This window comes from Mirounga leonina, unplaced genomic scaffold (genome assembly GCF_011800145.1).
Source record: "Mirounga leonina isolate KUSES-001 unplaced genomic scaffold, KU_Mleo_1.0 Mir_174, whole genome shotgun sequence".
Classification (NCBI taxonomy): Eukaryota; Metazoa; Chordata; class Mammalia; order Carnivora; family Phocidae; genus Mirounga; species Mirounga leonina.
The window spans coordinates 42052756-42124844 of NW_023270451.1; the positions used below are offsets into that span (position 1 = coordinate 42052756).

At 43.1% G+C, this 72089-nt stretch overlaps 1 long non-coding RNA gene across 1 annotated transcript; it reads left to right on the top strand.

Annotated features, from left to right (window-relative positions):
- The first annotated feature begins 10585 nt into the window (after positions 1-10585).
- LOC118020893 lies at positions 10586-27888 on the top strand. The gene is made up of 3 exons (XR_004682048.1): positions 10586-11503; positions 16563-16704; positions 26325-27888. It is a non-coding gene; the product is annotated as an uncharacterized LOC118020893 (long non-coding RNA).
- The last annotated feature ends 44201 nt before the right edge of the window (positions 27889-72089 follow it).

Genomic DNA, 72089 nt, shown 5'->3' on the forward strand with positions numbered 1-72089 from the left:
TGAACTGTATAAAGAGGGGACTTTCTATTGTATGTAATTATACCTCAATAAAATGGATTTAAAATGAAAAATTGAACAAATAAAATGAATCACAAGCATTTGAATAAATAACAGCATTTATTTTTATTAAGGGTTCAAAATCTACAAACCAATTTCTTAACCAAATTTTCTCATACATTGAAAGAGAGAAATATTACATAGGAGAAAAACTCCGCATCTTGACCATGTTCTCACTGCAATCTCAGGCTCTGGAAAACAATGATGCATTCATCACATAAGAAAGAAAGAATAGGAGAGTAAGACCTCCCTTCTAATCATTCCAGGGATCATTCGGTTCCTACTTAATTGAGTTTTTCCCTGCCCAGATGCCCAGAAGTAGGAAACTGGGTATTCATCTACAAAGCACAACAATTCACAAATACTAAATTCGATTCCTCTCATCTCCTATAATTTCCACAGTTGTGTAGAATGTAGAACAGATTGGCCTCCATTAGAGCCAGGAGAAGGGAAAGGGAATTGCCACACTGGCTTAAGAGAACTATCTGCTAAAAATACAACTTTCTTTTATTGTCTGGCAAAGCGGCAAAGAGTTCCGAAGTAAACATACTATATGTTTTGCTTTGAGCATTATATTTCATTGACAAATAGTATAAGTTTTATAACACAGGCTGCTGACATCTGTTATAAGCAAGGTTTTGGAAGAGCTTTTGGGCACATCCCCCCTCACCAAAAGCTAGATTAAAATGCTTTCGTGTGGTGGGCTGGATGCCCGTAGTGTGCTATGGAACACACATAGGCAACAAAACTGTGTGCAGCAAGTGCTTCGTGGAGGAAGAGTCCTGAAGGTTCGGAGAGAGAAGGAATTCACTGTGAAAATAACCTACATCACCCTTATGGAATTTGGTATGTTGGCAGGAGTGAATTTTCTGTTTCTGTTTTCCAAGTGAACGGCCTCATGCATGACTCATGTTTTAGAGAGCAGGGGCAAACACCAAACTGTGTGTCTTCTTGGTATCTTAGGTCGTGAAACAATTCTTCCCTTGTTAAGTTCCTTAAAGGATACCTCCTTCTCCTAGTCTCCTTTCTGGACCCAAGGGAGCTGCCTTAGTTGGCGATTTGCATGTGGTTCTGCATAAGGGCCCCCATGATCGGTATTTGCCTTCACCCCTGCCTGTTTGGGGTAGCAGATAGGCCAATAGGATAAAAACCCTGCCCTATGTGACTGTTTATTAATATGCTGTGTGGGAGAGTGCGGTGGGGGCCAGCGCCTTTGCAGATCTGCTCTTTACCCGATATCCCCATAAAGACGGGGGAACTATTTTTCTCCGATGAAACAATGAGTAAGAGAAACCTAAAAGATGTCCAAGGTCACCTTCTATGCACCGTCTGGGCAGGCAGGGCTTGTCCCTGGGATTACATCTGCTTTTGTTTTTCTTTGTACTATCTTCAAAATATAGACAGTTTCCAAAGATCTATCTTAGGTCCTTGTCTCTGCTCTTGACCCTCAGCAGTACCACTCACCCCACGGCTTCCTCTTTCATCTGCATCCATCCAGTGCCTGACATTGAGTCTGTGAAGGTGAATCTAACTCGCGTGGGGCTCTCTGGATGCTCACAATCATACAGGAAGCCAAACATGGCCCCCTTATTAGGTAACTGGTTTATGACAGAGGTGTGCTCAGATATAGACTGCCGGGATGGCGTGACAGAAGGTGTGATCCAGGGGGTCAGGGGAGTGTTTGTAGAGAGAAATAGGGAGTTGGCCGGGGAAAAGGGGTCAGAGAGGGGAAGGGCATTCCAGGTAGAAGAATAATTATGAACAAAGGCATCAAACTGCCTTGGGGGAATTACAAGTATATTGGTTTGAATTAAAATACTCACAGCAAATTCCCATGGAGCTCTTACTATGTGCAAAACACCGTCCAAGCTTTTTTTCTTACTCCTACCTATCCTTCAAAGTCCAGCCCAAATGATGCTTCCTGTACAAACCCTTTCCTGATCTCTCTTCATGGAAACAATCTTACTTTCCTTTGGACTTACATAGCTTTGACTTGTGACATTTATTTCTTTATCTTGTAGATTAGTTAATGAAGTATCTCTGATACACTGTATTTGGCTATATGCCCTGAGAGCCTGGAAACAGGCAGATAGATGCATGTTTCATCTCTCCCTCAGAGCGCCCAGCACAATACCCTGCACATGGTGGCTACTAAAAAAATTTGCTCATCACTACAAGAGTGGATGAGTGAACGGTCTCTTCAGGCAGTATCGTGGTAACTCACTATCACTTTTTCCTTCCTGAAACCACTAGCTGTGACTTAAGATTCAAATCCCTGCCATCTTGGTGACACAGAGCTCATGTCCATTTCCAGGTCTCTTTTTCTCCCAGGAAAGCTTTAGCGTATCTAAAATCAACTGTTTTCCCCTCACATTCTGAATAATCTTAGGGTTTTTTCCATTCCATATATCATGAAAAGCACTTGGCTTAATGTCTCACATAGTAAGTTGTGGTTGTTTTTACTTATATTCTCTCCTATCCCCTCACAGAAACTATTCCCTTCAGCTCCCTCAGATAAATCAAAGCCCAGACTTTCATTTCATGGACATCAATATTAATTGAGAACACATTATGTGCCAAGCAATGCCAGTAGGTTGGTGGGGAAGACAGATGTGCCGAGAGGACTCCGTGTGTTTAGCGCCCAGGGCACAGGGAGCAGGAGAGGGAGGTGTGTGCTGGAGGAACTGATGCCTGAGTTCAGTTGTGAAGAAGATGGAGCCAGGTGCATGGCACGGGGTGGCAGAAGGCAGAAGGGTAGTGGTGGAAGGGGAGGGAACATTCCAGACAGAGTGGAGAGAATATATAGGACTGGTCTTGTTTATGAAGCCCTGTCTCTCTCTCTCTCAGCGCTCCTGCTAAATTACCTTAGGTGTTTTTCTTAACGGACATCTGGTCTCCCCAGCTCTACTGTAAGTGTCTTAAGAATAAAGATGCTGCCACTTCGTTGGGATAGCGAGAAATTGCTAGAAGTAGCAGGCAATATTAAGAAGAGCAGATGCTGAGTAGGTGTTGGAGGGATGAGTGCAAGGTCTGCAGAGGCGGGCTCCTTTAAATGAAATGGAAGGTTTTGTCCCCGTGTGTAAAGATAGCTCCACTCGTGCCTTGAAATGAAGAGTGAACAGACGATCGATAGCTTCTAGCTTCTGGCCTGGGTGTGGTAACATCCAGGCCATTAATATGCTGTTGGGCCCTTTTCCACGGGCATTTGTTTCCTGAAGCTGTGCTACAGCATTTCTGAGGTCCTTGGCTTCCTCTCCTACCGTTTGCACACCCTTGGGGAAGAAGGGCACTCTCTCTCTCTGTTTATGAACGAGGTAATGTGTGTCAAATTGCCTTGGCTTAACCAGGCAATCATGTACCTTTACAAGGTACGGGGAAATGTTTCTCTGCGGTCAGATTGGCCCATAATGCACATCTGTTCTCTTGACCAAACTCCAGCAATCTGCCCTCGCTTAGCTGCTAACTCCACAACCTGCTCCTGGCTGGCGGCCCAGGCCCAGCAGGATAGTCTCTGTGTGGCCTGCCAGCTGGGGTTCTGGCTGTCCAGAGGCACTGGAGGGTGGCAGTTAGAGGACTCCAAATTCATGGGTCCTCATAGCTTCAGGGCATCCCCAGAAAATCTACAGAGGGCTCCGGAGGGATCCCAAGGGACAAGAAGAGACGCAAAGAGGATTTGCCTACGGAGAAGCAATGAACACTGCCATGGGGAAGATCAGAGTGGAAACTGAAACCAGTATTTGCTTGATTTTTCCTTTTAGAAGATGACCTACGAGGGGGTTGAATTCAATGAAAAGCCAGACATATTTTTGTCCTTCCCCGAACTCTGGCTTTCCCCAAATTCCATGCATGGGTTCTGCACATAAGTAAATCCCTGTGAACGATGCGCAGCCACTACCGGGAACAGTGTGGAATTAAGCCCAGTTGCCTTCATGGAGGACTTCATTTCCAAAGATCTCCATACCCAGCACCTCATGACTTCTCACCATCCCACGACCTCCACCTCTTTCCCAGCTGCTGCCACCACTCTCCTGGATGACCATAGCTTGTCACCTTGCTTCTGCTCTTGCCCCACAGTGGACTATCCTCAACATAGGTGCCGGGATTTGCCTCTTAAAATAGGGCAGACCCTGTCACGTCTCAGTTTGAAACTTTCCAGTGGCTTCCCCCTGACACAGAATCAAAGTCAAGATCCTCATATTGGCCATCAGGGCCCTCCTTTTATTCCTTCCTGACCTCACTTCCTTCCCTACCCCTCGCTCACTCTGATCCAGCCATGCTGACCTTCTTCTGTTCCTTTTGTTGGGCACTCCTCCCCCAGATGTCTTTGCTTCTTTGCTCAACCAGCCCCTTAAGTCATTCCCTCACCGTCTTCTGGTCTTTGCTCAAACGTTGCCTCTTCCACAGAGCCTTCTTGTCACTCCTGTGTGAGATTGCTCTCATGACCACCCAGAACTTCTGTTCCAATTCCCTGTTCTGCTTTTCCCACAGTGCTTATCATCCCCTGACATAATATAGATGCTGCTTTTGATTTTCTATTTATCTCCAACTTCAGTTTTGTCTGCTGATGTTCATTGCTGGATCCCCATGCCTAGAACAATGCTGGGCACATAACTGGTGCTTGGTAAAAATTGGTGGAATGAATGGATGACTGAAGGAAAATGGAATCAGCGTGAGCTGGGGATGTAAGATAAAAATTTCAAAATCTGAAAAGATAGAAACAATGAAGTCTTCTGAGAACAAAAGAGTACCCTGGACTTAATCTTAGGCTGTGAACAATAATTAGTGCAGGACATGACACAGGACAGGATTGATCGGCGAGGATAACAGCATTGCATCCAACATTCTGGTTGCGGGTGTTATACACTGCTTCTTGCTCAGTTAAGAAAGAGAAAGCCCTGGGAGATGCAGGCATTAGTTATGAAAAAGTAGAAAGGAAGAGTTAAGCATGAACATTCATCTGTTTTTCATTTAATTTTTTTTAAGATTTATTTATTATTTGAGAGAGAGAGTGCGCACGCACATGTAGGGGGCAGTAAGGGGCAGAGGCAGAGAGAGAATCTCAAGCAGACTCTCCACTGAGCGCGGAGCCTAATGCAAAGCTTGACCCCATGACCCTGAGATCATGACCTGAGCCAAAATCAAGAGTCGGATGCTTAACCAACTGAGCCACCCAGGCACCCCTCTTTTTCATTTAATAAATACTTAATGATTATCTGCTCCATGCATGTCACTCTGAGGAAGCAATGGAAGACCCCACACAAATCAGACACCTCCCTCTGGCCACACACATATGCTCACTTTCAGGGGGATAAGGCGAACGCAGGTTTTTGCCAAAAACCCAGGGCAAGATGTGACAGGTGCAGAAGTTACTGTGGTTGGGGTCTGGAAGAACCTTTGGAGGAGATGGCAGGGGACTTGGGCCCAGGGAGCTCTGTGTGAGCAGACCAGAGTGTGGGAGGGGGCATTCTGAGCTGAGGGAACGGAACAGTAAAGTAAAGGGACCACATCCAAGGAGAGGGACTCAGTCACATGTAACCCCACTCACATAGCAACCTGGCTCCATTTCTCAGAGAGAAGTCATCTTCAAAGCTACCATAGAGGAGGAGCAACATAGAATAAATCCAGCACCCTCCTCTCTCATGCTCTCATTCCATGGCTTCAAAGTGTGACCTCTGGATGAGTAACATCAGCGTGACTTTAGATGTTACTTAAGAGGTTAGAAATGTAAATTTTCAGGCCCTGCCCCAGACCCCTTGATTCAGAAACTCCGGGGTGGGGCCCAGCAGTCTGTGTTTTAACAAGCACTTCAGGTGATTTAGAGGACTGGTACTGTGGTACATTCCCCATTATGTTCCCCAATCAGCAGCCATAACTTGGGAGTCATGGGGGCCCCAACAAGGAAGTCTGATCCTCAGTAGGAAATGCCAAGACCAGGCTGCAGGACCCCATCCCCACCCGGGCCTGCGTCTATGTGTGCCGCAGGCTGATGGATGGTACAATGGCCCAGATCATTCCTTCAGAGAAGCAGACTTAGAACTTCCTGGGCTTTGGGCACAAATCCCAGTGTCTCCCCTATCCCAGTCTGTTGGCAGTTTCTCTTTCTGTAGCACAGAATTAGAGTTCCACTCTCAGTGCCTTGAGTTAAGCATCACCTTCTTCAGGGACCTTGTTCATGGTGTCAGTGTCTCTGGGAGGACAGCAGTCATTTGCGTCAGGAGGTCTTGTCCTCATTTTCTTTTTTTTTCTTTTTTTTTTTTTCTTTTGCAGATAAAGGTTTTATTGAGTAACTGATCTGTGTTACTGCCGAGGCCACTATGTTTGTCCTCATTTTCCTCACCATTACTGAGAGCATCCCCTCATCAACGCATAAAACACTGATGGAGGATCTGAGCCATGTTGGGGGAGACTGAGCTCTGAGAGACCATCACTGACCCTTTCTCCAGGGAAGAAGGCAGACCTAAGTGGGAGGAGGAGGTCGTGTGTGTTCAGAGGGACCACAGAAGAAGAGGGGCAGGAGAGGGAGGCAGGATCTCATGGTGATGGAGAATGTGGGCTTTGAGGCAGGCAGAATTTGTTTGAATCCTAACTCGGCCAGTTACTAACTTTTTGATCTTGGGCAAGTGATCTATTTCTTGGCACTCAGTTTCCTCATTTGTAAAGCAGGTATAATCCCAACTCCCACAGGTGTTTGTCACAGAGAAAGGGGGCTAAAGATTGTCAAGTCTCTGTCACAGTGGCTAGCAGAATGAAGTGCCCGATGATCAGCAGCTACAATGAGCAATGTGGCAGGGGACCAACGTGTCCTTGTTTCTGAGTTTGCTGAGGAGTTACTCCCCTCCCAAGTTTCTGCCCTTGGACCTGCTTGCTGACAGTAGGGTCAGGATGATGCTCCCTTGTTATACTCTTCTATCGGGATAGTGATTTCTGTGAGCATTCGATGAGCACTTGCCGGCCACAGCGTGGCATTAAAGGAGCTAGGAGGGAAGTGTGAAAAATGGGTAAGACCTAGTCTCAGGGTGTTCACAGCCTGGAAGTCCAAGTTCTTTTTTGGATGGTGGGATTTTCAGAGAAGTCATTTCATTCCATCCTTCACAAATCCTTAATGCCCTTCCACTCTAAAGACAAAAGAAGACAGACGTGGGATGTACAACATACGTCTTCCTGATTGTCAAAAATTAAGCAGTCTGGAAACATAAGTGTTGGGGAGGCTGAGGACGAAGGGGCCCTCTCATACACAGCCAGTAGGAATATAAATGGACACTATCACTTTGGAAAACAATTTGGAACTGTCTAGTAAATTTGAACATCCATATATACCTAACAACCCAGCAATTCCACTCCCATTATACACCTGGAGAATCTCTTCACATATGAACTTGAAGACACATGAGGAGTGAAAACAAAAAAACAAAACAAAATTGGAAACAGCCCAAACTTCCATCCACAGAAGGCTGGATAGATAACTGGTGGTCTTTACTTGTGGTAGAACAGTCTACGGGAATGAGGCTATCCTCATCAACTGTGACTATCCGCGTCACCCTGGCTCAGTCTTGGGTAACATAATATTGAGTGAAAAAAGCAAGTATTGGGAGGCTACTTCAGGTGGGTCAATAATGTTGAAAAGCTTCAAAAGCAAAAAACCAAACAATATATTATTTAGGATTATATGTATAATATATATGATAAAATTATTTTTTAAAAATCAAACGGTAAGCACAATTTGGGACCGGAAGGGAATGCAGAACACAGTTGTTTGCAGCAATATTGGCGATACTCTAATCCTTGAGCTGGGTGGCGGGTTCGTCAGCGTTTGTTTATTTTATTGTTTCGCTTCCTATCTGATATTGCATGCGTTACATTGCATGTGTTCTTATGAATATATCACAAACATTGCATATAATTTTTTTAGTCTGGCTTCTGAGGCAGACAGGCAGGGGCATGAATCTCATTTCCCACATGATTTTGGGTTGTTACTTCCCTTCTCGAATCTGCAATACTTAAATCTACTGAGAGCCTACTGGATGCCAGCCCACTCTGCTATGTACTTTCCATCTAATATCTCAGTTAGTTCTTGCAAAGTCTCTTTGATGTGGATAATGTTCCCATTTTACAGATGAGGAACTGAGGGCAAGGGAGGCCATTAAACTCACCAAGGGCTCAGCTAGTGAATGGCAAGGCAAGAATTCCAAGACAAACCTGACTCGAAATCCCTGCCTCTAGCCAGATACCGTAACCCTTCCACATTCGTGAAATCAGGATCATTTTCATACTGCATCACCGGGTTGTTCCGAGTCCTGAGTGCCAGTGAACCTGTGGAGTATGTTATAAACTTAAAGGCCCGTGGAGCACTAGATGTTGGTAGGAGCCGCCAGCCTGTCCCCTCTAATGAGGCACTGCCTTTCAGACTCAGAGGGACTGGCATGGAAGCAGGTGCTGGGGGTACAGTGCATGGGGCTTTTACCCTGAACCAGCTTTCCTGTGGGCATTTTGGTGTCTGCAGCCTTAAGAGGCCAGGCCTTGGGGGTGTGTGTGTGGGGGGGGGTTAGTAAAACAAGGAATCCTCACTCCAGGTTGGATCTTAAATGCATCTGAACTGGGAACACGGGGTGGTGGTGCCAAGTCTTTGCTTTTCCACACTTAGGAGGAAGCTGTGCGTTCCCGCTGTGCTTGCCGTGGTGGTGTGAACCCCTGTGCGGAGACGGGCACCCACATAGGCCACGAGGGGGATTAGGCAAGTGGCCCGAGGGCTGGCCCGGCCCCACAGGCACTGTGATCACCTTCAATTATAGCAGCTTAACTGGCTTCTTTCTCATTAGAAATATGGGGACAGCATTTAATGCCCCCACGGGCCTCTTGTCTGGTTGATAAAATCTTCCCATCTGTTTCCAGCAATGGATCCCTCCAACTTCTTAAAAGCCCAATCAGAGACTTTGCCTTAACTAGGAGAGAGTCGGGGTGTGGGTAGGTTAAATGCAGGAATTTCTGCTGGCTTCAGCACAGTGGTTTCTGGAACTCATTGGTTTTGGCTTTTTTTTTTTTTTTAAACAAACTGACTGAGGTTAGTTCCCTTTCTAATTGATTAATCTCTTATGCTTGGCAATTACGTGGATTTAGAAAGTGGGTAGGATTTGGTTCTCCTGGAATAGAACTCATTTGCCATTTGTGATAAAGAGCAAAATTCAAGAGTCTGTGGCATGCAAAGCAAATGGGTTTTGCTTTCTTAGATGTACACCCTGGGCTTATGATTCTTGCACTAATCGTAGCTAAATTAGAACAACTGGCTTGTTTATTTCAGATAATTTATAGCCATTCTGTGTTGTTTTCCTGTTGCCTTTGAGAGGGAAGAAAAAGCCACCGTTTGTAGAATGCTCATTATGTTCTGGGCTTTTTATGTCTATTATTTGATTTCATTCTCATGACATCTCTGGAGGAAAGCATTATAACCTCTATTTCACAGATGGGAAACCCAGCTAAGAATGTGTCATGTTCAAGTTTACAGTTTATAGAGGAGCTGGGCTTTGACCTCAGGTCAGCTGGCCCCACAGCCTTGCACTAAATTCACTGCTTCCCAGGCCTTCCAGTGTGGGTCAATCTGGCCCAAAAAAGGAGGGCTGGAGCAATGGGGGGCTGACAGCATGGTCCTCCCTGTTGGTTGGGAGGTTGATTGCAAGCGTTTCTGTTACTACTCCATGTGAATAGTTTCTTTTCCCATGTAGTGACATGGTCTCACTCGTATTTTGTGTTGTAATTTGATGTTCCCTTGAGTTTCCAACCCAGTTCAACCACTTACCTTCTCCACGTAACAAGTTACTCATTGATAAAGCTGGGCTAATAATAGTATTTACTTCTTAGTTGTTACGAGTTAAGTAAGGCACCACTGAATATGTATGGGTGCCAAGTAGGGCTCAATAAGGGGGATCTGTTACAGTGACCAGCCCCGAAGTGCACACCTTCTGCGGCCAATCAGAAACAGCTTGTCATGGTCTCAAAACTTGAAATTCCTGAGTTTGTGTCACAATATGTTATTAAGAAAACATGACTCTAAGGTACTCTTCCTATTTGGAAAGTGATTGCTGGTATTGGAATTTATGGCTTTCACATGTTTGTTTGCTTTATAGAGTGTATAACTTGGGAAATGTGTACTTTAAGCTCCCTGTTCTTTGCAATGAATGCATCTTCATTCTCTCGCCTGCTGCCAAATATTTATGTAGTATTGGATGCGTTCATTCACTTATTCAGCGAATATTGAGTGCCTCCTGCATCTTCCTAGGGCCTCGGAATGTGTCCCCTAGGTTCCTATGCACAAGGAGGCCAAGTTCTAGTGTAGGGAGACATATATTTCCATAAACAGTCATATCACTCATATCACTTCATATCACATATAGGAAATACGTTGGAGCCAGGAGAGGAAGCAGCTATCTGTGTCTGGAGGAAAGGGGGGAGAGCAAGGGAGACTTTGAGATGGAGGAAACCCAGAGAGAGGAATGGGAGGCATGTGACATTCTTTGTCTCAAGACTAAAGCGTGTGATAGGGTCAAACGCAGGTTACATGTGAGGGAGGCAGAAGGCAAGCCAAGTAAGGCCAAGAGTCCAGATTAAAAAGGAATTTCCAGGCCATGCCAAGGATCTGGGGCTTTATATAGACACACCCAGAAAACTTTACAGGGGTTTAATGGAGTGGGAGCATCAGATTTCCATTGTAGAAGGAAAGAGGTTGAGACTGGAGACAGGGAGACCAGTTAATAATAAGAGCAGTTTGTGTTTTAACTCAGTCCTCAAAAGTACCCTATGAAGTAGGTACTGCTGTTACCATTTTACTGATGAAGAAGCTGACATACAGAGAAGAAACTACCCCAAGGTTCACACAGTGACTAAGAAGGGGCCACTTGGATTTGAACCCTATCAGCATGACTCCAGAGTCTGCAGATATGAATGCTAGACAATGGTATTTTACTAGAACTCTACCGTCTAAAAAACTATAATAATAGTTCTCATGAGAAATGGTGAATACTAAACCACCTGTATAGCCCTGAGGCTGCAGGATCAGGGGACAATTGTCCTCTGTAGCAGAGGTTGCTACCTGTCCACTCAATATCCATTCTCTCTCTTAGAACTCCCCATTTTTATCTGAGCACCTGACTGCCTGGTATATAGATTATAATCCCCAGCTATCCCTGCAGCTAGGTGTGGCCATGAGGCAAAGTTTTGGCAAATGAAATATTTAGGAGTGTTGTATGACAGCTTCTGGAGAATTCCCTCATGATTGGCACATGCCGTTTGCCTCCTTCTTCCTGATCTCTTTCTCCATCCTGCTTTGTGGAATGTGGATATGGTGGCTACCACCTTAGATCATGGCAGCAGGAGCTACTCCCTGGAAGGAGCACGGACACCTGAAGTCTTGGTGAAACAGAACTCCTACACCAGCCTGATTTTCTCTGACGGACAGGTACATTTTTATTTTGCTTCAGACAGTGTTATTTTGGGTCTTTGTTACTTTTAGCTGAACCTAACTCTTACTAATACATACCCCAACTTCCTAGGGGAAAATGATAAATGTTGAAAATATGATAAAATAGAAGGATCCATGTAAATGAAATCAACTCTGCACGTTGTAAAACAAAAATCACCGTTCAATTTGTTTGGCAACAGTTTAGAAATCTCAACGTTTTTGTCAAGGTAGATGATGGAAACAAGGAACACTATGATCAGTGGAAGAGGTGGACCTGATTTCCCAGTGTGTCAGGGTCAGGAGAAACAAATGTGCCAGCATTCCATTGTGTGGGGGTCACACTCCCCACTACCACCCCAAGGAAAGTGATCACCTGTAGCAGATTTTATTATTAGTCCCCACCCCCTCCCTGTAACAATAGGATTATACATCCACGCTCTTTGCAACGTGACATTGGAAATGCTTCCTTGTAAAGTAGGTGGAATATACATTCCCTTGCCATTAATTTCAGGGCTTGCTCATGCAACTTGCTTGATCAATAAAATGTTAATTGTTGCAATATAGGTAGAGGCTTTAAATATGCTCGGGTGGTTCTATTTGCTTCTTACACTTATGCCATGTTCTGTGGGAAGGACATGTCCTTGAATGAGATACTCATGTATAAAAATTCATGAATGCTCCTTTTAAGTCAGTATAAAGATGTGAAGATACCAACCTGAAAGCATCATGATCCAAAATGATGGCAGTGATCCTTTTATTTTGGTAGTAGCTTCATGCACATTTAATTCAATTCCATACCATTCACCCGTTTAAAGTATACAATTCGGTGGTTCTTTGTATTTTTACAGATCTGTGTAGCCATCATCACAATCAATTTTAGAATACTTTCACCAGCCCCCAAAGAAACCCCATGCCCTTTAGCAATTACCTCTTGCTCCCCAAATTCCAGTCCCCTTCTCCATCCTGAGGCAACCACGAATACACCTTCCATCTCTTTGGATTTGTCTGTTCTGGACACTTCATATAAATGGGAAGCATACATTATGTATTCTTTTGTGACTGGCTTCTTTCACTGAGCGTAGTATTTTAAAGGTTCATCCATGTGATAGCATGAATTGTTACTTCATTCTTTTTATTGACAAATAATATTCCATTGTGTGGCTATGCTACATTTTATTTATCCATTCGTGAGCTGATGAATTCAATGGTACTTTTGTGTAACCACAGAAATATACAGAAGGAAGAAAAGTGGGGTACAATGTGCTGATGACTTGACGAGACCGGTCATGTCCACATAGCATTATACCCACACAATAGTCCATTTCTCATTGTAAGTAAATATGTTGCCATATGATTTAATATACCAGTCTCTCCAAGACTTACTAACATGAGACAGTGTCTCCAGGTACAATCAACTTACAATTCCACATAGCTCATGGAGACCAAAACTTTCTTACCAGGTAACTAAGCCTATTCTTCTATCTGGTCCACTGTGTGATGCGCTCAGGATTCTAGTGTTACTTCCTCCATCATGGCATGTACTCTGCGGTATCTTTGTTTTACTGAGACAGCCAGTTTACTGACACCCAGTTTCAAATATATTTGTCCATATTGCTCGCAGTCCACCAAGGACTCTGTCATCTCAATTACCATGAGAACACTACAGTGACTAAGGAGTCCTGGCGTCCCACCAGGCCAGAAATGCACCGTATCGGACGAGAGCAATTTTCTTTGGCGCAGTGACTGTCAACCCTAGAGATGGAGTAGCACTACCTCAGAAGTGTGCCCTTCACAGAGTAATATTTTGTCCCATTGCCCTGGTTTAATTTCGACTGAATGGAAATTATTATGAAAGAAGGGCAAGAGAATTACATCTTACCGAAAGTGCTCAGAGACTTGCAATTGGTAGATAGGTAAGTAAGTCCTGGAGATTGAACTCGCAGCCGAGTGATTCTAGTTAGCAATACTGTATTATAGACTTCAAAGTTGCTAAGAGACTAGATCGCAATTGTTCTCACCACAAAAAAGAAGTAATAATTATGTGACCTGACAGGGTTGTTAGGTAAAGCCACAATGGTAATCATATTGCAGTATATAAATGTATCAAATCAACATGCTGTATACGTTAATCTTACACAGTGTTATATAACAGTTATATCTCAATAAGAAAAGAAAACGATCTTTCATGACAAAAAAAAAGTGTTCAGGGGAACATGGGTTTAGAAAGTTTAAAAAATACTACATAAAAAAAAAATACTCCATGGCCAGTAAACCCCAGTGCCTGCAGGACCAGATGGGAAGAACCAGTCACATGGAAGGATTGGAAAGAACTATCAAGCTGGAGAATAGAGATCAGCTACATTTTTAAATTAAATGCTGATAACGTTAGACATGGATAATCCAAAGATGGGTAAAAATATACTTAGACATTATGAAATGCACTCTTGAAGAATCCTGTGAAAGAGATTATAAAGCCCAGTTGAGATCCAGGGAGGACAAATCGGAGATTGATTTGCCATTCCCAACTCAGCTTGGAGTATAAAGTCAAATGGCTCTTCTGGGATATTTTCCACACATATAGGGAAGAATTACTCTGTGATATCTTACAGATTTCTGATCAGTTTATTTGAGAGAATTTATACATGTAAGCTCATGGGGTATTTTTCAATTTAAGGACCATCACGGGAAGAGCATCTTTCCTGTGTTTGGTGTCTTTGCCGATTGGTGGCCGAACAGAAATCTCCCCATTCCCCCAATCAAACAGCGACCTCAGGACTTTCTTCTCCTAATTGACCAAATGCAAAAGCAACCAGACGACATCGCCTCCATTCCCAAAGGGCAGCCCATTGAAGTGGCTGCACTTGCCAACCCTGCCCGGGCTTCCGCAAGTCAGTGGCAGCTCCCCCTGCAGGTAGAAAGAGGGAAAAGGGGCCAGAAGTCAGCAAGAGAGGAAGAAAGAGGAACTGCCACGGCGATGAGTAAAGCTTCATTACTATAAAAAAGGGAACCACGGTTTTCTCTCCCCGCTTTCATGATGAAGTAAAACAAAATGGAAAAGAAGAGCGAGCGAAGTGATTGCTTAGTAAACGGCCTCAAACCTAGCACGTGTTTATTTAAGCGTCTCTGTGCAAACATAACCCTGGGTGTCCGTTAAATCAGCAGGCATGTCAGTTGGCACTTCTGGTTACAGACCATTTTACGGTCATACATCATTCATAGCCGTAAAAGCCATTTGCCCTCTGTCACCCAACCAATCAGGATCCAGCCAAGAGGAAGCAGAGCAGTAGCCTGGCAGTTTTCTCCAGGCTCCTCTGAATTTCCTCAACCTGGTTCAGCAGAATGTCACAGAAAATTAACTCTCCTGGGTTATTAAGAACCCCTTCCCTTTCCCCTCCCTACTGAACAGCAATGTATGATTTCAGGCTAATATTTACCCCATCACAAGCAACCCCTGGTGACGTGGTCCGGGGTAAAAGGCGCAGGCGCCCCACACGGGGCCGGCATCGCACCTGCTGCTCGGAACCCCACGAAGGAAGGTGCCCCTTGAAGGAAGGTGGGGGCACGGCTCGCCATGCCTCTGCAATTCACTCCTAAGGCCCACTTCGAGCAGATTTGAAATTTATGTCAGTATCGAAGCCACCCAGTGGGTAACCTTGATCTGCCCTTGCATCTCTCTTGTGAGTTCATATTGTTTCACTCCTCGCCTCCTCACTATTATTTTGTGATCGAAACGGAGATGACTGCCAAGGCCTGGTGACCGCCTCGGGCCTTGCAGACCATGCATCTTGCGGTTCTTCCCAAATGCCTTTGCCTCCGGGATGATATTTGGCTCGAAATGCCTCCCCAAGTCGAGGGTCCTCCTTTTACATTTATTAGTTCTTAACTCTTTCTGGGTGCACCCCTTCATTTATGAATAAGCCTCCGGAGTCGTGGACACCACCGCAGGGGGCACCGGGATGGCCCAGTTCCCTCCCCCCCCGCCCCCGTCTCTCTCTTCTCAGGTCTCGCTCTGGCCTCTCCAGTCGTAACGGGCTAGGATCAATTTTCCAGTGGCAGCTTGGCAATAATAGTGCAAAATGTATATTAATACAGAAATAGATTGTGAAACTGTCCTTAAACAAACAAATGAGCCACTTTAAAATATTACTGCTATAAATGACCATGACAGTACCACAGCACATATAATAAAAAATAGCTGCTCAAGAGAAGCTACTGAATTACTATAGTAATAAACCAGATGTGATTATTATCATTTAACACGGTCATTGAATACCGTGAATCCCTGAAGCCATTAAAATATTTATGATTAAACATTTGCTATTCCTTATAACAGAACATATAGTTGGGTACTAAAAAACTGTTAAAGTATTATTTCAGCTAATATATGCCAGTTCTATAATAGAGGTCAACCAACATTGCCGGAATTCTTTAGAAGAGGGATGAACAGCTGCCTCTCCATATCTTGACATATTTCAGGATGTTTATGCTAGTAATATATACTCTCATGGTCCTGGGGAGGGTGTATCAACTACACACTACTAAGGTAAAAATATGTTCCTGTTCTTTATAGTCATGAACAGATGTGGGCTTGGGGGCTGTTCTGGTCATTTTTCTAGAAAAAAAGCAGATGTAGCAGATGCTTTCAAAGCCCTGCTCATATCCCGTGGCCTTTGTCTTGAGCATTCTTCAGCAAGCATCTCCACTGGGGGGGGCTCCATTTGGCCCACGGGGGCCGGAAGAAGGGCCAGGGAATTAATGTCCCTGGGAGTGGCCCTTAGCCTTGGCCGATGGAGCTGGGGAATAAATATCTTGGCCAAATGTATGGACATAGCTCTCTTTCAAGCTCTGTCCTTTGCCTGCGCTCTTGACCCTGGTCGCTTTCCTGATGATTGTTTTCAGTTAAAATTTTAGTTCCGTTAAATACAAATTGGGTTTGTTAAGCTAGGCAAAAATATGACAATCGGTGTCTTCTCAAATTTAACTGGAGACACTTCTGAGCCACAAGGTCAATCTTTCGGGGCATTGGCTTCTCATCTCTCTTCCTGTTTCTCGGCAGCCCCAGCTTCATCAGTGGATGGGGGCTGTTGCCAGGAAAGGAACTCATCCATCCGTAGAGCGTCCCGGTGATGGCCCAGGAGCGGAGAACTCCGTGCTGGAAAGAAGAGTTGAATGAGAATTCTTCGTCACTATTGCTTGAGGTTCACCTGAAGATTTTAATTATTCATGCTCCCAGAATTGGCTATTTCTTATTAAATGGATACCAACAGTAATCACCTTCCTTATATCTTTAGAGATATATTTTCCAAGAAATAACATGCTTGAGTTGTTTGAACCCTGCCAAGGGATGATGTGGTAAGAAACAAAAATATGAGAATTTTGGAAGGAGCTCTATTCCTTACCTGGTGTGTGCATGTATGTATGTATATATATATATATATATATATATATATATATATATATATATATACATCACGTTGTATAACTCCATCTCGTTTCCTAGCTTGCTAGAGGCTTAATTTTCTCATTTGTGAAAGGGCCATAGCAACTGTATAAATTGATAAAATGTGTATAGAGCATTTATATAGACTACCAGATGAGTAATAGGCATTTAATAAACGTTAATTTATTAAATGATGAATGAATGGTGAATATACCTACAATGAAGCTGTTCTATACTATCCTGGTGACAACTAAATTCTTGGCATCAGATATCACCTGTTGGGAACCCATTTCATTCCCAGCATGTCTCTCTCTAGCTTCCCATCATATGGTTTGGGCAGTGTTATATATCTCTGTCATGTGGGATCCATATTTGTCCTTATACTCCCAAATTATATTTGTCTAGGTCCATCCTGCTCTTGCTGTGGTTTCACATTTGTAGGTTTAATAACCTGGGCAGCTGTCTGATGTATGTACAGGAAAACTCACAAAACCTCAGAGTGGAATAAAAAACATTTTCGAAGACCCCTGCTGGCTCAGTCAACCCTAATGAGCTATTAGATCATTAGAGACTCTTTGCCGTCAATTAGTCATTAGATCGGCAACCATTCACTGATGACAGGGCTCTCCTACTTAAAGGGATAGTGCTATTAGAATGCAAAAGGACCATTGCTGGAATCTCTGAAACTCTGAAAAAGGAGCTCCATGTGGTCTTTTCAACTGTCAGTTACTCCAAAACCTAAAATGAGGCTCATCTACGATAGCTGTTTAAATTTTCAGGTCACATTGACTTAAAGAATTTCCAGTGAAAGGGCAGAAGACATGAACAGACATTTTTCCAAAGAAGACATCCAAATGGCCAACAGACACATGAAAAAGAGCTCAATATCGCTTGGCATCAGGGAAATCCAAATCAAAACCTCAGTGAGATACCACCTCACACCAGTCAGAATGGCTAAAATTAACAAGTCAGGAAATGACAGATGTTGACAGGGATGTGGAGAAAGGGGAACCCTCCTACACTGTTGGTGGGAATGCAAGCTGGTGCAGCCACTCTGGAAAACAGTATGGAGGTTCCTCAAAAAGTTGAAAATAGAGCTACCATATGATCCAGCAATTGCACTACCGGGTATTTACCACAAAGATACAAAAGTAGGGATCTGAAAGGGTACGTGCACCCCGATGTTTATAGCAGCAATGTCCACAATAGCCAAACTGTGGAAAGAGCCCAGATGTCCATCGACAGATGAATGGATAAAGAAGATGTGGTATATATATACAATGGAATATTATGCAGCCATCAAAAGGAATGAGATCTTGCCATTTGCAACAACGTGGATGGAACTGGAGGGTATTATGCTAAGTGAAATAAGTCAAACAGAGAAAGACATGTATCATGTGACCTCACTGATATGAGGAATTCTTAATCTCAGGAAACAAACTGAGGGTTGCTGGAGTGGGGGGTGGGGTGGGAGGGATGGGGTGACTGGGTGATAGACACTGGGGAGGGTATGTGCTCTGGTAAGCACTGTGAATTGTGCAAGACTGTTGAATCTCAGATCTGTACCTCTGAAACAAATAATGCAATAATGTTAAGGAAAAAAAAAAAGAAGAAGAAGAAGGTAGCAGGAGGGGAAGAATGAAGCGGGGGAAATCGGAGGGGTAGACAAACCATGAGAGACGATGGACTCTGAAAAACAAACTGAGGGTTCTAGAGGGGAGGGGGGTGGAAGCATGGGGTAGCCTGGTGATGGGTATTGAGGAGGGCACGTTCTGCATGGAGCACTGGGTGTTATGCACAAACAATGAATCATGGAACACTACATCTAAAACTAATGATGTAATGTATGGGGATTAACATAACAATAAAAAAACATTAAAAAAAAAAGAATTTCCAGTGAAAGAGGAATTAAAGGCTTGTTATAGCTTACATGTAGACATATAGCCCAGGTGGAGTAGAACGGCCTCAAATCCTCTTGTCCATGTGCCTTGTCCATGATTTCTGTGACTTTTTAGGGCCTTGTGTTCTTGGGGGTCTTTTCCTCCAGTACCTTGTTCTTGCTGACCTCGGGACATGTCTTGGATCTCAAGGCTGCTCTCCCTCTCTTCTCTGGCCTGTGACCACCTAGACATACCCAGTTTCCTGGAGGCCTACAATTACTACTCATAGAATGCTCTGTGTATGGACCTGTGCTGACAATTCCACGTGCATGCGTGTGTGCGCGCGCACGTGCGTGTACACGTGCTTGCGCATAGCCGATGTTACCTAGCAGTCCAGCTTGGCAGATAACTAACTGCTAATTAAGAATTGATATTGGACGTCATTGTTGGTAATAGTTCCTTTTCATACCCACATCAAGGGAGATGCTTTTGCCAGCTTTCCTCCTAAACATCTCCCAGCAGCCGCTCTGCCGTTCTCCCTCAAAATACTCTTTCCCTCTCTCTGATTCTCAGGCTGCTCCCAGAACCTCAAAATCCCTCCAGTGTTACTAGGCAGAGCAATTCACCACTGTCTTGGACCCAATTGGAAAGTGATCAAATGGTCCATATAAGTATTTGCTAAAAGGATGACGGTTTTCTCCCCTAAGATGAATTCTGCTGCAGCTCAAATAACAGATGATTTTCCCCAAATATGTGGAATATTTGTACAAGCAAGCAAAGATCATGTGCATTAATGCTTGATATATTTTCAGGAATTGTGTTGGAGAACTCCATTACCCACACTCCTTCACCAAGACATAGCACTTTCTGGAATGAACCATGATCTCTTATGGTGGGCGGAGCCAAAGTTTGTCTCTGTCCAAGTGCATTCCTGACATTATAATGAGCAAATATGATTCCCAGTGTATAAATATTTGTCTAAAAATGCTTCCTGGCTATCTTTAAATGAAAGTAAATTTTATCACCTTTTAAACTAGTAAGAACACTTTGGAGGAGCATTCTTCTGCTGGGAATGTCCGAGACTCAATGAGGAGGATAAGTGCCCTTTTGAAGTGGGTGGAACTGAGTTGTCAGATCCTCTCTGCCCTAGAGAAGTGGGTGTTTGATAAAGATTCAATTGCTGGTGATGTTTACTTGAGAGAGTCTATTAATTTTAGTTAATTTATCTTCAAATTTATTTTAATGTTCTACAGATAACGTTAATGTTTAGTTTTTTCTGCTAAAGAAGAACTGGAACTACAGAGTAAAGCTTGTGTCTTTGGTGAAATATGAGGGCACCTGGGTGGCTTAGTCTGTTAAGCGTCCCCTTCTTGATCTCAGCTCAGGTCTTGATCTCAGGGTCATGAGTTCAAGCCCCACATTGGGCTCCACACTGGGAATGGAGCCTCCTTAAAAAAAAAGTGTAATGTGGTTCTCTAATATTAATTTTTGGGGGACTCCTGGGATGATTCTTAGCAATAGTGACAATAATCACTTTCTGATTTCTTTTTTGAACCAAGCTTTTACGTTATGTGGAGAGCAACGCAAAGCCCTATTGGACATTATCACACGTTTTCTCATAGCGCCCCCTTGAAGCAGGTATATATTACCTCCTATTTTACACTGGAGGAAACCCATTTCATTTCACCTACATAATACTTTTTCCAGAAGTATGGGCAAGAACCACAGCTGTGTCATTACCTGTTACCCACTGTGCCTAACTCAGTGCCTGGCCTCTGGTGGGTACCTACGAAGTATTTGCCGACTGACTGGCTGGATCAATGAGTCAGTGTAGAGAGGAGGAGTAACTCACTCAAGGCCATTGGGTAGGAAGTGGATCCAAGACTCAAACCCACGGCTGCTGGACTGCTGAGCCCAAGCTCTTAAATGTCATGTAGCAATTGCATCCACCCCATGCCCAGCTCCCATACAAAAACAACAGGTTGATTTGAACAATGATATCTTTCTTGCTGCCAAGGCACACAAGTCTTTGTGGAAATGTGAGCTCCATAGCAAAGCATCTTTCATCCCTGGGGAAAGACAGAATTCCTCCCTGAATTTATCCCGAGTGGTGTAAAAGAACGCCTGACCCTTGGTGCACCCGGAAGCATCCCAAGCCTAACCTTCTCCAGGTCATGGTCAAAGCTCCAGAGAAATCTGTTTAAGACTCCAAAGTCTGGCCTTGAGAAATTCTTAATGGTCCAAATACAAAGGGGCAGAGTGGGATGAGATGATACGGAATTGAGGATGGTGGGGGCTGTGCAGAATTTCTTTTCTTAAATGAAAAGCCCAAATAAAATAAATAAATGAAAACATAAATCACAGTGTCTTCTCCAGGCTCCTGGCTGGAGGAAAACAAATTAGAAAGGGCTTGAATGAAAGGAGTATTGAAGAAGCTTGACTTGAATTAAGTGGTTATATATTTTAAAAGCACTTTTGTTGGGTCCTGTAAAAATAGCAAATAAAAAGGTAGTAATATCCCCTGGCTCTGCAAGGCAAATACCAGTAATAAAGTAAGCTTGGCTATGTGTGTGGGGGGGGGGGGGGGGGGGGGACAGGGGGCGGAATTTAAGAGTATAAACTTCAGTAGAAGGGAAAAGTAAAGCATTTGGTTTAGAAACACTTGCGTTTTTCCCTTAATAATTAATGATGAGGTGCTATGTTTTCAAATAGATATCATGTGTCTTTCTAACACCATTCGCTTTGCTCTTAAAATGGCCCCCAATGAAATTTAGAGACAGAACTTGATTTTTTTTTTCTTTGACAGGCAGCCTCAAGGAGTTGTTTCAGGGCTATCGAATACTTAAAATTTAGGGTCCATTTTACAATCCCTTCCTACATAGTCTGAGGGGAGTTTCATGGCAAAAACCGTAGCAAACATCTAACCCAGGCACCACCAGCCAATTTGCAGCTCCTTTTTGACCTGCCGTGTTATGAGTAATTTAAAAAACATCAACTAGCGAGCTTAGATATTTTTACAATTACATTGAGGCTTGAGCAACAAATTCTGCAAAAATGGTTATGGGAGAAAATAACACAGGAAAAGTTACCAGGAAAGAGCTAAATGAACTTTCTCCTTGTTAAGAAATGTTTAGGTCCTTTTGTTTGTAAATGGCAGGTGGGTGGAACGATTCCAGTGTAATTTCAGAAAGCCATCTTCTGAATGTAATAAACATGTCTGCAATAATAGGATTCAGAAAATAGCAAAATGCATTCCAGACACCCTTTGATTGTGCATACAGAACAGAGACTTTAGCTATAATTGGCTATAACCCAGTTATGGACGGCAAATGACACACCATGGAGTTGGGTGATGTAGCAGAGCTCTGATTAGCGACGGTGCGGTTCAGCTGAACACCGCGCATAAAATAGCGGGCCTGTGGTGACACAGCACCTTGCCTCCCTTCTCCTTCCCTCTCTCCCTGCCTCCTTCCCTCTCTCCCTGCCTCCCCGCCTTCCTTCCTCGCTTTCTTCCTTCTGTTTCATCGCAGTATCATAACTTAGACGAGAAAACGTATTTTGTTATTACTCAACGAATCAAATGTCAGCCAAACCTTCATGCTCTTCAGAGAGTAACGGTCGTATGGAAAGGGGAAGTAGGAGCCCATGGGGAATTGACTTTTGGAGATCTAGATGTAATTTGAATCAAGAGTTATAATAGGAAATAAACCATTACAATAAACAAGGAAACATGTATACAATTACTTTCACGGTGTGATTTTATTCACTCTAGTTGAGAAAATAAAGAGATAACACTGACCGTAGCACCTGGGTATTTAATGCGAACTGTAAAATCTATTATATTAAACAAAGTCAAAAGCAATGTGAAAGATCTTGAATCTATTCAAGGCATGCACCTCATTACAGACTTAGCAAATTAAAACACAAATAGGATTAGAAAAGAATAATGTAACAATCTCCCACTACGGTCCCTAGAGCATTAAGTCATAAATTGGGTTTGCATTAAATTGTGCCTGCAGTATTGAATTCAGGGAAAGAGCTGTGGGCTGGAGATAAACCATGCTGGGCTACTCACCAACTTTGGCAAAGCTATGTGTTTTCTGAGACGTGTAGTAAATTTGTTAGACTATAGCAGGTCCACAAAAAAATGAGCACTTCATATCTTAATTAAAAAAACGGCGGTGTCACGCCGTATGTGGTTTGCAGAGATATAAATGCAGACAAAAATCTACATGTGAAACGGAGCTCTGTTACCTGCAGGAGTTGAAAGCAGTTAAATGCACTGCTTAATACCAGACATAATTGTTTGTTTTAACTCTCAACACCAAGTTTTTGATCAATTTTGTTTTGTTTTTATTTTTATTTATTTGTTTGTTTTGCAAAGGAAGGAAGAAATGGAGAAAGCAAACCATCCTCTTTAGAGAGCACATGTGGGCTTTTAGGGTATTCAGAGGAATGTTCTCTTTCATTCCATGTGAAGATTAAACCTTAACCTTAAGATTCTGGTTGATCTATAGAAAAATAGATGTGACTTATTTTTAAAAGCAAGTGAATGTACTAAAGTCAATTTTTTTAAAAGATTTTATTTATTTATTTGACAGAACGAGAGAGGGAACACAAGCAGGGTGAGTGGGAGAGGGAGAAGCAGGCTTCCCGCTGAGCAGGGAGCCCGATGCGGGGCTTGATCCCAGGACCCTGGGATCATGATGTGAGCCGAAGGCAGATGCTTAACGACTGAGCCCCCCAGGCACCCCCTAAAATCAATTTTTTAAATGAGGCAGGCTTTGGAAAAACATTGTCCACTACAATGCATGTTTCTTCTGAAGGGGTTTACTCTCTTTGGTTTGTCTCCTAATCCCCTGTGTGAGGGAGACTAATCAGGAAGAGGAAATCGTTCTGATCATTGTAGGGCACCCTCATGTTACTTCCTATCTGCTGCCTCTTCGCAAATGGGGAGGCCACATGCAGAGAGCCAACTGTCGGTCCTATCTCTTCAGGGCCGCTTTCGGGCACAGGACTCAATGTATTTTATTTTCTCTGACTTCTAAGGCTGCTATGAGATTTAGAGAAAATCGATGTAAAATGCTGAGATGCTCAAAAATGTTTGTCTCCCAGCTCCCTCTTCATCACGGAGTGGAAGTCATGAAAGTAACATTTGAAGGCAACCCAACTTCACTTGTGTGTGTGACCTTCCATGCTTCGTGGTGTGCAGGAACTTTTAGGTTCTTTTTTTTTTTATTTATTTATTTGAGAGAGACAATGAGATAGAGAGAGAGAGCATGAGAGGGGGAGGGTCAGAGGGAGAAGCAGACCCCCTGCCGAGCAGGGAGCCCGATGAGGGACTCGATCCCGGGACTCCAGGATCATGACCTGAGCCGAAGGCAGTCGCTTAACCAACTGAGCCACCCAGGCGCCCCAGAACTTTTAGGTTCTTGAGGGAAATATTTCTAGAGTGCCCTGTTGGGGGAGGTCCAAGCATCCTCTTCCTGGGCAGTTCCGTTTCCCTTCCTCTGCCTCTGGGCTCCATCCTCTCCCTTCCAGCCCACACTGCTGCTCTGACGGCCAGGCGAAGGGTTTCTACATCACACTTAGTAGCAGACCGTCTGTTTCAACCGGCATTGTATAGTTTTAAAAGCTTATTTGAAAGTCTAAACAGCTCCCATTTTGGCTTTAGTAGGACAAATATGGACAAAAACACGCAGTGCCCCTTAAGTATGATGGATCCTGGGGACCGCTGAAGTTTCCCGTAGCCAAAGTCTGGCTCATCATAGGGGCAATTTTTCTGCCACGTTATTTATGTGGTGGTTTTACTTCTAATTATGGCTCATGATGGCTGTTAGTGCTGAGCAGTAAGAGAGCAAACTGCATTGTACTGCCATTTAACTCCGGCCCATAAAATGGGTGATAAAGCTGAAGGCTTAAAACCAAAACAAAACCCCCCCAAATGTAACTTTCTATGACAAGCTCACATCCGTTTCTGCCGTTCTGAGGCTGGAAACCTTCCCTGAGGAAGCACAGGGAGGTGGGTGACTTCTGAGGCCTGGGGACCTCAAATTTCGCTCAGGCTTCACCCTTAAGTAATCCTTTATTATAGACCAAACAACCCCAGACTGCGGATATAATTAACACATGCCAGGTTTAATCAGAACCAGTGTACTTGTTGTTTGGAAACTAATGAAAGCAAATAGAGGTTAGTTAACACCGTAAATAATGAAAGGTCTTTTGTTGTTCTCAATTTTGATTACTATTTTTTGATGCTAAGACAAATGCCACTTGGTGCGTGCATAAACAAAGAAGATAAATGGCCGGGATGAGAATGAGTTGTCCATAATCTGATTACAGTGATAGAGCTGGCTCCTAGGAGAACCGCACAGGGCTTAATGATTGGGTTGTTGTTCTTAATATGTCTAATGTTCACTCTTAAAGAAATCAAGAAAAATGTTAAGAGGTTACTGATATTTCACTGTGCCGTTGGGTTGTCTGTCAGAGATTCTGACAGGAAAAGAACATTCTCTGTGCCTGGAACACAATGTCCAGCCATGTAAGCTAATTTGTCCAAATGACATTAGGAGGCATTTAAAACCGAAATCTGCCCCAATTCACTCCCTCTGCTGGCACGGCCATCGGGGGCAAGGCAAGGACAGGCTTGGTTTTGTGGAGGTTGCGATGCGATAGAATAGCTGTGAAATACCGCTAATCTTCGGCATACCTAGTTCCTTTTTCTTCTTGACAGAATGCTTCTAGATTTCAGTAAAATATCTGCTAGTGTTTGGAAAAGAAATACATTATTTAAAGGCTTGTGGCCACTCTAGCCTATTGGGATATTAAGGAGTGAACTTACAGTTATGGTCGCATTTGGTAGGAGCTCATGTTGGTTGAATGCAATGATTTGCACCCCTTCTTTTAGCATGAATTCCATGGTCCTGTGTGTGAGTGCACGTGTGTGTGTGTGTGCGTGTGCATGCACATTCACACGTACCATAACTCATAACTGAGTGGTCCTACAAATTGAAGCCAGTCTAACAGAGAGGTCTCCCTATGTGCATTGCTCATTGCCTCCCAGATACCATCACTATGGAGCCTGCAGTTTTCCTAACACATTTTAGGATTAATGCCATTCAGCCATTAAGACCTCTGTTGCCTTTGAAACTCCAAACTGGACAATTGGATTTCAGATAAACAGGAATTGGGATACTCTGCTTATTTTAAACCAGCAACCCAAATGAGTTGGAATACTCTAATTTCAATTCATCAAATATATATTGAGAGCCCACTATGTGCTAGTGTCCCATTTTACAGATGAGAAAGCTGAGGTTCAGAGTGCTTAAATAACTCCCCCAAGACCCCTAGCTGAGTGGTTAGTTAGTAGTTTAGTCTCAACTTTGAACAAAACCTAGTTCCCAGGTCCATGCTCTTTCTGCTACCCTGTGTGTCTCGATCAACAGTTAAACCTCCATGTTTCACCAAATATTAACTATCTGGTCTCTTTTCTTGATAGGGTCTACAGATCTGATAGAAGTAGGCGAATGACCTTGTCCTATGCAAGGAGAAGCAGCAGACGACGATGGCCTAAGCGATCTGCTCTCTGCACCGTGGGGGGCGGAATGTGTCTTACGGCACTTCTCAGTTCCCTGGTGGGTCTGCCTCCTCTTTGCCTCACAGACCAGCCTTTGGATTCAATCACTTCCCAAACCCAACAGACTGAGGTTGGACTCCCAGGGACCCGGGAAAGACATTGGGGTGGAAAGGAAGAGAGAGAGAGCAAGAGAGGGCTGATCCTCTTCCTGTCCGTTCCAGCCCTTGCCTCCTACTGTTGGTCCATTTTAGAGCCACGTTTTCACACTCTGGCACCCCCCCCCCCAAGGGCAAGGAGAGGGAATGAAAGGAGATGAGACAAAAGCACAGCTGTGCTGTTTATTAGGCCTCTGGTTTAAAAAAAAATGGAGAAAGAGGTTGGAACTAAGCTGCTCTCTCTTAGAAAATGCTGGCAGTGAGTGATTTTAGTGGCGGGTTTTTGGCATCTAAATATATTAGCTGAAGTATTTGAATATAATGAGCTATGCGATATGGTGGGGTAGAGAGAGCCTGAGGCTAACCAGCATGATTGTAGTGACCTTGGGCGAGCCATTTCACATCTCTGGGCCTCAGTTTCCTCTTCTGCGCCAGATGCACAGTGAGCCAGACGATCCCTGAGACTTCCGAGGAAAAACGCGAGGACTAGAACAAATCACCTGCTGACTCACCTGAATCTTAGCTGTCACTCCATTCATGCAGGAGCTGTGTGACCAGGGGTCAGTTACTCAACCTCTCTGAGGCTTAGTTTCCACCTCCGTGAAATGGGGATAAGACCTCTACCTCAGAGGGTTGTTAAGAGGTTTAGACTGGCTAGTGCACGGTCAGCTTCTGGGGAAGGCATTTTCCCCAGACTTGAAGGAAGGTCTGGTGAGTGGGATGTCTTGAAGGCGAGTGGGGAGGAAGCTGGTCTATGAAGTACAGGCTGGGAGAGGCCTGGCCTTGAGGGGGACTGTGGGGGCTCTGAGCCACCCTTCCCAAGGGAGGAGAAAATGAAGTCACTCTTGGTAGCAGGGCAGAAAACGGGATATCTGGATGCCACGCTTCGTCGGGAACATTGCCTTTGAGGGGGGGGAAAGAAATCTTGGAGCCCTCCCGCCTCCTTGCCTACGGCTTTTCATTCTTAACTCTTTATTTTTAATGAAGATGGTAAGGTTTACGACTTTGACAGTTCCATTTATTTCTACCATTTTCATCTAAAACAATACAATGAACAGCAATTATTTCCGCCCGGGGTTTCAACTACAGCTGGATAAATGTCAGTATTAATTAAACACGTTCTGGGTACTCTGTGTTGTCTCTTCTGTTTCTGCCTGTCTGTCTGTATTTCTCTCTCTACCACCAGCTACCAAACCATCCCTCTCTCCTACTTTCTTCTTGTCCCCATTTTTCATCCTCACTGTGGACACAGGAAAACACTGAATATGGCACCTGGGTGGCTCAGTCGGCTAAGCGTTTGCCTTTGGCTCAGGTCATGATCCCTGGGTCCTGGGATCGAGTCCTGTATCAGGCTTCCTGCTCAAGTGAGGAGTCTGCTTCTCCTTCTCCCTCTACCACTCTCCCTTGCTCATGCTCACTCTTTCTCTTTCTCTCTCAAATAAATAAATAAAATCTTAAAAACAAAAACAAAGAAAACACTGAATAATCAGGACCCAGTTGAACGAAGGGGTTGAACCCATGGTTAAGAACCCCGTGCGTGAAGAATCCCAGAAGAGTAAACCCTCCCTGGAAGAGCACATGGAGGGTCCTAGTGAAGGACAGACAACACTTTCCATTCTTGGGCTCACTGCCCAAAGCCTCCAGGCTACAGAGGGGGTGACCCAACTATTCTTCCAGACATGAAGCTGGCCCGTTCCTATCAGTGCCAAGCAGAGAACAGAGGATCTTGCACCTGAGCAAGTAGATTTAATAACTTCTACACTTAAATTCTCTCCAGGCTTCCTCCTCAGGTATCACTCACCCAGTGTAGCTGGAGCTCTGTGGACACACTATGTCACCAAGAAGACGGCAGGAACTCTCTGTGCATCATCATGGTCAAATAATTATATTTGTTAGGGATTTGCTTCTATAGGATATTTTTTTCTGTAAGTAAACACAATAAAAAAACAGAATGCTAGAGGAGGAAAAGAGAATTGAAATCACTGAAAAGGTGTCAGATGTTACCAGACATCTAAGATGAGATCATTAGAAAAGCTCGGCTCTGGGCTAAGGCAAAAAGGAAAATCTGGAGTGATACAGTTTATATCATCTGACAAAATCCCACCTTTTTTTTTTCACTGAACCACTGCTTCCTAGAACAAACTTGGGGAAGAATTTATTACCTGGGTCCTTGTGTGAGTGCATGTTGGATGACCGGCTGAACAAAGTTTTCAAATAGAGTCTTAAAAAAGACCTTCGTCTTTGTGCCATGGGTATTCCTTTGTCTGAAAGGATGGGAGAATTCAGGTTACAGAGGCAGACCCAATATGTGGGCACTACCTTTAGGTTGGATTTAACACCATCTTTTAAAAAAATAATCACTTTGTAAATAAATCTTCCTTGTATCGAAAGTAATATATGTGCAATGTAGGAAATTTAGAAAATATAGATTTTAAAAAAGAGCTAAATCTCCAACGCCACCACTCACTTAACCACTATTGACATTTCAGTCTTGTCTTCATCTTCTTGTCTGTGTGTATCTTTGGCATGCATGTCTATTTTGTTTTGTTAAATGTTTTTTAAATTTAATAACGCAAATATTTCCCATTCAATAAATCTCTCTACAATATCACTTTGAATGCTTTCGATACTGTGTTGATATGAATACTATAGAGCACATCAGGAAAATGTTATTCCAATATATTTAGCCAACTGCCCGCATGCTAGATATTCGGGTTTCTAATACTTCTATAAACAATTCTGTAGTGAACATCTTGTGCTAACTGTTCTCAAGATACCCTCCGTGACCAGCCGTGTTTCAGGGAGGGCAGGTCTAGTCCATTTAAGACCTGAGTGCCCCACAGGGCTACAACTAATAAATTATTTGTCCAATGACTTGCAGGCATAATCTGCACTTCCTACACTTTTCCAGGCTGGAAGGAGGAAATAGTACTGAAACACACAATCTTGATATAAAGAGGATTTTCCAGGCCACTTATTGAAGGCAGTAAAATTCTTCATTTCTGTCCTTACATCCTGCAGCCTCGAGGTAGGAGAGAATAGAAAAGGTGGATGTGGGGATCACTGAAGAGGCAGACAGGATGGGGTTCTTGTCGGCCACTGAGTGGAGCCCTAATATTCCCTGAGGAGAGAGGACCCTGGTTTCTCTAGACCCTCTACGTGAGGTTCTGCCTCTACCTGATGGTCTTGTATAGAGATGGAATGCATTTGGATGCTCTTGCTTATATGCGGTGACTTTGTTCCTGGTCCCCAAAAGGTGTGTGGCATTTGAAAGTAACTCTCCCTCTCTGTGGTTCTTTGGAAGCCTCAAAGACAGTTTGTGATCTAGACATGGAATAGTGAAATCTCCTCCAAAGAGCCATCCAAACACATGCCCTCCCATTCCGTCAAGTTCTCCCCATGCACGGTAATTCCTAGTTGTCAGACAGATGAGAATTTATAGCATGTTTGAACACCAATAGGGAAAGATTTTCCTGGACGATGTGGTTTGGAAGAAAACACAACTACAAAATGTCCCCAAGCACATCTTTATGCATTTGCACACGACCAACAACTTCACTCTAAGTGCATATAGGTAGACATAAATATTTAATCATTACAAATCTGAATTTATTGTAATCATATTCCCAGTGCTATTCTTTCTCCCTAAGTGTTTTTTATTTTCTAGATTGTACTTCAACCCCCAAGGATGTACTTTTGAGAAAATACTCCATTAAAGACATTGTTGGAGCAACTTTGATTATTCATTAGTGTATTTTAAAGTGGACCTGAATAGAAATGCTTTTCGCTAAAGTAAAAATACGTCCGTTTCTATGATCTAATTGTGCAATTGGTTAGAATTTCTATCTATCAGTTCAAAGGGAAACTTGGTTTCAATGAATTTGTTTTTAATAAAAATGTGTTATCTATGATAAATATATTTCACTTTGTTCAAATGGATTTGATTGGGAAAACATATTGAGCAGAGTACTGGTAGAGCTTAATTTCATTGCTTTGAGAAAACGTATTGAATGCTGGTTTGAATTAAATTCTATTTGTTTTAATAAAAGTGTATTGGACTGAGTGTACATATATTTGTTTTAGTGGCACTGCATTGGATCCAATAAAACTATATTGGCTTCACTGCTTATGTCTCCTTTTCAGTGAAAATGGATTGAATGGGAAAACGAAATAGGCATGAAGCAGCCAGCCCCAAGGTCTCCGCTTGGCGTGAGTATCCACATAACTGAGAGGGAGTGGGTTTCCATAGACTTTATATCAAAATATGCTTTTAAATTTAAATACCTTTTACTATCAAGGACTCAGATGTGAGACGGAATTGCCACCATAAAGAGTGCAATTTTCTGAAGCAGTCCTTTCCGTGGACAAGTTATGGGGCTGCCCAGGACATCAGAGGGGGAAATTCTCTGAAAGCCAAGAGCAGGTTTGTCAACATCCCTTAAGCTGTATGTGGCCTCATTGGTTCCAATAAGATGTGTCTACCAGGCATTCCTAAATCCCTTAAATAAGCAGAAAAGAGATCATGAGTACTCCCTAAGGATGGTGCTGGCCCATCAGCACTGAAATGGGTCTGACTTTGAACTGATTAAAAGGGGGAAGGGTTGAAACAAGTGTTACCCCGAGACGCACATCAGAATTACCAGACTTCCCGTGGATTATAGACCCTTAGAGAGGAGTCAGCTCTCCAGGGGCAGTTGACACTGGTACTGCTACCCAGAAAATGGCAGCCTATGCAAAGTGCCACGATCACATGGGATAGCTGGCTGTGACTCCCAGGTGCCCTGACTTACAGATATTCCTTTGTGTGGGTGCCCTGTCCCAAAAGCTGGAGTTCAGCTAATGAGGATTAATAATAATATTGGTTGTTATTCTTATGTGACTGTCTCTCTATTAAGAGAGTAGGTGCTCTGAATTGTTTTTTCCCCCAGAAGATGAACTTGACCTGACTCTCCTATCCACAGTTTCATTTAGCCTTGATGAGAAATAAATGCAAATGCCACTTTCATTAACACCTTTGTTCCAACTAAATGTGCTAACAAGCTCTAGACTTCAACCTTTCCACTAATAAGTGGTAATTTTCAGCTAGTACCATTACCAAGGAACCCTAACCCCTTGGTGTATAGTTGCTCATTTTTTGAATGCATAGGTTCTTATAAGACCCTACAAGGTTAAGAGAAGAAAACTGAATCATGGATTTTTTTTTCCTCTATGGCAATATCCCCAATTATGTACTGAAAATCAAGAATTAAATAGAACTTTTAATAAGGAAATTTGCTGTGCTGTCCTTGGAGATGTGGGATTGTTATCCTAGGGGACAATAAGTGGTTCACTTTGTCAGAACCTAGTATTGATCCGTCACATTGTAGAAATATGATATGAAGCTGAGTCTACCAGCTTCAGAAAGGAAATAGCAATGTACAAATTTAATTCACAGTCCTAAAAATGGAGTTTTCAAATGATAATCCTAGGATATTTCTAGGATCGAATAATAGGGATGCAGAATACCTTGAGAAGGACCACTGCAGGAGTTTGGGGATGGCTGTGAAGAGAGACCAAATATATCTGGGAGCTGGAAAATCTCATGTGTAGATTTGTAGGCTCTTCCTGACCACAGTCTTAAAAAAAACTACATCCACTGGGGGAACCAATTAGAAACAGGCATTCCCTTTAGAAAGGCTGGTAAGAAGAAGGCTGCCCTTACACTTCCCAAGACAAATGAGAAAAAGTCACCCTCTGAAATGATCTGGGAGATGATTTCAGGGAACTCCAGAAGGTGAGTGGGCAGTAAGATAAAGAAGGAAGGCAGCTAGTAAAGGGCATGCTATTATGCAAGCTACCATTGTGGTCAGCTGGAGATTGATCTGCTGTAGAAATCTGGGAGTCAATACACAACCTGTGTCTTAGAGTTATGCCACTCAAGAGGTAAGGGAATTGAGGTATTTATATACCAAGACCAATTTGAACACCAACTCTCAACCTTGTCGGCTGAGAGCTGCTCCTGGGGAACATGAATCTTCAGGTGCATCCAGCCTGCCAGGTGAGCAAGCACAGGGGCTCTGACCACCAGAAAAAGCTTCAAGGCAAAGAATTCAGTTGGAAGTGGTATGGTTGTAGGGCAGGACAGGGCACTGACAAGATCTGCTAGCCCCACAAAGCCCATTTTACCGGTGAGTAAACTGAGATATATGTAAAAGTTAAGTAGTTTTCCCAGTGACATTCAGCTAATAAGCAGCACAGGCAGAATGCAAATCTAGCTTCTGTTCCACTTGAAAGTCAATGACTTGACCACTTGGCCACTCTGCCTTGGCCATGCTGTCCAGCTGAAGAAGCTGGAGAGCCTCCCAAGATTTAAATACCATGTCTAGAGGGTTTTACACTACCTCCAGGCTGGGGGCTGAGCATTACAGGCAGAAGAGGGGAATTGGAAGCCTTCTACAGTCTGAGCTTCTGTCTCTAGGAGTGGCCAGATAGTGATCTCTCTTTGGCCGAAACGAATCTTAGTGTCTAGATATCTGTTTACTAACCGGACACTAAACTGAACCTGTCCTCTGGTATATCTTTGCTTCATTGTTAATTGCAAAAACAAAACAAAACAAAACAAAACAAAACACCCATATGATCATGTGCTTCTGCGTGATTTTCATTGAGCCAAGGGGCTCCCTGCTACCTCCCAATTCCACTAGCCCCCACGTTGTCCCTGCACCCGGCTTCTCCATTTCAGCTGCATTTGCTAGCTGCTTTGTAAAGTAAGTTATGATGGCTTTGTGCTATAAAATAAAACCGCAATCCTCACAGCTGTTTTGATTCCATTTAATGAAATGGTGGTGACATCTGAATGTCACAATTGCAGAGAGGCGGACGGGTTGTTGTGGTTGCTGAGAGTAGAAAGCTCAGTCTTATTCCCCAGGCTAATATCTCATACAACAATTCCACAGTTATTACTGTTCTCTGTTCTGCTGCTATGCCCCTCTTACTAGGGAGGGACTTCAAGGATAGCAACAGACCTCTAGCTATTTTTCGTTACCTGTGAATACAATCAGACCGCTAGGGTGGAGAGGATTCATGCAGTATTGTGAAGATGAGTAAAAGATGTCAGTGGGAAGAACCCTCAACTAACAGTTCCTGCCATTCAAAAAGTATACTGATCAGGAAAGCCAACAGCGTATGTGTCATCCTAGCAGAAAGTGCCAGAAAAATCTTTGGTTTCTCCTTCGTCCCACATAAAGTGGAGAGAGCAGTGCTGGGACGATATCAGCCAGCAAACATGGAGGCAAGTCAAGAAGCCAGTCTCGTCCTCAATCAATTATGCGAGAGTATTATCAAATCAATAAATTCACAGTGTGAATGCTTGCGGCAGATGGACGAACACTTGTCGGCTATCTGGAGCCGCGAGAGAGTCAGATTTATTTTCGAAGCTTGTTTGTCTCATTTCTCCTGCCTGGTGCTGGAAGGCAGAGCATGCATCTGTGATTTTTCAAATGCAAGAGATCTCCAGCTATTTTATAGCGTGTGAGATTGGGCTCTGCAAGCTGAACTCTCTAGGACTTCTGGCTTTTTGTCCTCAGAATGAGGACAAAGAGGAACAGGTTTAGCAAGGGGTCTCTCTCTCCATGCCTGTGGTTGTTGGCCATGGCAGACCCAAGTTGGCTGGTTGTGGGAACTGGCCTCCCACACTTGCCTGTGACAGTGAGGGTCGGCCGCACTGTGACCTCACGGACGGGCTTACAGGAAGGGCAGAGGAAGCTTCAGCTGGACGTGCAGCCCGAGTCAGGACGATGTGGCCTCTAGCATACGGGGGTGTTACCAGCGGTCACTGACAGCACTCTCTCTCCTTCCAGTGGACAAGGATTCTGTCATACGTAATTGGCAGAGAACTCAACATGAGCTCTTGACTGAGCTAATCAAGGAGGAAAGGGACAGTCTTTTGTGTCAGAATTGGTAACTTCACAGCATCTGCCCTCCAGCTCCAGAAAGCATTTTTCAGTTTCTGTCTCGTGGGAGGAATCATCTTTCCCATTTTGTATATTGGGACAAGCGTGTTCTTGAAATCAAACAAGGAGCCCATGAACATTCGAGGTCTGAATTTGCAGCCTCCTGACCAGGGGCATGACCAAAAAGCCTCATTAGAAAAATTCTAGGTACCTTAGGGCAGAGTGAGTCCAGGGCTGTTGGAGGTGGGACAGAGTCTCAGGCTCAGTGCCTCGGTGTGTTCATTCATTCCTTCAGCCATTCAGTTGGTCAGTCAGCAAACCTCAATGAGTCTAGAGGTTCTCAACCCTAGCCCACCACTGGCTTAAATCAGACTTTCTAGGTGATTCTATTATCCAGTCAGTGTTGAATCACTCTGCCACGTGCCAAGGATACATAATGTGGAGAACACAATCCCTGTCCTCATGGTCCAGGGTGATGAAATTCAATATGGTTGTGATAGAAGTAAGCCTGGGCTTCTAATAGGGGCAGAGAGAAGCAGCCCCAAATGGAGGGAGGGTAAGAAGATGAAGAAGAAGGAGATGACACTGAGCTGTCTTCAAAGAAGGAGCAGGAATTGCACATTAGCCAGTCAAAGAATGGGGAAGGCAGATCCTGCAAAGTCTGGGAGTATCTCCAAGGAGACTATTGTGGTCGACGTGTATAAGGCAAGTCAGAGGGAGAGGGTGGTAGACAGAGGAGAGGTGACTGGGGTCCCATGATGAGTGTACCAGCCTGGGGACTTCAGCTCACATTTTATAAGGAAGCTCTGTGAAGGGACTGATCTGATCAGATTTCAGTTTCAGAAGGGGTATTCTGACAACTGAAAGGAAAAATAAATTGGAACGGGTTATAAACAGTTACAGAATGAGCAAACCAAAATCACTACAATTTGCCATTTTTTCCAACAAAGGTTCACAGATGAATCTTGAAGAAAAAGATAGATGGTGAAAATTTCTTGAAAGAAAATCTACCCATAAAACTCCCATTGGTTTTTTAGGGAAACACTTTTTAAACATTGAAGAACTGGATTTAAAATTGAAAAATTTTAAAGTTTGCTCCAGATGTGTATCTTTGGAAACACAGATTTTTTTTGTTTGATTCTCCAAACAAATAACTTCTGGCTTGAGCTTTTTTGGGTGATGGTGTTTGATGAGTCTTGCTGTCCCCTACCTTCCAGCTAGAAGGACAGGACTTTGTAGAGTTAATTAAGAACCCAGCTTCTGGGGTCAGAGAAATCTGATTTAAATCCCAGCTCTGATTCTAATTAGCTGTGTGATCTTGAGAAATTTACTTAACCTCTCTGTACCTTAGATTATTCATCTGTAAAGTAAGATGACAATGGTGTCTCCCTTCCAGGATTCCATGATGAAATTCATGTAAATACATAGGCATACAAGTAAAAAGCTTAGCACAGAGCCTGACACATTGAAAGCACTCAAAAATCACAGAAGGAACCAATGATCAAAAAAAAAAAAAAAAGAAAAGAAAAGGACTCAGAAAGAAAATGTGATGATCCACTAAGTAACTCCTACTTCTATTCTCTTCTATGATTTCATTCTACTCTGGCATGATCTAGCAACTTTTTTTTTTTTTTACAAAAAGGAAAAGAAACTTGTCATTGTATGGGCCAGTCTCTCCAACCAGTCGTTATAACCTCTGTACAGAAGAACTGCATTAACCTGATGATTTCTGCTCCAAGTTCCTGAACCAAAACCCCATCTGCGAAACGACCCGCATCTGCTCCCGCAACTCTTGCTTGTTCTGGTGAAGGCAGAGGAGAATTTGGCTCCTTTGCTTATGATATCTACAGTAACCCATCAGCTGCTGAGCTGAAGAATGTGTTCGGTGTGCCCCTTTCCCCTTTAATGTGCCATTAAATCAAATACTCTATTAGCAGAATTAGTTCATTCAGGGTCTGCACTGAAACATCCTGCGAACTGCGTGATGTCTTTCACAAATGGCCCTGCACTCTGGGTCTACTTCAGCACTTTATATCCCGTGGAGGAGGGCTGAGCTGCCCGAGGATCTGACTGCCTTCCTCTAAGTGAAATATTATGGCTTCCACAAAGGATAATTATTTCAATCATTTTGCCATGTGCAAACCTAGTGAATTCCAAACACTGTCGATCAGGCTCTGGCCCAAAGCCTGCTGTCCTCACACCTGCAGCCCCAGACCTACCTTGACTATGGACGTCCCACCCTCTCAGCTTCTCCGCTCTGCACAGGTCCACTCCAGACACTGGTGCCAACATATAAGATATTGCTGAGAGTTCAAACATGGAGAAATTCCCTTCCCCAAAGAATTGGGCCGGAACCAAGTGTGTCTCCACTTTTGTATTCCCTAGTAAGAGCTGTGGGTTGAAAACTCAGCATCCCTATTTCCTTTCCCTCATATTTACACTTGTCACCCAATAAACGTGAAAGTGGCCGATGACCTGAGCCTCTGTCATAACAATCTCATGCTCTGGAGATTAGCGAGGACCTCAAGCACCCCATGTCACATTCAGGTTGGCCATGTTGAGCATCGGAGTGCTTCTACCTCTGCGGGCATGCTCAGGTGCTGCGAGGGGCACGCAGGCTGGTTTTCCTTTATGCTGAGCTGCGTCCAGCCAAGGTGCAGTTAGTCTGGTATGCTCTCTTTCCCTAAAGTAGGAAGTTAGTATGTTAGGGAAGTATGATGACTGTATCGAACAGCTGACTTGCAAAATTCCTCAACATTTAATAGTTGACTTTCACAAGCTCAAATAAGCCAGCTCCAGCACATCACTGGGTTTAAGAGTATAATATGGTATTTCTCACTTACAAGCCAGTCCAATGTGATATGTGGCAATGACTCTCCACATGGGGATTCAGGGACCCAGGATCTCTCCATCTTGAATCTCTGTTATCCCCTGGGGACCTCAGACCCCTTCACTTCCAACCAGGAGTTAGGGAAAGAGCGCATGGGTAGTTCTCATGGGCCAGCCTTGGAAATGGTTTATGTCATTTTTGACCATGTTCCCTTGGCTAGAAGTACATCACATGGCTACAACTAACTTCAGGGGAGGCTGAGAAATAGAATCTTGCTCTGTGCCCAAGAAGGAAAGGGAATAGGGTTGGTGGGCAGCTAGGAGATTTCTGACACAGCCCTAAGAGTGCCTCCTCCCCCGGCTTCTGTCAGGAAACAGGTAGACCAAGTAGATGGAAAAGAGCATCTGGCCTTCCTTCCCTTATTAAGCATTGAAGAGTTTAACAGGCATGGACAGTGAAATAAATTGTTATGAAATTGACAATTCATAAATAGAATTATGGCCATGTAAGAACCGGGTTATATGTTACTCAGCAGTACTGTGACACGAGAGTGATGGCAGCTAGCAGGATTCTGTGGCAATTATAGGAGCTGGTTTTTCAAAACTCAGTCCATCTGCCCATCCCTCCACCCACCCACCCACCCACCCATCCATCCATCCATCCACTCATCTAATAAGCCTGTATGTGGGCCCTGTGCCAGCATCTGGGGATACAGAGATACTCAGGAGGTGCTCACAGTCCAGTGAGGAAGAAAGAATTGGACATGCCCAGGTCAAGATATGTGCTCTAATCAAGGAGAAAATAGATTAAAAACCTGAGGAGTTAAAAGGTTTTCTGAGGAGGAGACATCTGATGTAGATTCAGACAGATGCACCAGTAGAATTTTCTAGTCATAGAAGGGGGAAAGGGATTCTAGACAAGGGAAACAGCTCCTACAAAGATCCAGAGGAATGGAAGAGCATGGTTTGTTCCAGACATGGGACAGAAGATGGGGGAATGGCTGCCAGGTAGGTTACCAGGAGCTGACCTATATGGATGGAAAAAAAGCAAATGGATGACTATTGTCCCTGAAACTGCCATTTGCAATAAAGAGCGAGTCAGGTATGAGAGATGGAAAAAAATTTCTTTCAGTTTTCAGTTCTTGAAACAGTGGGAGGACCAAAAGAATCAAGAGAGGGCTGCTTTTACTAGATAGAAGCAGGTGGGAAGCTGGGAGGCCAACCCCTTCACCCTTTGAAATAGAAACCAAGGCCCCATCCTGCTTCCCCTCGGGCTCCGGGTCTGGGTGGCTCCTAGGCAAAGCCATTGGCTTCATTGTGGTTGGAGTAATTGTGTCAAGTCACGAACCCACAGGCCTGAGTCAGGAAGGCCCTGCCCCACAGCAGATAAGCAAGGCTGGTAAGTGAGCACCCCACACCTCACATCCTGCCTAACAAATGGCTTTAGGGGAACCACAAAGCCCAGAGCAGACCCTGCCGGGCTGCTCGTGGGAAAGCACCCACAGCCAAGCCAACATCACTGTCTACAGACCCTGAGCCCCAGGAAAGAGGTATTATTTATGAGGCTTCTGTGTGGTGAATGTGGTAGGAAGAGTCAGATCTTGAAATCAGACAGGCCAGGTTGAGATTCCAGTCATGCACTCATCGCCTCTGAGTCCCAAGGCAAGTGACTTTACCCCTGAATCAGTTCCCTTACAGGTACTTGGGAACGACAGTGCCCACCCTTCGGGGCTGGAAAGATTCAGTAAGATGGCACAAGTAAAGCACCTGGGGGGCGGCACAAAGCAGGGGCTCAGGAAATGCCGGTCCGCTCAACAGTAATGGTGGAAACTTCCGAGGAGTTACTGTGTCCCAGAGCCCCTCCTCACGTTATCTCATTTAATTCCCACCACCGGAGGAGGTGAGTCGTATTATTATTCTCCCCATACAGGTGAGGAATAGGATCAAGCTGTTGGCCCGGGTTACGCGGCTGGTAAGCAGAGAGCCGGACTTGCCCTCAGGCAGCTGGGGGTCTAAGGAGACCAAGAAAGAATGGCCTTTCCACACTGACAGAAGCAGCTGGTGATGACTCCGGGGAAAGGCACCCAGTCGGCCGCCCTGGCCAGCGCTTGGTGCCGAGAGCAGCCACTCCTCAGCGAGTTGAACTAGCTGCAAATCAAGCTTGGAGTTTCTGGCAGCTTCGAGGTGTCCCGGCTGAATGGAGCACAGGAGGTAAACGTAAGGGAGACTGTGACTCTGTGACTAGGGAGGTAATATAATGTCCTAGAAAGGGTCTAGGCTTAGGTATATGGCAGATCTCAGCTTGAATCTTAGCTATCTCCTGCTTCGGCCTTGGGCAAACAACTTAATTTCTTTAGCTTCAACTGTAAAATGGGAATATTTTATTATAGTTCAATTTGGAAAAAAAACCAACAACATTAAATGGGCAAATTGCCTAGCACAGTGTCTGATGTGGTTAGTAGGTGCTCAATAAATAATATGATGGTGAAAAAAAAAAAGGGAGAACGTAAATGGTGCAAGGCACCCATTAAAAATTTACAGCCACCATCTAATTTTAGAGCTTTCATTTTTCAGTATAAAAACGCTACTGGATGTGCTGCCAAACGATGAAACCGACAGAATAGTGTGGTCAGGAAGGGCCCTCTGTCTAAGTCTGATGCTGTGAAAATGTCCAGTGGGGGAAAACTTCTTTTTTTTTTCAAAGATTTTATTTATTTATTTGTCAGAAAGAGAGAGAGCACAAGCAGGGGGAGCGGCAGGTGGAGGGAGAAGCAGGCTTCCCACTGAGGAGGGGGCCCGACATGGGACTCCATCTCAGGACCCCAGGATCATGACCTGAGCCGAAGACAAATGGTTAACTGAGCCACCCAGGCGTCATGAAACCTTCCTAGTATTAAATTACCCCACTACCGGGGTGGGGTGGGAGGGATGGCGTGACTGGGTGATAGACACTGGGGAGGGTATGTGCTCTGGTAAGTGCTGTGAATTGTGCAAGACTGTTGAATCTCAGATCTGTACCTCTGAAACAAATAATACATTATATGTTAAGAAAAAAAAAAAAAGAAGAAGAAGGTAGCAGGAGGGGAAGAATGAAGGGGAAATCGGAGGGGTAGACGAACCATGAGAGACGATGGACTCTGAAAAACAAACTGAGGGTTCTAGAGGGGAAGGGGGTGGGAGGATGGGTTAGCCTGGTGGTGGGTATTGAGGAGGGCACATTCTGCATGGAGCACTGGGTGTTATGCACAAACAATGAATCATGGAACACTTCATCTAAAACTAATGATGTAATGTATGGGGTTAACATAAGAATAAAAAAATAAATAAATAGAAAAAAAAGAAAAAGAACCTCAAAAAAATATATTAAAAAAAAAATTACCCCACTACCTCCCCTTCATTTTAGATCAGAAACTCTCCTGAATTTCTAGTGGGAAATGCTGAAGGCTGGGCTAGGAAAATTCTGAAAAATTGCAGTGAAGGCATTGACTTCAGGGTCTCTTGTATATTTTCAGCTGGAGTGGGAATACCAGATTTGACATAACCCTGGTGTTCAGCAGCTCCCCCCCCCCCCAACACACACACACACACACACACACTCACACACAGGTGAAACGGAAGAGGCAGCAAAGGATGGAGAACCCACTGTCAGGAACCAGATTGGCAACTTCTCGCCATTGATGTGATAAATTGCTACACTGGCTGAACTAACAATTGTAATAATAATAACAGTTAACATTTATGCAGCATATACTATGCTCCAGTAACATATTCTTTTAAGGTCACAATGCATCTTTATCATGACATTGTCATAGTCTATCTGTAGTAATAGCAATACTAGCTAATATTTACTGAATAATTACTGTGCTTACTTTACCTCCATTATCACATTAATCTTCAAAACTTCAAAACGATGCCTTAATGTTTTTATTCTTTCCATTGTACAGATAATAAAACCGGTTTGGGTAGTTAGTAAGTGGCCGAGCTGGACTGCAGACTCATATGTGTCTGAACCGAGAGCTGGAGATCTTACCCACTGTGGAAGCCCCAGAGGAATGGAAAGGACAGGGGAGGATGGACTGAGACCCGGGTTGGAATAAGAGGATGAAGACGTTTCTGTGATTGCACAGAGACAGCAAGACCAGGAAGGGACCATGGCTGCCATGCACATGACGAATGGGGTGGCTCTCTTCCTTGGGCCTGGCAAAACACAGGCTTTGCTCTAATATACCACGTCCACCCATATAACTTCTCATCCAAACTCAGATACTTCATGAAGGGGAGTACTATTGATAATAGGTAGAACAGAGGGGTAAACTGGGACTGTACTGGGCAAACTGCGACGTGTGTCATTCTGCTTTGCCTGCTACCTTGCAAACTGATGTGAGAAGATCAACACATTACAGGTGAGTTTCAGTGTGAAACTTGGCGCCCTTGGCACCTCTGGAGCACCCGGTTACTGAAAGTGTGGAGTTGTGGGGTACAACTAGGAGAACCCAGCAACAGATAGCAGGCATTTAAGTGTTGGCTGCCTTTTTTCTTTCTTTTTTTTTTTTCTTAATCTTTTAAAGTTAAATGCCTTATCTTAATACTGGATCATTTCTTCTACATCTACCAAGTTTTGCAGATTTGCCTTCTAGAATCTATGAAGCTCTTCTGAGCCTCCTTCTTTAATAAAAGGAGGGATAATTAAGTAGTCTGTTATATACAGCTGTACCCTGACATCTCGGTGAGACTCCCATGTATATCTGTGAACACACACACATATAGACATAAGATTTACTTACCTTGGAATTATTTACTTGTCTTCAGAATACTAATTGTAAAAATGTGTTTATATCATTGGATAACTAGAACTTCCTTATTTCTGCCTAAGAACCTGAAGTTTCTATTTCTATATATTTTTTAAGTACATTTTTAATTTTGAAAAATAATGCACAAATATGATATCGTTATAAAAGATTCGAACGATATAGAAGGGACATTGGGGGAAATGTGAAAGATCCCCCTATATATATCCCATCTTCCAAAAGGCTCTCCTTCCCACCCACCCCATACCACCCCCCACCCCCCGCAATATAATAGTTTGGAGTTTATCACTACCATCCTTTTTCTAATTAGATATAGTCGATTGCTTAGTGTGCAAAAAAAAATCTAAAAATCTTTTTTGAAGCGCCTCCTGTCATACAAGCATTATAGTCTAGGAAGAAAAAAATGTTTGTGTTATACGGCAAGGTTGTGCCTCTGAAGCCCCAGACAACTTTTACCCCAGTTTCTCTTTGGCTTACGGGTTGGATGTGACTTTTGACTTGCTAAAGCTGTCTCTGGGTCACCTTTGGAATGAAGGAAAGAGTCTGGGATTGAATCCCAACAGGATCACCATTTAACTCTGCCTTGAGCAGATTGTGTGGTGTTCGCCCCTTCGCAGGAGCTGAGGGCCAGGACTCTGGAGTCATGCTGCCTGGGTTCAAATCCCCACTTCGCCACTTACTCAGTGGTTAGCTCTCAAAAAACCACTTGACCTCTCAGGGCTTTAGTTCCCTCATTTGTGAAACGGGAATAATGATCGTATTTACCTCTTAGGGCTGTTGTAAGGACGAAAGAAGTTAATTCACTACCTGATACACACACAGTGTGTGCTCAATAAATATCAGCTATTTTTTATTACACTCCTGTGCATATAGAATTCAGTTATGAGTCTACAAGCAGGTAATAAATATCCTGCCTGAAGAACACAGATGAGGGCAATCAAATTATTACAAGCTAAGAAGACAGCGACAGCCTTAAAAATCCTTGCAGAAATTGTCATCACCAGGGTCTGTGCAAAATTCTCCTCTTACTCAAAACACGGAACGCTCGACCCCACCTTCTGTGTCATTGGCCAGCCTGTTGATTCATTCTTTCAACTTCTGAGTCCCCCTAAATCCCTAGCTCCTGCCTTCTAGTCCCACTGCCCCCACCAGGCCAAGGCCACATGACCTCACACGCCCACCACTGCCTTTCCTTTCCTTCTACGCCCAGCAGTCAGGTCGGGTCCTAAATTGGCACTTGGAGGACAAAACACCCACAAAGGAGACTTCACCTGTATCAGTTCCCTTGTTGATTACAATGACATTCAAAATCCTTTGTCAGGGTTATTGTCAAACCCTTCCCTCAAACTAGCCTCCTCACCATTCTCTAAACGTATCTTCCATAATCTCTGCTTTGAGCCAACACATTCCAGTTTCTACTGGGATGTGGGTAAGATGCTGGACAGAGGGTTGGATTAGAAGACTTTCAACATCCTTTCCAGCCCTATAGACCATTTGTAGATGGTCTACAAATCTCTGAATTTAAGCACTTGGCACTTACTATGTATTAAACATTATGTTAATTGCCTTAGTTTTACATTCATTAGCTCATTTAATTCTCCTAACAATTTTATGAAGGAGGTAATATTATTATCCTGTTTTACAGATGAGGAAGCTGAGTCTTGGAGAGGAAAAATTATGGATGCAAGCTTACCCAGCCAAGATGAAGAGCACTTAACAGAGTCCACCCTTGGTGTCGAGGGCTGCCTCTCCCCAGCTCCCCTGAGCCTACACTACACATTTCCAGGTCTAGCCTCCACCCCCACTCTCACCCCTATGTTTTCTTCCTAATACAACAACAGGTGAAAGTAAAATGTGAGTGGTTCCTCCCCAGGGTTGCAAACCATAATCACCGCAGCACAGGCACCTGGGTCCCACTAGAGCCTGGAATCAGCATTTCTGCACATACGTATTTTAGAAGGCGCTGCCGAGGAATCTCATAGTCCTGGTTAGAACTCTGCCCAGGGACCACCCAGTTGAGTCAGTGGCTCCTTATCTAGCCAATATTACGTGGCTTTGTTGACTGCACTTCATCCTTCTGTTTTTCTAGAATCCTGACAATAGAACCACAGCTGTGTGCTCACAGGAAATTTAAGTATTCTGACAGCACAGAATTGTGGTGCATTTGGAGGTTTTTGGGTGTGGCCATAACCAGACTTTCCAGTCCTAAATAAATGGGTCCACTGCTTCCGGCTCCGTCACCTAACTTCTGCCCCGTGGCTGACTTCCGGAGCTTAACTCCCTGACAGTCAGGAGGAAGGAGGCAAAAGGAAACCTTTTAATTTATAGTAAGCAGACATCAGTTTTATGGTTGTTGTTTTTTTTTTTTTTTCCTGGCTCATTTAAAATGCCAGGTCCACTTGAAACAATAAAATCTTGTGTAGTTTTCCCTTATAAGAAATTTCCTAGGTATTTACCAAAATCCTAGAAAATTACATATTTGTTAATATACTACAACTCCCGTGAGAGAGAAATATTTACAAAATTTGCTTTGGGCAGTGATGCTACAAGAATATTAAAAAGTATTGACTTTATCACCAAGCGAATCCTTTCTCAATTTTCTTTTATTAAGATCACAATAGATTTGAAAAGATGGAACAGCAGGAAAACACCTTTGTTTTAAACAAAAGCTACCTTTCTCAGCAAGAATGGAGTCACTAGGGTGGAAAATCAGGTTCATTTCAGCCTCACTAATAATATCTGAAATGAAATAATGTTACAAATCTCCCCTCCAACCTTGTGGCTAGATACCTGGAATATTTATTTATTTCCCGTCTGGAGAAAATAAGGGTGGATGTTACCTTTAGACTACATACACATTTAATTAATGAATGCAAGGAGAATGATTCTGGCTGCATTTAAATTAAGGCCTAAGCGTGTGGAATTTAAGAGATCTGACCTTAAAAATGAAGAAAATATTATTGTAATTACTCCATTTGCTAAACACAAATGATGTGGCATTTGAATTTAAGACTTCTATCAAAAGCAGCTGAGGGTCTAATCAGTTCACACCTTTCCATTTTAATGGAGTTGGGGTTGAGCCATTGCATTTACAATTATCCAGGCAGACTTCATCCCTTTGAAATGACTTAAAAAGATTAGCATTCATGGATTATTTATTAGCTCCTTGTGAATGTATTTCCAAGAATGGAAACAACATATTGCATCAAAGTCTAGTTTCCAAGTTTAACTCTTTTAATTAACGGCACGACTACACGTTGTTGCAAACGGCGTCTGAAGTCACAGGACATTTTGTCAGGCCTTTTCGGCCGTGTCTTTAGGAGCAGGCTTTGTCCCCTGCGAGCCCAGAGAGAGTGCAAATCCCGGTCCTGGCGGCCTGGGATGCCCCGTAAACACGGCAGGGCGGAGGCAGCCGGGTGTAGCTGTCACCGAAAGGGGAATGCCTGCTTCAGGCTCAGCGGAGAACTCGGTGACACGGTGACACGGTGACACTGGCAATTTCACCCAAGCACACTTTCTGCCTACATAAGGAGAACGTCACGCTCGAGGCCCTGACAGCAACACGGAGGAGCCCGAGGTTTGAGACGGGGCTGGCCGCCCGCGGCCTGTCTGCCATCTGAAGTCCTCCGTCGCCCGGCGGCCTGTGCAACCCACCTCCGCGTGAGCCGGACAACAGTCCACGCAGGGTGGGCCACGTGGGCCACGCCGCCTGCCGCCCGGCTGGGGACAGCACATCCTGCGGGGCGGGCCTGGTGCACGAGCCCACCCAGGCCCTCTAGTGAAAGCTGAGGACTCGGCCGGCTTTCCAAGGGAACTGAGGTTCTTGAAGAGCAAGCAGAAGGAGAGAGAAAGCAGCAACTGTTCTGGAGGCCTGGCTCCTGCGGGAATCGCCTCTGGAAAAGCAGGGGGATGAAAGCAAGGCAGGAGTCACGGCCACGGCCAGCCTGGCATTTGTCTGATGAAGTCCTGATTCTTCGTAGTGGTTTGACTTTTGTATGCCTTCCGTGTAGGGGCCGAAGGTATTTTGCTACATTTTTTTTTTAACTTAATGATAAAATGGATAAATATAACCTCGTGCTGCACTTCTAGAAAAGCTGATACCACAAAATTTACAATTTGTACAAATGATGGCTGGTTACTTGCTTTGCAAATCTTGTTTTAAAGAACCCTTCTGGAAAGTTCCATTGGATCTGTGACACCTCTATGCAGCCAGACTATAATTTGACTTATGAAAAGTTTATTTACACAAAGAGGCATCTCTAATATACAAAATAGCACCCACCTGTAACTTTTCCCCTAGAGAACAGGTTGGAGACATCCGATAGAACAGGACCATTTTATAATACATGTATCCTGTCTTGGTAGGAAATATCTGAGATCAATGTTAAAGCAAATTTCGATAATGAAAATTTGACTTTACTGAGGTAAAAATAGATTCACATAATTTAAAATACAGAAAGGAAGTAACATGGTTACAAAAACTATAATTCTTATTATAATTACAATTTTTACTAAGTACAAGGAATAAAAATTGGACTGATCACAAAGAAGTCTTGAGGATAAGAATTGATGTTTTGGAGAAAATAAGAACCAACCCAGAACTCATGAGAAAAATGTCCTGGCTGACTTGATTTGTTGATGTGCTCATTGAGAGTTCAGTGATCACGCCATTCATTCATTCACTTAATCACTCACTCGTTCATTGTCACTCATTCAGCAGCTATCTCTTCCAGGGGCCACTGTGAGGAGACACTGTGTCTGGGGATACACAAAGGCAGCAAAGGTGGGTCTTGACCTCAAAGTGTCTCTAGTCTAATGAGAAAGAGAAAACAGGTCCTCATAGAACTATTTTACAAGACAACATACGATAAATGCAAAAGGTGAGGTGAAAGGAGGTGTCCTGAGGAGTTGTATCCCACTGGCAGGTGTTACTGGACTGACTTTAGGCTGTGGGGGAGCAAGTGGTGGTGGGGAAAATCCCAAGGACACTTTGGTAGGGAAGGCCCAGTGAATCCTGTAGAATAATCTGGGTCCATGAGTGTGGAGCAAGAGAGAAGGGCTTGTGTGTTGGCCTGCCTCACTGGGTGCGCAAATGACTCCGCTGTCCCTGCTTTTGCGGCTGACTCTCTGTCCTTGGGCAAGACATCCATGGGCTTTGGGCTATTTTTATAAAATGTAGTTACTCTGACAAAGTAACTTCTGGACAGAATTCCAATATATATCATTATGGAGAAAAATGACAAATGTAGGAATATGAGAAGGAAAAAAAATTAGAAAATATCACCTGTAATTCTAATACTCACTATTAATATCATGCAAGGTATTCCTCTAGACTTTTCTATTTATATATCTATCTCTGTATATTTTTTAATTGTTGCAAAAACCATACCACATTACATTTATCATCTTAACCATTTTTAAGTGTACAGTTTAGTAGTAAGTGTATTCACACGTTGTGCAATAGATCTGTATAACTTTTTCATCTTCCAAAATTGAAACTCTGTGCCCACTGGACTCTAATTTCCACTCCCCCCAGTCCTTTGTACTTTCTGTGTCTATGATTTTGATTACTCTAGATACTTCATATGAATGGAATCATACAGCATCTGTCCTTCTGCGTCTGGCTTATTTTGCTTAGCATGTCTTCGAGCTTCATCCATGCTGTAGCATGTGACAACATTTCCTTCCTTTTTAAGGCTTCGTAGTATTCCACCACATGTATGTACTACGTTTTCTTTATTCATCTGTCAATGGATATCTGGGTTGCTTCCAGCTCTGGGCTATTGTGAGTGATGTCTGGAACATGGACGTGCAAATATCTCTTTGAGATTCTGCTTTCAATTCTTTTGGATATACACCCAGAAGTGGAACTGCTGGATCATATGGTAGTTTTCTTTTCAATTTTTTAAGGAACCACTATACTGTTTTCCATAGCAGTTGCACCATTTTGCATTCCCACCAACAGTGCTCAGGTGTTCTGATTTCTCCACATCTTTGCCAATGCTTATGTTCTGTTCTTTTGATAGTGACCATCCTAATGGGTGTGAGGTGATATCTCACTGTGGTTTTGATTTGCATTTCTCTACCCTAGAATGATTCCTACAGTGGAAGAACAAGTCTCTTTGCCAGGGAGAGCCAGGCTCAGAAGCCAAAATTTGGGTTGGGAGTCCGTGTCATAATTTTGATGTTGGCTCACACTCAATACAGCATCATCACTTCTCTTAGCCACACTGTTGAAGACTAACACCCGCCCTACCTCTGTTTTCCGTGTTACCACGAAGGAGCTTTGAGCTGATCTTCAAGGATAACAAAGCTATTAACTCTGTTCCAAAGATCCAGTCATGTATAAACACAAGGTACTATGCGCAACCTGTCAGGATCTCCTTAAGGTCTCCAGAACAAGGCAGGACCCTGAAGTCTCATCATAGTAAACACTATTAGCAACTCACTCTAAATCCAATGGTGACATCTATCTTAAATATACACCACACTGAACCAAGCACTTATCACTTTATCTGCACTGGGAGTCCAACCATATGTCTCTGCTATTCCCCTTCAACGACTAGAAACAAATTCAGAGTTTTGAGTTTCAACTGCTTCATTCTTGTAGCTGCTAAGACAATAACGGATTAAATAAGATGAACCAAGCGGCCATACTTCTTGTAAAGTTATCCCCAGAGATAAATGTACAATGTTGTTTCAGAGGCTGTGGTGGAGTCTGCAGTGTAACTAAGGTTGACAGACTCCCTGCATGTGGGTGGCTGTCTCCTTTCCAGCTGTGACCAACTGAATTATATCACCTGTCCCGTTTGATGTATTAGGATATGCCCAAGCTCAAGATGCATGTTGCTACAATAGGGAAATTAATGTCCACCACTGGAGGCAATTAATAATGATTAGGAGCAAAACAGCGGGGTTAAATCTGTGCATTTAACAGAGTGTTCATACACTTTTATACTATATTTCAGTCTAGTTGCTCAAAGGAAAAAGAAAACCCATTTGGGGGACTAGAACAATCTTATCTTAATTAACATGTAAACTTAGATGAAATGTCAAAGTTGCTTCAATGAGACATGTTTATTCATTATTTACTTAAGCCTCCCTTCCTGGGGTTAGAGAAAAACATTGCACAAAAGTAGTATACTAAGGAGAGAAATGCTCAGATTCAGCTGGGTAGCTAGCGGGACTGCTGCACTTTTTGAACTGCTGCATTTGATGGGTTGATTGGGGTGAGAAATTCTCACCTCTTTTATGATTCTGCAGTTAATATACTAAAAAAAAAAAAGGTAACAAATTGGCACACCATAGATTTGCAATGGTTGGTTTAGGGCAACTCTATAAAATCTGCATGTAAAATACTTAGCGGTGGGTAACTAATTTCTATTTGGTGACTAACATCTAGATATAAATTTTAGTATTAGAAATTTAAACCGAACAAGGAATTTTGCCTGAAAGATGCAGAAAACATTGAGAGCAGATTAGTTATAAATCTGTAAGACGCAGGAGCCTACACAGTATTGATGTACGTAAGCACACACGTACCTCTGACTAGGCATTTCTGTCACCATGTATTAGTGTAAAGCATACACAACACAAATATTCATTGATCAGATATTTTATGAGGAAATTTCATTAAATAGATTAAAATGTAATTGACCACCAGCTGGACTTTAGAGCCCCAAGAAGATTATATATTTAAGTGATAATGCAATTCTCAATTAAAAACTATGAGATAAAGGTCTTGGAAAACTTCAAAGTCATATTTCATTATGATGGAATCTAAAAATAGAGACTCTGAAATGATTCCTTCATTGTGAACTCACAATGACTATGGTGACATCGAAGTTCTGTTTGCAGCCTGGGCTCATGAGGCAGCCCCAGGCTCATGGGGATGGTTCCTCCTTGAATTCCTCCTTCTTTGTGTCCTCAAGAGTGTCTCAGGCTGCACAGTCTCAAAAGAGACTCAATTAAAATAAAAAAATTCAGTCAATCATCAGTCTTTTGACTAACCTGACTGGATATCCAGATATTGGATATAACTAAATATTTGAATTTTAATAGCAAATATAAATACTTGGCACCATTCTTTTGGGGGACATTTAGCATCCCGTGATTCAAAGTTCACACAGTAGTTTCATTTCAATGATTCATTCGTTTTTTTTATTAGGCAGTCTTCATGATTGTTATTTATCTATTTACCTCAAAATCTCACCGTGGCTAAGCGGGGCTCAGTTTCAGAGATAGGATAAGCCTGCTGTTTATCAATGAATTGCATTACTTTTACTATATTACATACATACATTTATTTATTTATTTATTTATTTATTTATTTATTTATTTTAGGAATCTGTTCATTCCACAGGCATTTTTTGAGTACTAACTGTAGTAAAGCACTCTGCTGGATGATCGATCACCAGCATAAAAAACAAAACCACAAGGAAACTGTTCCCAAACTTACCAGCGTTGACTAAATGCAGACTTCGACTAGGTATTCTCTGTTAGTTCTCATAAAACTATGAGGTAAGCATTATTCCTCTTTACATTTGGAAATTGAGTCTTGGGGAGATGACTTTGACCTGTCCAAGGTCACACAGCGGTGGGATTCCAACCTTGGCCTTCCGTTCTCAGGGTCCTGGCGTCTCGCCTCCACAGAGCAGCAGTCTCTTCAGGAGCTGGCCAACCCAAGAGCAGGTCAAGTGGTTATGCGCTTGCAGCCCCTCCATGCCAAAGATCAGTTTCTCAGTCAATAACTCCTGGAAAATCACAGATGAATTCAGTCTGCTCCAATTGTCAGATAATGCTGGTGCTTAAAGGTACAGTGGCCCCACTGTGCCACCACCACTAGAAGACAATGCTTGACCCTCACAATGGCCCTAGCCTCTCCCTTTGACCCACTGCTCTTGCTTCTCAGCTTCCCAGTGGATGCTCAGCTTCCTAGTCATGTCCTCTTTGGTGTTGGCAACAGGTTGAGCAATTCTTTGACAGCTTCACGAACTCAAGCTGTCCACTCAGCTTGCTGTTGTGCTCTCTTCTCTAGTTTTGGTGCCCCCTGTAGGCATGGATGACAGTCATCACCCACCAGCCTAGCGCTAGAGAGGCTAGGTGGGGCAGATTCACGCCCCTCTGCCCTTCCCTACCTTGCCAAGGAGGAAGGAGCGGATGACCCCAGAAGACAAGTGCACTGGTTCTTACACTTGGCGTGTGTCATAATCTTCTTGGGACTTAATAAAAGTATAGATAACTGAACCCTTCTCTAAGCCTCCTAAATCTATATGAGTGTGTTTTTACCCATTTCTCAGGAGATGAAGATACACACCAAAACAAAAGAAGATCATGGGTGAATGGGCTTAGCACAGAGCCTGGCACCTTACAGGTGCCACTCAATGGTGGCATATTATCTATTGCTGCATAACCAATTACCTCAAAATGTGGCAGCTGGAACAACAAACATTTATTACCTCACGCTTTCTGTGGCTCAGGAAGCCAGGAGTGGCTTAGTTGTGGCTTAGTTGTGTGCCTCTCCCTCAAGGTCTCTCATGAGGTGCTGTCAAGGGCTACAGTTGGTCAGGGAATCAGTCACCCCACAACTTACCTCGTGCTAAAGGATTTGCTTCCAGGTTCCCACACATGGTTGTCATCTGGCCTCAGCTCCTCGCAGGCTATTGTCCTGAAGTGCCTCTGTGCCTCACAACATCACATGGGTCTCTCTCCAGGGCCAGCCACAATACAGCAGCTTACTTTCACTAGAGTGAGTATTGAAGAAGAGAGAGAACCAAGACAGAAGTCATAGTCCTCCTAATATTTGGAGTAACATCTTATCAGTTCTGTCATATTCTATTTTTTAGAAGAGAGTTCATGCTTAAGGAATTACATGAGGCCATGGATGATCACAGGCAGGGATTATTGGGTCTATATTAAAGTCCACCCACCAAAGGTGGCCAGTTTCTCTTCAGTTTAGGGAGTTAGAGCCAGTCAGTGGGACTTACCAGTGGAAATACTATTCAAGATTATGGGAGAAGGGCAGACATTAACCAGTAATCTGGAATACTGGTATTAGTTACATCCTCTGGACATCAGTTACAGTGGCCTTGGCATCTTCAGTTCATCCATCCAACCATCCATTCATCCATTCATCAAATAATCACTTACTGTTCATTCCCGTCTGTGCCAGGTGCTGCTCTGGACCCTGGAGGTAAAACAGTGAAAAGCCTGGGCAGAGAGCCCACCTTCAGTGGGTTCAACAGTTTACTGGGGGTAAACAGGGAAATAGACGACCACATGAGGAGACAGCAGCTCTGACAAGTCCTGCCAGAGTGTGATGGCCGCCCAGCATAGAGGCTCTCTGCTCGAGTTCACAGTCTGGCCAGGGAAGTCTTCCAGAAGGAGGTGATACTTAGGCTGGCACATGAGGACAAGAAAAGTTTTGTCAAGTGGAGAGCAGTCTATGCAGAAGTGGGAGGGATGGGAGAAGCATGAATTTTTCCAGATTGCAAGTGGAAGTCAGGATAAGTATTCCCCATTTGAGGTAAGTGAAGGTCAGAATGGGCCCCTGGGGATATTTATAACATTTCCAAAAGTGTAATGGAATTTGAATAAGGCATACAGGCCAAAAAAGAAGCTTATTTTTCATGGCCTTGGTCTCTTAACTAGAAAGTTTAGTCAATTTCCATTGAGTGTGATTATTAATATATTTGAATTCATTATGCTATCTTTATCTTATTTTGTGATTTTGGTAGAGTTTCATAAGCATAATTCGGGTTGTCATGTGCTAATCAAAAGTTCTCACTGACAATTTCATATCTTTGATTAATAAAAATGGGAATGAGAATTAATTAATTAATGCAGTTTGCCTTTTCTCAATTCCCCTTACTATTTTCTATTTTATTTTATCTTACATAAGACTTATATCTCTGTAAGTGGTCTTAAAAACCTCAGTGGACTGAGGCAGGATATAAATAAACACATACATGAATTTCTTACTAAATATATTGATAATTACACTCAGTGGAAATGGACTAAACTTTTTAGTTAAGAGTCTAAGGCCATCAAATGAGATTTGAACTAAAAGAGAACATACAACAACAGAAAAAAAAAAAAAACAAAACTTCAGCCAAGTTGTGTTTATAGTGAATTTCCATAAAATATAAGAAATGGAAATTTCAAAACAAAAGAAAAAAAATTCAACAGGTATATTCATTGTGAAATGGATCTGACTACAAATAACAGCAAACTCCATATGACAGTGGCTTAAACAACATAGAAATTTGTTTTTTCTCTCCTATAGTGTCCGAGGCATTCCCTCCTATCAGAAATTTAGACTTTTTCCATCTCATGGTTCCATATCACGTTGATTTGAGCTCTAGGTCCAAGATGGCAGCATCTGCATTTCAGGATGCAGGATGAAAGAAGGATGAAGAAGAAGAAATGACACATCCTGTATTACATCTTAAGGTGGATTCTTGGAAGCTGTCAAACAACTCATCTATTTTCGTCTCTTTGGCCAGAACTTAGTCACAAGGCCACATCTAGCTGCAAGGGAGGCTGGGGAATGTAGTCTTTACTCAGGAATCCGAGTCTCCAGCTAAAAATAGGAGAGAGGAAGAATCATATCATAAAAGATGGGGAGAACAAAGTGGAGGAACAACTTTATCACAACAGGCACATAAGAACCAAAAGAGAACTAGCATAAAAATGTCAGATAAAATAGACCTTAGGTGAAAAGCATTACTGTAGATAATGAGTGAGTGTCAGTACATATTTTTTAAAAAGATTTAATTCACTAGGAACTTGTATGTGCTTAGTAATAAATCTTCAAAATACATAAAACAGGGGTGCCTGGGTGGCTTAGTGGGTTAAGTGTCAAACTCTTGATTTTGGCTCAGGTCATGATCTCAGGATTGTGAGATAGAGTCCTGAATCAGGCTCCATCCTGGGTGTGGAGCCTGCTTAAGATTTTCTCTCTCTTCCTCTCCCTCTGCCCTCCCCAAAAAATGTAAAACAAGAATTGACAGAATATAAGAAGAAATGACAAGCTGTCATCGAGGGAGACATTCAGTGGTTGATAAGAAGAGAAAAAAAGTAAGAACATAGAAAAATTAGACATTGTAAGATTAATCTAATAGGCATACATCAATAGTATTTCTAATAACCAGAGAATAGAGGTATTTTCAAGCACACAGAAAACTATGATGTAATTTAACCATCTTATAAGCCAAAAGCAAGTGTTGACAAATTTCAAATGATTGGTATGTGTCCAATCATATTTACTGACAACAATGAAATTACATTATGAATAAATTACAAAAAATAATTTCTAAAAATCCATTTGTTTTGAACATTTAAGGAATATGCTTTAAAGTACCCATGGTTACTCATGCTTCTTGGTGAAAATAAGAAGATGCTCAAAATGAAAAAATAAATAAGAGGGGCGCCTGGGTGGCTCAGTCAGTTGAGCACCTGCCTTCTGCTCAGGTCATGATCCCAGGGTCCTGGGATCGAGCCCCATGTGGGGCTCCCTGCTCAGTGGGAAGCCTGCTTCTCCCTCTCCTTCTGCCTGCTACTCTGCCTGCTTGTTCTCTCTCTCTGTCAAATAAATAAATAAAAAATCTTAAAAAATAAATAAGAGAAATATTATCAATCAAACTTGTAGAATGAAGAACCAGTAGTATCTAGAATATATGAAGAACTCTCAAAGCTCAACAGCAAAAATCAAAGTGATCAATTAGAACATGAGCAAATAAAGTGAAGAGATATTTTACTGAATAAGATATGCAGATGGAAAATAAGCACATGAAAAGACGTTTAACATCATTAATCTAGGGAAATGCAAATTAAAACCACAATGAGTTATCACTACAATCCTATCAGAAAGGCTAAAATTTAAAAAAAAAATAGTGACCACATCAAATGTTGATGAGGTTGCAGAGAAACTGGATCACTCATACATTGCTGGTAGGAATGTAAAATGTACAACAGCCACTTCAAAAACAGTTTGGCAATTTCTTCAAAAAACTAAACATGCAAAAACCATATGACCCAACAATTGCAGTCCTGGGCATTTATCCCAGAAAAATGAAAACTATGTTCACGCAAAACCTGTATACCAATGTTCACGACAGCTTTATTGGTAATGGCCAAAAAAGAAACAACCCAAATATCTTTCAGTGGGTCAATGGTGGAACAAACTTGGGACATCCATATAATAGAATCTTATTCAGCAGTAAAAAAGGACAAATCTTGATTATGGATATATCCAATAGTCTAGATACATCTTCAGAGAGTTATAAGTGAAAAAAGCCAATCCTCAAAGGTTACATGCTGTGTAATTTCACTTATATAACATTCTTGAGAGTACAAAATTAAACAAATAGGCAACAGACTAGTTGTTGCCAGGAATTAAGGAGATGGTGGGGACAGGAAGGAAACTAGAGCGGCCATGAGAAGGGCCACACGAAAGACCCCTGCAGGGTTGGAAATGTTCTGTGCCTTGGCTGTGTCAGTGTTGATATTCTGATTGTGATATGGTGCTGTAAGATGTTACCACTGAGGAAACCTGGCAAAGGGTAGAGGTGCTCTCTCTCTGAATTATTTCTTACAACTGTATGTGAATCTATAATCATCTCAAAATAAAGGGTTTAATTTTTTTAAAGATTTGTTTATTTGAGAAAGAGAGAGCAGGAGGAGGGCCAGAGGGAGAGGGAGAGAGCGAATCTCAAGCAGACTCCCTGCTGAGTGTGGAGCCCAACACAGGGCTCGATCCCACCACCCTGAGATCTGACCTGAGCTGAAACCAAGAGTTGGACGCTCAACTGAGTGCGCCACCCAGGTGTCCCATCAAGGGTTTAATTTTTTTAAATCTTGTGGGATGCAGTGAAAGTGGTAGTTTCATAGAGATAAACACACATTAGAGAAAAGAAAGGCTTAAAATGAATCATGGAACACTACATCAAAAACTAATGATGTAATGTATGGTGATTAACATAACAATAAAATAAAAAATTAAATTAAATTTTAAAAAATTAATGATATAAGAAATTAGAAGAATAACAGTACAATAAACTCAAAGTAGAAGAAAGGGAATATTAAAGAGCAGAAATTAATGATATAAGAACAACAGAGATACTCCAGAGAGGGCTAACCACGCTAAAAAGTGGTTCTTCACAAAGACTAACAATGTGGGCAAACCCCTGGCAAGACTCATCTCGAAAAGAAAGAGGCGCAAATTAACAAAGTTAAGAACGAGAAAAAGGAATAAGCTATAGGTATAGCACACCTAAGAGAATATTTTAGACAATTCTGTGCCTACACATTTGAAAATATACATAAGGTGGACAAATTTCTAGAAAAATATACCTGACCAAACTATTTTTGATAAAGGAGGATATCTAGTTAAATAACCATTAAAATGTTTCCACAAGGAAAACTCCAGGTCCACCAAACTTTCAAGAAATAAATGATTGCTATGTTACACAAACTTTTCTCAAAGCATTAAAAAAATACGAAAAGAAAGAAAGAGGAAGGAAGGAGGAAAGAAGGGAGGGAGGATAGAAGGAGGGAGGGAGGGAAAGACTTTTTAAGTAATTTATTGAGGCTGGTATAATCTTGATATCCAATCTAGATAAAGTCAGATCATGATCTATAAATACTAAATAAAATAAAAGTAAAACAAATTCTATAACAAATAAGAGATCAAGTAGAGTTTACTCCAAAAATTCACCAATCGCTCGATATTAGGAAAAATTATTACTTTAATTTACCCCATCAAGAGATTAAAGGAGAAAAAACATACGTTCATCTCAATAGGTATGGAATACAGTAAAATTCTAAAATTGCTCATCATAAGGATCCTAGAAAAATTATTGCATGCCAGCTACAGGAGACATGTGTAAGAATGCTCATAGGAGAAAAAACTGGAAAGAACACAGATGTCCATAAGCAATAGATTGGATGAACACACTGTGGTATATTTGTAGCAAGGAGTACAGCAGTGAAAGTGAGTAAATGATGGCCACGGACAATGACATGGATGAGTCACACAGACATAACGCTGAGCAAAAAGAGCAAATGGAGGCAAATCTAAGAATACATCTTTCAGCGATACGCAGAAAACTTAGGTAAAGCAGGAGAATGATTAACACAAAACACACAACAGTGTTACCTCAGGGCAGTCGGGGAAAGGGGCACCTTTGAAGGCGGCTTCTTTTGAAAACCAGTCTCAAAGGGAAGTAAAAGGAAAAACAAATAATACTCTGAGCTTTTCCTACTTATTTCTGGGTCTCAAATTTGTGGGCCAGCATGATTTCTGTGGCTTTTTCAAAAGGCATATCTACCTCTAGAAGCCTCAGCTTAAAGCAAATCTAGCTTAGCTAGAACTAATTACACATTATACTTTCTTTTAGAGTCTATATAACTCATCTCTAAGCAGCACCATTGACCCCAACATTTCAGTGGGCAGTTATAGGATGTGCCAAGCACTAGACAAAATATATCATAGGTATTAACTATATCATAGGTTTCCTTCCCCGCCGAGGCACCTACCACAATTTCTCTCATTGCTCAGATAAGGGAACTGGTCACATGATTAGGATAGAGGAGAACCAAGATTGGGATCCAAAGCTCTTTGTCCACATGCCGTATCACCTGTGAGTACAGAAATAGGACTGCCACTTTTAAGGACTTGATTTGGGTAAGGCAAATGGCATTTGGAATATCATCCGATGCTGAGGAATGTGGGGACAGCCCTTGTCTAGGGGACAAGACACCGAATGCAGTAGAAAAACTACATTATACCAAGCTTTTATTGAATGTAGTATCGCCTTTGATTGGTCCAGATGCGCATTGGCATCCATGGAACATCATCATGGTGCCGTATTTCCTCATAATTACCCAAAAGTAGCTATAGGACTTCAAGACTGAAGGCATGTTTTGTTTACGGTCGCACACTAGCCTAAATCAACTATAACTAAAACTGTCCTCAGAGTTCCAAAGTGACCTCTTATTAAAATGATCTATAATTTGGTTAGTTTCTATTGCTCTCAGCAGTTGTGAATTCCCACGATTTTTTCCCGAACATAAGCTGGACTGCTCATTTGTTTGAGGAGCCCCTCTGAGAGAGGAATAGGTTGGGTCTCCAGACTCAAGTTAATTTGCTTTTGCTCAATTAACAGATAAATAAATGGATTACCTTTGCAGGTACACAGTCTAATTCAATTCAGCCCATTTTCTCAGTTCAGCCTCCTTTATCAGAGTAGGCTGAGGTGAGGGATCTGTGGCTTTGGATTTGTCCTCACCATGAGGATGGCTGGTATCTCTTCTGCCCCTACTGTGTACAGTTTATGGAGATGCTCCATATTCAGCAATTCATCTAATAATGGGTTATTATTATTCTGCGCTGATGATGAAGAACTTGGGACTCTGAGAAGTGAACCATGTTTATCAAGGTCACAAAATTAGAATGGAGCAGAGCTGGGATTTGGACCCAGATCAGGCAAAGCTTCTCCTTTCCCTGTGCAAGCTGTCTACATGAGGATTGTTCCTCTGGTTGAGACTAACAAGTCAACTAAAAGAACATCACACCCCAGTCTGGAGTTTTGGATCATTCTTCTGTGTGCACTCTCTCCACAAGATGGAAAGCAAAGGGTTGATCTCCTTCAAACACAAACCCATTTCAGACCCTGAAGGCAAGGTAGTGTTTCTCTGTCTTTCATTATCACTGGTAAAGAAAAAAAGAATGCTACTAAGCAGGTGGAATTTTGTGATCCAAAGTTGATATATACTAAACGTGAAATGGTTGCTTTAAAACAATGTAATGTTTTCATTTGAAAGATGATGGAGAAATGGAATCATTCTGATATCTCCATAGTATCATCAGCTTTATAGCTGGACAAATAAATAGATAGACCTATAATATCACCATTCAAATGATTAAAAAGGAATAAAATGATGCCAGATGTTTATTTGGAATAACCCACAGAACACACTGAAAACAATTCCTATTTCTGCAACTGGAAATTGGAATTGATCATTACTGGGCATTAAATGCACGTATGTTTTTCTGAAGTTCCTAAATCTATTTAATTTCTATGTTGACAGAGATATTAGACAGCTGTTTGAAAATCTGTCTCTCTTCCCTGAGCAATGCACAAGAAATCTTTATGTTAAACCAAGAAATGTCAATGAGAGCTCTTCAGTGTACTAATCAGCCCGCGAGTGGAATGTGTGCGGCTAGAAGCAATAACCTTAACTTACATTCTCAATAGTCTTGATTGCCCCACGCGCACCCCCTTAAGACATGGCTGTTGAAGGTGGCGACTCCAAAGTGCTGTCTGTGAGGCCAGCTCTGGCAATTAGGGTCAGGGCCGAAGAGTTAGTGGACGAGACGTGTTCTCCACCAACGGCTTCAGCAGCAACTCACCGCACACCCCAGGGGACCCATCCTGAACCCTTTGCCTCTGTTGCCCTATGACCACCTCAGCTCCATCCACCCTCCGCTGGTTGGGCTACCATGGGCCCTAGGTACCAGAAAGAGGAGAGTGGCTTCGTGCCTTGGAACCTTTTAAGGGCAGGCTGGTGGGTGAACCTGATAATTGACATCATCTTAGCATTACTTAGCTTGTTTGAAAACATTTCCGACAGTACAAACAAACAAACAAAAACAAAGTCTCACACACATCATGTTCTTTGTAGTGTCATTTATGAAAATTATAAAAAAAGGATTAAGTTTAGATGTCTTAGAATAGGGCAACGGTAGGTAAATGATGCTAAGTTCACACAACGGATTATAGCAGACCCATTGAAAATAAAGTTTACCAAAATCAGCAGGTCAAAAAAAGAAAAAGTGCCCTATATTCATTAGCTTGGTACATCTTCCAACTCAAAATTCAGCCTTTTTTCTCTTAAGATTAGAAATCTGACTTGGTCAGCACACCGAGAGGTGATCTGTTTCCCAGGAATGGACACTTTAACCACATTTTTGACATGGATGCATTGAAGCAGAATGCCAATGTATCATTTTATATTCAGAAAGCTGTTACAGGCCCTAGAATACTTAAATGGGCATATTCTGTTCCTGGAAATATGCTACATGGGAAGTAATCTATTTGCGCAGTCATTTACCGGCTACTGTTTCTTGAGCATCTGTAGTGTGCTGGGTACTATACCAAGACTTATCAATATCTCATTTAATGAGATCATGTTTGCAAAGCACTTAGCACGTGCCTGCCCCACGCGAAGTGCTCCATATTTGTTAGCTGGTGTTATTTCTACCGCCACTTATCCTTCTCAACCCATCATGATATCTCGTTGACATTATCCCCTTTCTGCAAATTAGAAAATGAAGACAGAGAAGTTTGGTCACTGCCCCAGCTAGTTGGTAAGTGGCAGGGTCACAATGAGAAATGCGATTGTCAGGGGCGCCCAGGTGGCTCAGCCGTTAAGCATCTGCCTTCGGCTTGGGTCATGGTCTCAGGGTCCTGGGATCAAGCTCCGCATTGGGCTCCCTGCTCAGCGGGAAGCCTGCTTCTCCCTCTCCCACTCCCCCTGCTTGTGTTCCCTCTCTCGCTGTCTCTCTGTCAAATAAATAGATTAATTAATTAAAAAAGAAAGAAAGAAAGAAAAGAAATATGATTGTCAGAGGAACTGGAACACTCGGTCACCATAGCCTTTGGCAGGGCCCTGGGGAAGGCCGGTCAGAAGGTTGTGTTTGAGTGTAGAATCCCCAACAAAGGGAGTTAGGGGAATTAAATATTTCAGAGCATCAGGTCAAAACAACTTGATATGTTCACCTCCTGGTAGGATGCTCTTACATTTGAGACCTGTTGGCTAAGACTTCCTTTCCCCTGAATAAGAAAGAGAAGCCAACATTGACTGAGAATTTGTGTGAGCTCTCATCTGATCTTCATAAAAACATCACGAGGTAGGTTGTGAAGGAAAGTTTCCCAAGATGCCACCGCTGATAAGTTGTAAAGCCTGGCTTCCCACTCTGGACCGTTCACCTCCAAAGCCCTGTCTTTAACCCTGGCCACCACCTCCCAACACAGAGACCTAGGTGTTGCTATTCCCACTTTACAGGTGAGGAAACGGACAGACAAGTTAAATAACACACCCCAAGGCATGTAGTTGGTGACTAAATGACAGAGAAGTAATCCCAAGTTTGTTTGAATGCAAACTGTATTGTATTAGTTTGCTCGGGCCGCCGTAATAAAATATCACAGACCGCATGGCTGCAACAACAGGCATTTAGTTCTCGTAGTTCTGGAGGCTGGAAGTCCAAGATCAAGGGGTATGGTTTCTCCTGAGACCTCTTGCCTTGGTTTGCAGATAGCCATCTCCTTGCTGTGTCCTCACACCGTCACTCCTCAGCTTGTGTCTCTCTCTGTGTTGTCCAGATTGCCTCTTCTTATAAGGACACATTCGTATTGGATTAGGGCCAACCCTAACCACCTCATTTTAACTTAATCATGTCTTTAAAGACCTTTTCTCTGAATATGGTTATGTACCATGGGCACTAGGGGTTAGGACTTCAACATATGAATTTTGGGAGGACACAATTCAGCCCATAACATGCATCTTCTTAACCAGTAAATAACACTGCTACCCATAAAGAAATTGTTCTATATTTTATATTTTTATAAATTTCATGCTAAAAAATATTTTCTTATTTCTTATTATAAACTGGAGAGGATAACCTGCTTGCTGTTAGCTCCTTCGTTCATTTATTAATGTAGAAATAGAATGTCAGTTGGCAAAAGGGAAAATGATTAACTAGAACTCACGGAATTTCAAAATGACTCACCTAATCCTCTTGCTTTGGGCACTCAATAAAATGTATTTTGCTATCCAACCAGAGCTTAAATCAAATAGCAAAATTACTGAAATCAAGACAGTATGAAGAATATCCAGAAGTATAAACCCCTTCAAGGAACTTAAAATTTAGTTGAGGAGATGAAAGCATAAATATATGAGACATTAATAACAATTCATGACACTAATACAAGAAATGCCATGAGGCAAATGGGATGAATTGCAGAATGTAGAAGTCAGAAAGTAGATGCTGTGAGTTCAGAGAAAGGCGAATGACTAGGAAAGGTGATCCAGGAAGGCTTCCTGGAAGAAGTTATCGTGTTGAGTAAGTGGGAAGCAGATTCCCTTAGGCACCTCTTGGGGATTGAAGCACTCACCTCTCCCCATCTCACAGGGTGCTGGGAGATCCAACACGCTTTCAATGAAGACATGTATCTGGGAGCAGCTGTTAAGATAGAGGGGAACCTGGGGAGGGAGGAAATGAATGGGCAAGTATTGGGCAAAACCTGCAGGGGATGGAAGAAAGAAAGAAATCCCGAGAATACCACAGTATTGAATCTGCATCAGTTTGGAGATTCAGAGGGATGACCGTCTTTCCCCTGGTTTGGGTCAGAGGCACATGGTGGCACTTGGGGCAGGTCAGCTGGAAAGGGGAGCAAGACACAGCTGCAATTTCAGACCATGCTGGTGAGAGAGGCACAGGAATCCAATGCAGAGAAAGGGTTGGGGCTGGCTGCTTGCCTGCTTTCATCTTCCGGGAGAGCTAGAAGAGAAGAGAACTGAAAAGACTCCCTGCAGCTTTTGTGCAAGGTAGAGGAAAACAAGAGGGACTAAGGGACAATGTATGGTGTGAATGCTCTTTACCTGGGAAGAACAGGTGCCCAGCCAGACAGCCCTCTGGCTGTTAGCTGAAATGGAACCCAGGACCAAGTCTGCAAGTCATTCAGTCCCTGAGCTTCATCGACAGATTGACTTTGTTCTGGAGGCCATCAAAAGGAAAAAAAAAATAACATGCCAGGAAAGTTGGGAGAGCTTTATTACTATTTCACTTAGCAGGCCAAGGTCAAGTGTTCTATTCATTCTCTTCAAGAATGAGGTAGTGTGACTGGGAGGGAGGCAGATGGTGATGAATTGCGGGGAGCTATCTGGGGTGTAGCAGCTAATGTACTCTGGAGTCAGGCTGCCTGGGTTCAGAGCCCTGCCCCCCACTGACTAGCTATGTGATTTTGAGCAAGTTACTCTCTCTGTGCCTCGGTTTCCACGTCTGTAAAATGGGAGTAACAATTAAGCCTACTTCATGGGGTTATTTTAGGGATGAATTAAGAGAACATATGTCTGATAGTTAGGTAATACTCAAGAAGTGTTAGCATTAATATTAGTATCTGTGAGAGTGCAGGCCACTCTGGGAGTGTGGATGAGGCATGGTGGGGCAGTGAATTAGAGCAGATGCAATGAGAGCATGGGGAGAATTTAAAGAAAGAAAAGATTATGATTCCTAAGGTGATGAACAAGACAAATCAAATTGCTAACCAAAAAAACAAAAACAAAAACAAAAACAACACACAAAAAACCGAAACAAACAAAAAACAAAACAAACCAAGAAACCCAAAACAAAATAAAAGCATCTTGATGCAATGCCTAACAGAAAAATATGTCAAGTGTGGAGGAAGTGGATTTAGCAGAAGCTGTGTTCAACTTTTGTGTGAAGGCACGCCAATGCACGCAAGGTCTCCGGGAGACTGTTACCAGGATGAGGAGGTGGCCTGAGCCTGGCAGCTTCCAGAGCCTTGAGGAGAGGGATGACCAAGTGTTCTCGGTTCCAGGAAAGGTGGTTGGGGGAGTGAGTGAAGTCAAAAGTTGAAGGCCAAGTTTTGAGGCAGGCAAGAGGAAAGTAGGAGAGAGAACGGCCACGGAGGTGCTAAGCCTAGGGTGAATGGTGAGAGCCCTCGGGGAGAGGGCATCGCAGAGAAAGCGAGAAGGTGTTGAGATGAGGCTGGCGTTTCTGGCAAGGGAAGGTGGGCTCACCTCCGAAGAAACAGCACCTTTGCTTGCAGTCCATGGACAAGTAGCCTGACCTCATCCATGAAGTGGGGATAAAAGAGCTATCTTCAAGACCTCACAGGATTGTTGTTGTGTAGAATAAATAAATATATATGAAAATTTTTTGTCAATGCCAAAGAATCTCTCCAATAATTAAATTTCCTCTCAATGAATGTCTGTTTGCCCTTGGTAAAATGTCAGAGATGTTTAGGCAAACCCCCAAGGTTATTTAATTGTTGGATAATACACTGGTGACAGAACTAATTTTGCAGGTACTGCGAACCTCCCACTTTGTTAATAACAGCACCTGGCAATGCAGGGAGCAGGGGTGAGTCCATGGGAAACTGGTCACCACGCAGGCAGTGATAGTAGTTAGCCTCGAAGCTTCCACCACACATGTCTGCAATTAGCTTATGTCACTGGGGGGCCGTACACGGAAGCTCCTATACATCACGTGGGCCGTGAGATAACAAGGTGAATAGAGGGTCATTTAATTCCTCCAGTATAAGAGGGAGGAGTGCCTGGCAAATCGGTCTGTGAACGTACTCAATACCAACTCCATACAGTATGGTTTTCACTAAGAATGGGTCTGCTCAGAGTCTGGCTCTTGGTGGCTGTGCCTTGTTGGATGTGACCCAAAGGCTGTGATCAGGCAGTCTTCCCAATGCCTCCTCCAAGGGGGCATGAGTGATGGCTTGGGGGAGGCACTGAGGTTGCAAAGGAGTGTAGAGAACACGTTCTATTCTCTAACCTTGGGCTGAGGTCCATCATAACTTGTCTTTGAGAAGAATTTCAGTTTCTAAGAGGGTTTGGTTTAACCTCCTTTCACATTTAAAATAAAGATCTAGGATGAAAGCAAAAGATTCAAACAGCCAGGAATTACACAGAGACCAGAAATGTGCAGGTCAACAGGAGGCTCCCCTGCCTCACTTTGCAGATCTGGTCCTGGGCCTTTCTCCTTCTCTGTGGCTAGTTGGGGGCTGCTCTGTAGTGCTCAGTAATAGGCAGGTCACCTCCATTCCCGTGGTGTGCCGGGAATAGTCCTCAGTGTGAAAATCAGATGAGTGCATAACAAAATGTGGCATGTATATACAAGGAATACTATTCAGCCTTGAAAAGGAAAGAAATTCTGGTAACATCCTACACCATTGATGAACCCTGAATACATCATACCGAGTGAAACAAGCCCGACACAAAAGAACAAATACTGTGTAACTCCACTTATCTGAGGTACCTAGAGTAGTCACATTTGTAGTGACAGAAAGTAGGACGGAAGTTACAAGGGGCCATGGGGAGGGTGATAAAGAGTTGATGATTAATGGGTACAGTTTCTGTTTGGGAAGATGAAAAATTTCTGGAGATGCAGGGTGATGGTGGTGGCCCAACCATGTGTATGTACTTCATGTCGCTGAATTATACCCATAGAAATGGCCAAAATGATACAATTTATGTTATGTCTATTTTACCACAATTTTTAAAAATGTGGTTCCAAAGCTTAAAACAAACAAAAAAAAAACCAATAAAAATTAGAGGAGCCTCCACATGTCATAAGGAACTTGCTCTGATAAACCCAACGCATAGACATCTCATTGATGTGTTGTTCTGTGACACTTCAATTTACATCTCCTCTCCAAAATGTGAGATTTGTCACAATTCCCAAATATATCAGATGATTGGGACAAGTCAAGAATAAATATTTTTGGGGCACCTGGGTGGCTCAGTTGGTTAAGCGACTGCCTTCGGCTCAGGTCATGATCCCGGGGTCCTGGGATCGAGTCCCGCATCGGGCTCCCTGCTCGGCAGGAAGCCTGCTTCTCGCTCTCCCACTTCCCCTGCTTGTGTTCCCTCTCTCGCTGTCTCTCTCTGTCAAGCAAATAAATAAAATCTTAAAAAAAAAAAAAAGAATAAATATTTTTGCATGGGCTGTGCTTTTGCGTTGGGACATATAAAAGCATTTTTTGGTAGAGGTTGGTTGACTCTCCCACTATTTTAAGCAATTTACAGGTGGTGTGAAGTACTTGGTTAAAATCCTTCTAATGTGTGTGGTAATCATTTTAACTGTTAAAACATAATGTGAGTGCAGACATAAAGTTATACTAAAATCTCTCCCACTCGCCTACCTCTTGCGCAGATTACAGAGGGAATGTGTTCTAGACAATAAAATCTAAGGGGAAAAAAATTGCCATCCTGTTTCAGCTCTGCCATTAAGCCCAACGATGGCGGCCATTGCCGTGTGAAAGGAAAAACAACAAGTTTACAGTTCCTCATTTCCCATGGTAAACAGATTGCTTATTTTAATTTTGAAAATAAAGCGATGGAGGCTATGTAGGTCTGTAAATAAGAGTGTGCATCTCAATTTTCTGCAAATGCTTAAGTGGTTTACATCTGTTTCCTCCCAGTTGTATTTCTCAAACATGAATTTCCATTTTAAAAAGAGTCGTAAAATCACTGCTGTTTCTCTGTGGATCTATTAGCAATAAAATAGCCTACAGAGGTTTGCACAGCCATGGAAAATGTACAGTGATAATAGGCTGTCCTGCTGTTACGTGGCTAATGCAAACTTTACATTTATCACGCAGAACCATCTATCCGCAGGGCTGAAGCACAGCAAACAACGGAATAAAAAAGACCGGGAGAAGGAAGATGAGACAGAAATCTCTAGGTACACATCATTAATCAGACAAGATGAATTCTCAAACTTGGAAGCGTGTTTCCTCAAAGCCAACTGAGAGAAGGAGCAGGGAGAGAATGTGTCGGGAATGTGTCACAGTCTGCAATGGACAACTTTCCCTAACAATTATCTCCAACCACAGAATGCATTTGCTTCTCTCATTGGCTTTTTGTAGAGTTCGCTCCTCCTGTATTTATTTATTTATTCATTTATTTATTTATTTATTTATTTATTAAGAACAAAGCCAGGTCATCTGTTGAAAACTTTTCATGCAGCGGACAATGCAATTATTCTTTCATTACTTTAAGTAAAAAGACTCAAAGTAACCCATTACTTTCTCACACACCACTTCTCCCTAACCCTGCTCCACCTGCCCCATCTGGGAAGCAGATGTGGGACACAGAGCACCTTATCCAGGCCCTAAAATCCTGTATCATAAGTGGGACTGAGTTGTTTGTACCCCTCTAACCCGACTTTGCATCCCAGTGAAATTCTCCCACATACCGACAAGGCATGTTTTGGTTTGTTTTTCTAAATCTAAATTGATTCACTGAAGGTCTGGCATGATGGCAGGGAGCAGGTTTCAAAATGGGCTCCTTCCAAAACAGGCACACATACATTCGTGAGGTGCACCCAGTTCTTCGTCTGGGAGTCCCGTGTGTGTCTCCCTGAAATAGAAAAGAATCAATAAAATGTGCCCGGTGGAGTTTAAATGGCTTGGCATCTCACAGCCTGTTCTCTTCAGTGGGATATTCTTCACTTTTTAAAAAGCGTTTTGTTTTGTTTTATTAATTTAATAGAGGAGTTTGAGACATAATTCTCGAGGCTTTAAGAAGGAAGATGGAAAGGACATCTTTCAATTAACCCTCCGGTGGGTGACCATTTACCATACGCGTCGCTGGAAGTCCCGCCCTGCAGGAACAGACCAGGGTGGGGATGAGTAGAAGGAAAGATGTGAGGGAAACGAGAGATGGGGTGCGCCTTGTACACCCAACAGCCCAACAGTTCCTGCCACTTCTGCATTGTGCTTCTTTTATTCAGGGTGAAGCCGGTTCTTTTGAATTAGTTCATATCGATCCATTCCTGGAAGGAGGGGGGCGCTTTTAGTTACACGTCCCCAAATCATCAGATCACTTCAAGCAACTGGGTGGGAAAAGAATCCAACTACCAGCACCAACCCATTTGTTTTTTTGTTTGTTTGTTTGTTTGTTTAAAGATTTTATTTATTTATTTGAGAGAGAGAATGAGAGAGAGAGAGAGAGAGAGAGAGCATGAGAGGGGGGAAGGTCAGAGGGAGAAGCAGACTCCCTGCCGAGCAGGGAGCCCGATGCGGGACTCGATCCCGGGACTCCAGGATCATGACCTGAGCCGAAGGCAGTCGCTCAACCAACTGAGCCACCCAGGTGCCCAGCACCAACCCATTTGTAAATCAAGCGACTAGTTGTTAAGACACGATCATTTTTTACCTTGGTTTGACAGCAGCTGCATATCACCTGAGTGTATTACTGTATGTGTGGGGGAGGGGGGGCGGGTATCTATTTGCATTTAGATCTGATGTTCTCATATTGAGTTGCGCCATGATCTCCCAGGAAGCGGTGAGGCTGTCTCTGACCCCTGGAGCAGACAGGACCCTCTGAATCCAAACGTGAGTGGCTGACTCTCCAGTGGCATCTCGCTTTGTACTCTATTAGTCATATTTTCCTGGAGGCTTTGTCTTACCTCCTCTGTCATTAGCTCTCTGTGGGCAGAAGTCTGATACTTCTTAGAATAGACTCCCCAGGCCTGGCAAAGCTCATCCGGTGACTGTAACCGCAGACGCTGTCCCAGCCCCGAGTGGTGGATGCGAGGCAGGGATGCAGTGTGAAGTCTCACTGAAGCCCCACCCCCCCCCCACATGGGCTCCTGAAAACTTGGAGAGGAATTGCACGCACAGGGCTCAGCATTGGTTTCCAGAATACTCTCTGGATTTGTTGGTGGACAGGTAGATGTGGGTTACTGATCTTATTCTTCATTGATCAATCGCACACCATATTGACTGCTTTTCCGTAAACAGAAACCCAGAGGCTATTAGCAAGACTGTCACCTCTCAGCAACCGTTTTTAGGTTGAATTGAGATCCACCCACTGGAGGTCCTTGGCGATTCTGGGAGGCATCGTGTGACCCCTTCCAGTGGTTCCACACTGGCCATGGGTTTTCATTTCTCCTGGATTTCTTTGGTGACCCCTCCAGGGAAATCCTGACTCTGTTTGAAAACAGTGCTTCAGATTATGTCCTGGGTCCTTTGGCAAATCCCTGACAACAGGACCAAGGCCTGAAAATAGCAGCAGTGCTCATAATAATAGTAATTGCTACAACTGTTTGGAGACTTCTGTGTGCCGAGGGCCCCAGATCAAGACCCGGACAGCCTCATTAGTTTGTCCAAGGCACGGTTGTACTTGTGGGAATTGGGATACAGATCCATGACTTCAGGCCCTGGGATAGGCTTCTCCTCCAGTCCTAGCATCTTCATGGTGTCTTACATTTGCTGAGTGGAAAAAAATGGTTTCTTGCTCCCAGCCATCCAAGTGTGCCTGGTGGAGAACGCACGCATGGGGCACTCCAGTCCCACTCCTCTTGAGTACTTCTGACTCTGGTTCTCCCCACATCTCTCCTCCTCTCCTCCTTCCGCACTTCCCCATCCCACTATCCATCTTTTACACAGCAGGGCAGGGTAATTCGCTGCATGCTAGGCAGTAACTACATAGTAATAACAATAATTCTTGGTACTTAGAGCTCCTCATCCGAAGATGTCACCCAAGCTTAAAGAAATTTAAATATATCTGCTCACAGCAGCGTGGTGGGGGTGGTCTGGGTCTCATTTTCAGGCCTGGAGAGAGACACACACACATAAAAGAAGGAAACACCAGGTCCTTCGTAATGAGGCCTTCCTTACCAGACACGGAACTAAGAAAGGGAATCACATGGAGGAAGGGCCAGACAGAACCTCATGGCCTTTCGGTTATCTGAAGTTCCCTTGCTTTCAGAGCTTGGCAAGATTGCCGAGCCCTCTGGCTTCGAGGCATCCACGAGAAAAGACTGTTCACCTGCTGAGTCTTTGTTATGAAATTAGCCACCAGTGTCTGAGTATTCTCTCCAGACATGGTCCCCAAGGCAAGCACCACTGGGATCTGATGATGGCTCCCTGTCCCTACCTACCTCTGACCCCCTTTCCATCTGCCCTGGAGTGGTTCCTTATCCTTTGCTCTGAGGGCAAATTCGCCCGCAGGATTCCCTGGGAATATTTACACCCAAGGCCTGAGGCAGCCTTCCCCAAGTGCAGCCTGGAATGGGGCAGGGCCTCTCTAACTAAGAGTCCAAGGTCCCAGAACCTCATTTTCTACTCCTACCCTCTAGCTGCCCCTTCCTTGCCAGCGTTGAACCGCTGGGCTTGCTTCTTACCTACCTGGACCTGTAGGATGTACCGCTCTGTGCTTGTTTAATCTAAAGTCTGCCCCTTCTGACCAAACTGATCTGTCAGCACCTGCACCCCCATCGGACACACTGGAGAGAGGGATCTTTGGGAAGTTCAGTTCATCGGCTAGGGAAATACGCTCGAATCTTGGATTAAGAGTAAGTCTGATTTTCGGACATGCTGACATGGAGGGTCATCTCAGAGCACATAACACATGCCTGCTTCTCTGAAGACCACACCAACCCTCTGGCAGAATAATAACAAACACAGTCTGGTGAGGTACCCCTATGTGCAAATTCCTGCCCTGGAGGCAGGAAGATTTGTGCAGAAGGAAGAGGCATCGTCCTCACTCCCAAGGAGCATGGAGTCGGAGAGGAGACAAGACAGCGACACACACAAATACTATGACATCTTGATTTTCAAGGATACTCCAAATCTTTATTCCAAGCATGTACCAAACTCTGAGACCAAAAGGTGGTTCTCACCTCAGACTCAGTCACAGTGAGAAATCCAGAATAAAGAAGAGCAATTTAGTCCAGGTAGACGGGAAGCATTTCCACAGTAAAACCACTGGAGCTTTTCTCTCTGACTCAAAGCAAATACATTTGTCAAACACACCATAAATATACATTTGCACTATTTATTACCTCTGCCTATAAAAGAAAATTGTATTAGGTGATTGTGCTGAAAATGTGTCAAAAATATAATTTGCATCTCTTTTATGTGGGTGTTTTGTGTGTATTTGCTATATTTCAATTTGCTAATATACATATATATATCTCTGTAGAGACATATATAAATGCTGTTTAGTTCTTCTGATCTTTGTTTTTATTTTCTTGGTATAAAAATTTCAATATAATTTGTGATTCTAAAAATATTGCTTTTGAAAAATACGGTATGGATTCTTCATTCCCTTAATTCCCATAATCCAATACAATAAAACATTTACTAAAAGTATATTAAAGAGAATGTCCTGAAGGATTTGCTTCTCTTTGACAAACTGTCACTGGAGGATTGTACAGAATGCTTTCTGTGTTGTCCTGAATTTCATAGAATCCATCTCTCTTCAGTTAGGCAGATTTCCTTCACCCCTTGGATGGGTAGCCTCATTTTCCCTCTTAGCAACCCCACAAGCCACAGGGGACTGAGGTGCAGTTACTAGAGCTCATGCTTTCCTCTGCAGATGTCGTGTGTTTTGAAAGGAGGTATATTCTTCCGCATTATTTTTATTCACAGCATCTAAAAGCTTCTTCATGATTTCAGAAAAGCCTTCTGCAATTATGTCTTCTGCTGGTTCCCCTCAACCACCTTAGGAAGCAGGTCAACACCCCCCTATGTTAGGGAACAAGGGATGAAGCCCAAGGGGAGATTATGTCACTTTAGGGTCACATAGAAAATCATTAAAAGATTAAGACTCAGGCCTCCCAAGTCTCAACTGTTCTGCTTTGCTGTTAAAAATGTCACCTTCGCTTCTTTTCCTCATCTACAAGCCACATACATATCATTTTTCCTGCACTAGACAACATCCAGGGCCAAGAGAGGCCACTGTCCCTTCTACCCTATTTTGAACTCTGGAAAGAGATCCCTGGTCAGAGTTCCCCCAGGAACTTGGCCTCTCAGCATGGTGAGGCAGACAGATTCTGGACTGGATCGTGTCGTCATCGTCCCCCTGCCCCCACGGCTCATTCATATGTTGAAACCCTAACCCCCAATGTGACCGTAGCTGGAGATGGGAAGTAATTTTAGGAAGCAATTAAAGTTAATTGAGGTAATAAAGATGGGGTATCATCTGATAGGATTGGTGGTCTTAAAAGAAGAGAGAGAGAGAGATTTCTCTACACCTGCACACACAGAGGAGGCCGGTGGAGGACACAGTGATTGCAGAGGTCCCACCAGTAACCGTCTCTGTCACACCTTGAGCTAGGACTTGCAGCTTCCAGAACTATGAGAAATAAGTGTGTGCTTTAAAGCCACCCCGCGTAGGATAGTCTGTTAGGGCAAC